Source organism: Somniosus microcephalus, chromosome 3 (genome assembly GCF_052327205.1).
Source record: "Somniosus microcephalus isolate GS21.2 chromosome 3, FLI_Smic_1.0, whole genome shotgun sequence".
Classification (NCBI taxonomy): Eukaryota; Metazoa; Chordata; class Chondrichthyes; order Squaliformes; family Somniosidae; genus Somniosus; species Somniosus microcephalus.
This window is the reverse complement of record NC_140989.1, coordinates 350,064,288-350,136,376: the sequence shown is the minus strand read 5'-3', so window position 1 is coordinate 350,136,376 and position 72,089 is coordinate 350,064,288.

Here is a 72,089-nt window from a genome sequence, read left to right as displayed (position 1 = left end):
TCTCGCCACCTTGACTGAGCGCTTCCTCAACTGAGGCATATACCAGAAGCATGGGAGCCATTTATTTCCTTCCCTTCTGGACATCAGATGAGGAGGAAGACCAGCCGCGGCACCAGCAGAACCATGAACAACAGCAGCCCCAACATCAGCAGCAACAACAGGAGCGCCAGGGTCTCCAGAATCGTCATGGTTTGCTGTGCACTTCACAACATGGCACAGCGTCGTGTCTTGCAGATTCCTGAGGACCAAGTGGCTCCTCACATATCCTCCTCAGATGAGGTGGAGGAGGAAGTGAGCAAAAACGAATATCTTGCAGAGGCCCATCAACCAGCAGCTGCAGTACGCAAGAACATTGCTGCCTGGGATGCAAGGAACGCACTCATCCTGGCCATGTTTGCCTAGCCCAGCCAATCAAGCACTTTTGCCTCGCAGCTTCTTACCAGAGCTTCGACAATGGCCAAGAACCAGCGGATTCCTAACAATTTGACAACCATACTGACAATTGCAAGTAATCCTAAGCCCTCAACGTGGAAGTCACATTAACGAAATGACACACACCACAACTGCAGCAGTAGCCATCAGATTTTTTATTTACAGTAACCATCTGATGACTTTTTAACATTAAACATCACATTTCACCCAAGTGACTACCCTTGTGACTATTTGTGCAGTATCTTTCTCTTACGCGTGCTCCTACGTGGTGCTTCCCCTGTGGCTTCAGCAGATGTGGAGGCCCCTTGCTCAGTTTCTTGCTGCTCCTGTCTCGACACCTTTGGCGGGTGTCCTCTGGGGTTGTGAACCTGTGAGGGCTCGCCAACAGTCTGCTGCTCCTGCGGCTGTGCAGGGGTTGAGATGTCAATCTCAGTTGGGTGTGGACTCTGGTGGGGCTCTGACCGAGGACTCTGCAGTTGGCATGGAAGTGTGAGCGCTTGGAGAGGAGCCCCCACTTCCTTGATGTCTGCCACCAACTTCCCTCTCATGGGTCAGGTCCCCCTCAGCGCTTGCAAGTGGCTTGAGAGCACCTTGCTGCACATCAGGGGGGCCATGGGGACCCGTATCTGCACTGGCAGCCCTACTCAGAAGGACTTCCATGAAGGTCTGGTTTCTCTGTTCAACAGATGACCATCGCTCCTCCAGAGATGTCATTCTATTCTGAACACTCACCATGTTTTCTGCACTCTGGCGACTTATCACCTCCATGGAGGTTGCCAACCTTTCCATGGTGATGCGTTCATGTGCCAATGACTCCACAAAGGCTCTGCTCATGTTCGCAATGGACTCCTCCATTCGCTCCACACTCGCAGTGACCCTGGATACAAAACCTGCCAGAGACTCCTGCATCGGTTCCTGGAGTTCCAGCACCGCTGATCTTGTGGATGGACCCAGAGGCAGAGAGTCGACATGCAGCTGAGCCGAGCTGGGAGAGTCCTGCACCCTCCGACTAGGACTCTCCACTGTTGTCCCTGTCTCCACCATCTGCTGATGCTCACTTGTGAGCTGTGATAGACCAGGTGACAACATTACTCTATCTCGCGAAGGTCCCACCGAGGTGTGTCTGCGCTGGTGCTGGGTGCGCTGAATTCTGCTGACGCTGCACCCTCAGAGGTTGCAGCTTCCTCTGAGGAGTCTGGATGCTCAGGCTCTTCCTCCTGGCTAGTGGGGACGGGTGCTGTCGATGGTCCTGTGGGGGAGTAAAGGAAAGAGTCAGAGGTGTGATGCCAAGGTTACATGCACATTGCATATTGCAGATGATCATAAGTCCATCTGTTAGAGCTTCAGAATCATTATCAGCGACTCATGCAATGTCAATGAGAGAGATGGAAAACTATTCTGTCACCAGCTTGCTGCGATGCACCCATCTGTCCGTCCCCCACTTGCGCATCGTCCTCCACTCCCATGATCTCCAGGACCGCATCCTCCCAGGGGGTGAGCTGGGCTACTGAGGGTGGCCCTCTTCCTGTCCTCGCTCTTTCCCTCTTATTGTGAGCTCTCTATTCCTGCAATGAGGGAGACAAGTGGAGTTTGAGTGAGAATGAAGGAGTGAGTGTAGAGAATCCATAGCATAGATGCTTAGAAGGAGACAAAGATGGAGTGAGGTGGCAAGACCAAGGGCCCTCCCTGTGTGTTGTAAGTTGTTTTCATAGTATCAGTGATAGGTAGTGTGAGGGCTGCGTAGTCGAATAGTTAGGTGAATGCGACCATAGAGAGAGATGGAATGGGTAAGGGTGCATAGATGTCAGTGTCAAGTGGGATATGGAGGAAGAGATTGCTAAAGCTGAGTGCTGGTGAGGAGAGGCAATGGGGATCAGATTGAGGGTGATGGCAAAGTCATACTCACTTTTCCAGTACGTAGAAGGTCATGAAACCTCTTCCTGCATTGCAGCCAGGTTCTGCGGCACATAGACAAAGAGTTGACCTCCTGGGCCACCTGGATCCACACAGCCTTGGTCTGCTGGGGAGGCTTCTTCCTCCCTGAAGAAGGGAAGAGCACCTCTTTATTGGCTCTTGCTCCCTCCACTAAAGCCTGCAGGGCAACATCATCAAACCTGGGAGCAGCCCTAGGTCCCTAGCTGGTCATTCTTCCTCCAGGTCCCTCTAACGTGAAAGGCCAAAAGGTTGGCAGTCTGCAGAAGAAGCAAGGCTTCTTGCAGACCTTAAATGCAGCAGCAATGATGATGTCATCGGAGGCGAGTTTCAGACTGAAAAAACTAATTGGGCCATGGGTTCCCACACGCTGGAACTCAATTGCCCACTTAAGTTAAAATCGCTTCATTCTTCCACATCGATTTATAATCGGGTAGCTAACACGAAAAGCGGATTACACGACCCCAGCCCGCCCCAGTGACAAAATCCAGCCCGAGGTGTGTCATAAATCTCATCATCGAGAAACTACCTATGAAATAACACTGACGACCAGCTGGTGGCGCCGTCCAAGGAGTATAAATACTTGGGCGTTGGCCCCAGCTTGCCAGGGACATTTTGTAAAGACAAGGAAGCTAGCGGATACAACTAGACTTCCATGTTCTGAAATAAGTTGATTAAAGCCTTGCTTTATGTTCAAACCAAGTGCCTAGTGAGTTTTATTACATCAAGGTGTTCGGCACCTTCCCGGATGCTTCTCCTCCACTTTGTGCGGTCTTGGGCCAGGGATTCCCAGGTGTCGGTGGGGATGTTGCACTATTTCCAAGGAGGCTTTGAGGGTGTCCTTGAAGCGTTTCCTCTGCCCACCTGGGGCTCTCTTGCCGTGTCGGAGCTCCGAGTAGCACGCTTATTTTGGGAGTCTCGTATCGGGCATGCGGACGATGTGGCCCGTCCATCGGAGCTGATCGAGCGTGGTCAAAGCTTCGATGCTGGGGATGTTGGCCTGAGCGAGAACACTGACGTTGGTGCGCCTATCCTGCCGATGGATTTGCAGGATCTTGCGGAGGCAGTGTTGGTGGTACCTCTCCAGTGCTTTGAGGTGCCTGCTGTACATGGTCCATGTCTCTGAGGTGTACAGGAGGGCGGGTATCACTGCTGCAAGTTGATGTTTTTATTTTCCTGAAGGCATTAGGTCTGCGTTCCTGGCAGCCCAATTTCGGGAAGGGGCCTCAAATAGGCATTAGGCCCCCTATTTGCTTATGCAGAGGACCCAACGTCTGCTTCAGGCATGGGCCCTGAATGCCTATACTGGAGCCTTAACCAATGTGAGCGCACACGCCGCCTGCCATATTGGATGCTTAGGCGCCCATTTTATGCCTGTAAGACCCTGGTTGCAATTTTAAGGGACACATGGGGAGAGCGTGTGGCACATGCCCTGCCCATGGAGAAAGTTCTTCCTTTTTTTATTATACTAACATTTTCCTTTTCTATTTGGACCTCAAACTTTATTATATTATAACGTGCTGCTCCTGAAGTGCTCATCCGCATTTAACTCATCTATTTTATTACTCATAACTAGATCTAGTAACACCTTTTCCCTTGCAGGCAAAAAAAATACAACATGAGGAAGGAGTCCTGCACACATTTTAAGAATTCCATTGTCTTCTCCATTTCCTCTTTCCCAATCAATGAGTGAGTAATTAAAATCTAGAACATTAATTTTGTTATTCCTACTCATTTCCCTGATCTGTCTACTGATTTCCTCTTCCGTTTCCCTCCCACATTTAGGGTATCTTTACTACAACGCTACTAACATAACAAACCTTTAGTTAAATAGTACGATAGCAAAATACTGCAGATGCTGGAAATCCGAAATAACAGAAAATGCTGGAAAAACTCAGCAGGCCAGGCAACATCCGTGGAGAGAAAATAGAGTTGACGTTTCTGTTGTGTATGTAATATGTGTGCTACTTTGAACCTATGGACAGGACTGCACTACTTGTTGGGCGTAGTGATACGCAGTACCACTCCTGGCCATAGGGGTATAAATAGTACTGTGGGTACTGATCCCCCTCAGTTCCCGCCTGTGGGCATGAAGTAAAGACCTATGTATAGTCCCTACCTCCAACCAGTAAAGACCTGTTTGAGTTATACGTTTAAGTCTTTGTGTTAATTGTTCAATACAATACACATACTTAACACTGGCGACGAGTCGGTTCGAACCCTGCGGCAGTTATTCCACAGCGGCTTCGTCCAAAGACAGGACGTTGAAGAGAGGTTCCAATCCTCAACACCCCACTGAAAACTGAAGGGCAGCAGAAATCCTGACAGCTTCCAGCGACTGGAAGCGACAGGCATTAGGACCCTGAAGCCTCCATCAACGACTGAAAACGGGAGGACAGAAGACATCCTGCAGCTTTTTCAACCTCGGTGGTGGGTAAGCCAAGCAGCGTTGGCTGCAAAGACAGGGCTGGGGGAAGTCGGAGGTAGAAGGGCAATCGATCGAAATCCCTGATAAGGGCCGCACTCGGGCTGGAAGGCGCAGCGTCGGCAGACACTGAGGGCGCGAGCGGGTAAGCCAGAGCCCGGGAGGGAGCGAGCAAGAGCCGCCGAGCGGGTGAGCCAGAGGCCGGGAGCCGCTTCAAGCGGGAGGCGCTTAGCGGGCCAGCGATCGCACCGGTGATAAGGGCTGAGAACCGTTTCGGGCGGGCGGCGCACCAGCGATCGCACAGGAGATAAGAGCCGCAGTCGGGCTGAAAGTCAGCGACGAGAAGCGCGGGAAAACCGCCATTGAAGTGGGCGGGGAGAGCGAGAAGCGCGGGAAAGCCGCCATTTTTCGCGGGAAAACCGCTGGGGAAGAAGGCAGAAGCGGGAAAACCGCCATTTTGTGGGCGGAGGACGACGGCAAGAGCGGGAAGCCGCCATCTTGGATAACAGTAAAAAAAAAAATCTGAGAAATTGCAAATCTGATAAAGTACTACAATGCCTAAACACGGGAATATTAGCAACTTTGATAGTGACATCGAAGATTGGGCCATATATGTTGAACGAGTTAAAAATTATTGTAAGGCCAATAAAATTCGTGAGGCTGATAAAGCACTAACATTATTAAATTTAATGGGTGCGAAGACATACGGGCAATTGAAACACCTGTTATCACCAGATGAACCGGCGGATAAGACGTTCGATGAGATTGTTACTGTCCTGAAAGATCATCTAAACCCCACGCCGCTGATGCTAGCGGAACGATTTAAATTTTACGACAGAAGGCAGCTACAGCATGAAAGCAATGCTGATTATTTGCTGGAATTGCGTAAATTAGCGAAATATTGCCAGTTTCGAACGGGCCTGACAGATGCACTACGAGACAAATTTGTGTGTGGTTTATTTAAACAGGATACACAAAAGCGACTGCTCGAGGAGAATGAGCTGACGCTTGAGAAGGCGGTCACTATGGCAGCAGCACACGAAGCCGCAGCGAGAGGCACGGCAGTAATGCAGCTATGGTCACCGGAGCTCAGTGCACACAAATTGGGTGTGAGTTCTGGCAAATGTTATCGTTGTGGAAAGACAACGCATGATCAGAACCAGTGTTGGTTTAAAAACCAAGAATGTAGAACTTGTGGTAGGCTTGGACATATAGCTAGAGTATGCAGGTCAGGGAAGAAGACCAGCAACAAGAAGTCACCGCAAGGGAAATACGCAAAGGTACACAAGGTGGCCGAACAGGAGTCCGATTCAGACGCTAGCAGTAATGAACTGGCTAGCTTAAGCTGTAATGAACTGGCTAGCTTAAGAGTACTCAACGCTGGTAAGGGTGCAGACCTCCAGACAATTTGGGTCACTCTTCAGATAGAAGGAGTCCAAGTAAAACTGGAATTGGACACTGGATCGGCATTGACGGTCATAAATAAGAAAGATTACGGAAAGTTATTCCAACATATTCCCCTACAGGATACGGGGATTATATTGAAAACATACACGGGGCAAAGAGTGTACCCCATCGGGAAAATAGAGGTTGCAGTGGTCCACAAGGGCGAAGACAGTCAAATAATGGACTTATATGTGATATCTGAAGGAGGTCCTCCACTACTAGGACGGGAGTGGATTAGGAAAATGAATATGGACTGGCATTTCCTACAAACAATAACGAGTGAGAACTCGGTGAAGATAGTCGGCCCAGACTCTGGAACGGATGATGGTAAGCCCAACTCAGGTGCAAAAGACAAAGTTTCAGCACAGAATTCCACTGAGCAACAACAACATAGTTTAACTGTGGATTCTGAGTCTGGCAAGTCTACTGATGTGCCCATTTCTGAGGGACACCGGGCTCGAACTCAACTCCATTTCAAACTACAACAGCAATTAGAACAAATGCTTCGCCGTTTTGAGCAAGAGTTGAATGCAACGAAAGAGTTCTTTGATATAGAGTTGGAGAATCTGGAAAGACAACAGAAGCAGCTGATGGAGAAAATGGAGCAGGAGCACACAAAACGTCTGATGTCAGAGGAGTTAACGGTCAGCCAACTCCTGCATATGCTGAAGGACAGGACTCTGAAATGGGAAAAACTTGAACATGAACTTCAATATTCAAACGAAAGGGGTTCGGAGCTCTCAAAGGTTATTGGAAGAGCTGAGGTGGCAACACAGACTGAGATGACTGCAACAGAGCAGCCCTTGGATGCCAAAAGTACGCTGACTCACGTCAACGTAGAACAACAGACCGCTGAAACAGCTGCTCCGGTAGAGGGATTGCATAGTCCGATCAATCAATCTCCAAAGGAAGTTGAAGTATTAAAATCACAAATGAGGTCACTAGTAAACGACTTGCTGAAAGCCCAGAAAAAGCTGGATGCAGAGGTACACATGAAGAAGTCTCTTCAGGAAAGATGTCTGGATTTGGAACAAGAGCTGGCTAACGTCCAGCTGGGTATGGAGGAAATAGACGACCCTCTCACTGGTCTAGCTCAGGACAACACCGAATATTACGATGTCCTGTCCTGCCCAGCTTGTAACTTCGACTCCCAAAGTGCAGAAATCATGGAGGAGCACCAAAAGTCTACGGAACATCGGGAGAAGCTGGCTCTACGACGGAAACAGGAGGAAGAGAAGGAGGAACTGCGCATGCAGCTGGCAGCTGTGGCAGCTGACAATGGAGCCCAGAGAGTCTCCAAGAGGCAGAAAAGGAAAAGTAAAAACAGATGACCCATCTGAACCATTATCACCTCTACCAGATCACACACGTGGTCCCTCCGAACGGAGCCAATTCAGTTCGGAAGTTCAAACTGTTAAATCCATGGAAGGACTATTGAATGAGTCACTCCAGCAACGTGAACCGACTCCACCACAGAGATTGAATCTGTGAACTGTTTTCCGCAGAGACTGAATCTGTGATCTGTTTTGACATGAAGTTATCTATGTATCTATGTTATTCTGTTATGTAAACCTGAAGTTATATATGTATATATGTTATTACGTTATGTTAAATGGGGAGATGACTGTAAAGCTAGGAAGGGAGGAATGTTGTGTATGTAATATGTGTGCTACTTTGAACCTATGGACAGGACTGCACTACTTGTTGGGCGTAGTGATACGCAGTACCACTCCTGGCCATAGGGGTATAAATAGTACTGTGGGTACTGATCCCCCTCAGTTCCCGCCTGTGGGCATGAAGTAAAGACCTATGTATAGTCCCTACCTCCAAACAGTAAAGACCTGTTTGAGTTATACGTTTAAGTCTTTGTGTTAATTGTTCAATACAATACACATACTTAACAGTTTCGGGTCTAACCCTTTTTCAAAACCTTTACTTAACTTTGATCTGTAACTATATTGACTCTGAACCTCATTGTTATATTCATCAGTCCTCTCTACAGCATAGGAACAGGAGTAGGCCACTCAGCCCCTCGAGCCTGCTCCACCATTCAGTGAGATCATGGCTGATCTGTATCTTAACTCTATCCACCAGCTTTGGCTCCACATCCCTTAATACCCTTGTCCAGCAAAAATCTATCGATCTCAGATATAAAATTATTAATTGATCTAGCAACCACTGCTTTTTGTGGGAGAGAGTTCCACACTTCTACCACCCTTTGCATGAAGAGGTGTTTCCTAACTTCTCTCCTGAATGGCCCGGCTCTGATTTTAAGGTTGTGTCCCTACAAATCCCCCAGTTTATTTCCCACACTTTCAGCATTGCTACTAAGAACCAAAAGGAGAATTTACTTATAAAATAGTGTGACTTTATTCTCTGACTGCGATTGCTATATTTCAGTCCCCATGGCTAGATAAATTCCATATTAGTTCTAGAGGTTATAGTGTAGTTATTATACTTTAGCCCCGATATGGATATTAATATCGGACGGGCTGTAAAATGGCCATCCGACTTGAACCCACTCCTTCCCCACTGGGTGGGTTAGGTTAAAATTGGGGCTTTGTTTTGTTCATATTTAATGCTGTTCCTTTTTCCTTTGATATTTTTTTAACCAACCTAACACCTCGTTCCTTTATCTGCCTTTCCCCTGCTTAGAACTGGTTCATTGGATTTTCCACCTTCCTAAAGTGTGGTGCTCAGAACTGGACACAATACTCTGTGATCAGAGGACTTCTGATGCGTAATGTTGGGACCTAGTTTCATCACCGATGAGCCGTTAGTTATCGGTCCTTATATTTGGTGGTGAGAGTTTTCTTGTTCCCCAATTCAGAAATACCGTAAAAGTGGTCCACTTGCCTGAAAAGCCTCTGAAAGAAAGAATGAAGTGGTCCTTCTTTTATTGCCTCAATGTTATGCACTCCAATTCCTTTAAGACCTAACAAGCAATGGTGGTTGTATTCTAGAGCTTTTCTATTTCCATTGTGCCTCGAACAGTTACTCAACCCTTAAGAGTGCAAGTCACAACATATATTATGCTAACTGTTTACCAACTCATTTTATTCAACAAGACAAGAGTTATATTTTCATCAGATTACCATATGTTACTGGGATGCAGTTCATTTAATCTATTTCACCAAGCGTTACAAGTTGTGTTTTTTTCGTAATGTTCATCAACAATTATTAATAATTATCTCATTCTTTACGGTAAATGGGAATGAATGTCTCAACTATACATTTTGACATTGTGCAATAAACCATCTGAATGCTGCCCTCTAACTAGCTTTAGAAATTTCAAGATATGGGATTTTTACAGTGCTACCTAAAATTACATTAAAAATGTAAAATTGCAACATAGAAACAAAACCTTCACCCCAACCAATCCATGTTGACAATTATCCTTCACATAAGCAATAGGCCTAATCTCATTGGCCCAGAAATTCGGGTCCCAACGCGTGAGTACGCACTGGGTACTCACGCGTGGACCCAATGGAAGTGCCAGTTTCTTGCATGCACTGCGCATGCGCGGGAAACCAGCACTTCCGTTCCTCTGAACGAAGGGGTTCAGAGGTCGAACGCGTGCGCGCGGGAGTCTGCGCGTGCGCTTTGAACTTACGTTTTTTTTTTACAGGTTTTTCCGTGAGGGTAAGTCTTTAGATTTTAGAAATGTAAAAACCAGGCGTAAGGACTGCATTTTAAAAGGTAAGTGGTCAATTAATTAAAATTAAAACATTTTTTCCACAGGTTTATTATTTTTAAATACTTTAAAGCAAGGTAAGTTTATTTTTAGCCCCGTTTTTTTATAAAATTATTTTTTTCAAAAATTTAAATTATTGTTTAAAATAGTTATTTAATGTAATTTATAGTTTATTTAAAAAGTGTGATTTAAAAAAAAATGTATTTGAAGGTTTACTGTTATTTTGGGGCCCGTATATTCATAAGTTTAGACAGGTCTTCCTGTCAATCTTATGAATGGGCTTTTCCCTCCTCTGATTGGCTGCCCATGGCTCACGTGATCCCAGGGGACGCATCGCACTAACTACGCCCCGGGACACGCAAGCACAGCGTGCCGGGAGTTGGAGCAGGCCCCGGAGCAGAATTCCACGGGAGCCCAGAGCTCAACTGCCGGCGCGCAAGGTAAGTGCAGGTCAGGGGCTTGCACCCGCGGGAAGCCCCCGACCCGAATTTCTGGGATGTGCCCACCTTGCGTCCATATCGCTTTATTCCATTTTCCTTCAACCACCTATTTAACCTATTCTTAAATGTGAACATGGGCTGAGAATTTCCTCAGGACTGCTCCTGCTCTACTGTCATAACTTTGGCGGAGGTACAGCGAAAACACTGTTTACGCGGATATAGTTACAGCGGCAGGAGGAGAAGCAGCTCCAAGGAACTTCCAAACCGTGCTTCAATCACTAAGTCCAGTTGTGCTCTCCACAGCCTCACACCCCTCTGTGTTAAAAAAAAGTTGCTCCTGCGCTCTGCTCTTACATTTAATCTTACATCTACATCCTCTTGTTCCAGAGCCCTCAACCACTGGAAACTGTGGCCGGAATTTTATTCGGGAGGCAGGTCGGGGGCTCGGAAGCGGTCAGGAAACCTGGGAGAACAGGTTTCCCGCAGGCCCTGACTAATTTAACGGCAGGGCCTGACCTGCATTTGGAAACCTCTGTTTCCCACCTGTAGCCAGCCAGATAGAGAGGCTGGCTGGCTGCGGGCAGGTAGGCCTGCGGCACTAGGCCGCAGAGAGGAGGGAGGGAGGGATCAGTGGAGGCCGGAAGGGGGTGGTCGGGGGCCGGGCTCGAGCATTGGGAGGGGGAGGGGGATAACATCGGGGGGCCGGAGTCGGATCCAGCGGCAGGGGGAAGGAGGGGTGCAGGGAGGGGAGGAACACCAGGGAGCCCGAGGATGATCGTGGAGGAAGGAATGAACATCGGGGGTGACTTGAAGATCATCGGTGAGGGAGGCGGGAGGCCAGGAAGGCAATCGGAGGCCTGGGGGGGGGGGAGCGGGGGAGTGAAAGTGGAGGCCAAATGGATCTCCGATCGCAGGGACGCTGGATCCAGGAGGTACGTATAAAAGCACTGGATCCAGCAGTCCTCACCTTCCATTAGCGGTCAGGTTTCCCCAAGGCCTGCGAATCCCGTCCAGCCTTAGTTAAATTTAAAATGCTGGTTGTGGTAAACCACTGTTATTGTTGTTCACTGTTGTTGTTGTTGTTGCACACTGTTGTACCTATGCATGCCTCAGCATGTCTCTGCTGGCTCCGCCCCTGGCTCCACCCACAGGCCCAGGTACAAAGGTGATTGCCCTGCAGCCCCCTGCCTGCTTGGAACCCAGTCAACCACGAGAGGCATGCTCTGTTCTTTGCTAATAAAAGCCTTTAGTTACTCTCCTAACTCTCCGTCTTTTATGAGTAATTGATAGCGCATCAATTTTATTAGCAAAAACAAAATGTCGACAACAAACGCTGAGCAGCAGGCTGCTGCACCAAACGCTGAGCAGCAGGCTGCTGCACCAAACGCTGAACAGCAGGCTGCTGCACCAAACGCTGAGCAACAGGAGCTGCTGCGAGCCCTCAGACCAACATGCCTGGACCTAGACCCCCAAGAAGCGGGTTCGGCTACCAAATTCGCGCATTGGCTGCGTTGCTTCGAGGCCTACCTGCAAGCCTCAACTGTGACCCTGGACGAAAACAAGTTGGAAATCCTGGCCTCAAAGGTGAGCCACCAAGTTTATACAATAATCCAGGACGCGACGACCTACACGGCGGCTATCGGTCTGCTAAAAGGGCAATACGCACGCCCGGTAAATACGGTCTATGCCAGGCACCTCTTAAGATCCCGCAGACAGCAGCCCGGGGAATCGGTGGAGGCCTTCCTACGGGCACTACGGATACTCGGCCGAGACTGCGATTGCAAAGAAGTATCAGCCGCAGCACACACGGAGGGACTGATCCGAGATGCTTTCGTTGCGAGTCTAAGGTCCGACTACTCCCGGCAGAGACTGTTGGAAAAGGAAGAAATGGACCTGAGAAAGGCAGTGTCCCTCGCGCTCTCGCTCGACGCGGCCCACAGGAATATGGACGCCTTCTCCCCTAACCGCTCCGCAACGTGGACACCACAACCTTGGGTCATGGGACCGCCACCTTCAACTGCTGCTGCGATGTCCAAGGCACAGAAATGTTATTTTTGTGGCCAGGCAAAACACCCCAGAGCACGCTGCCCGGCGAGAAACGCTACCTGCTCCGGCTGCGGGAAGAAAGGACACTATGTCAGCGCCTGCAAAGGTAAAACCGCTAACGCCAGCAGCGCCGCGTGCGAACCGTGGGGGCAGCCATCTTGTCCGCCATCTTGGGCTCCCCCAGCCGCGTGGGGATCGGGACCATGGGCGCCGCCATTTTGTCCGCCATCTCAGACGTCTCCAACTTCAACCACGGGGGACCCGGACTCAACCACCGCCTCATCTGACGACCACATCGACTCGCTCGACCATACGCTGGCCTCCGTGACGCTGGACCAATCTCTCCCTCATCAACTGTCCAGGTCCATGATGGACATTACAGTAAACGGCCGCGCCACTACCTGCCTTTTTGACAGCGGGAGCACGGAGAGCTTTATCCACCCCGACACGGTGCGCAGTTACTCTCTCCCGGTCCTGCCGACGCGACATCGGATCTCTTTGGCTTCCAAAGCCCAGTCAGCGGACGTCGGTGGCTACTGTGTAGTGACCCTTTCAGTAAGGGGCACAGAATACAAAAATTTTAAACTCCTGGTCCTGCCCCATCTTTGCGCTGCCGTTCTACTGGGGTTGGATTTTCAGTGCCACCTTAAGAGTGTCACATTAGCGTACGACGGACCCCTCCCCCCACTCACAGTCTGCAGCCAGCAGCTTTTAAATCACCCGCTGCACACCATTTGCAGCCTTTCCACCCTTAAAGTCCCCCCCCCTCCTTGTTCGCTAACCTTACCCGCGACTGTAAGCCCATCGCTACCAAAAGCAGGCGTTACAGTGCCGGGGATAGGAGCTTCATTAAATCCGAGGTAGCAAGACTCCTGAAGGAAGGGATTATTGAAAGTAGCACCAGCCCATGGCGAGCACAAGTGGTGGTAGTGAAGACTGGCGAAAAACAGCGCCTAGTTATTGACTACAGCCAGACGATCAATCGCTACACCCAGCTAGATGCATACCCACTCCCCCGCATATCTGACATGGTCAATCAGATAGCACAATACCAGGTGTTCTCGACGATTGATCTGAAGTCAGCATACCACCAGCTCCCCATCAGGGCTGAGGAACGCCAGTACACAGCTTTTGAAGCTGACGGTCGTCTCTACCACTTCCTCAGAGTTCCCTTCGGCGTCACCAACGGGGTTTCAGTCTTCCAACGGGAGATGGACCGGATGGTTGACCAGAACGCGCTCCAGGACACTTTCCCATATCTAGACAACGTCACCATCTGCGGCCGCGACCAGCAGGACCATGATGTTAATCTAGAGAAATTCCTCCGTACGGCCCAGCGGCTGAACCTAACATACAACAAGGACAAATGTATGTTTCGTACCAAGCGCCTTGCCATTCTTGGCTATGTAGTGGAGAACGGAGTCATCGGCCCCGACCCCGACAGGATGCGCCCCCTTATGGAGCTCCCCCTCCCCCACTGCCAAAAAGCACTGAAGAGATGCCTAGGGTTTTTCTCGTACTATGCTCAGTGGGTGCCCAACTATGCGGACAAAGCCAGACCCCTCATCAAGTCCACCTCCTTCCCCCTGACAGCAGAGGCCTGTGCAGCCTTCACTCTCATAAAAGGAGATATTGCGAAGGCCACAATGCACGCAGTGGATGAGTCCATCCCTTTCCAAGTGGAGAGTGACGCATCCGACTTTGCCCTAGCTGCAACCCTTAACCAGGCGGGGAGACCCGTGGCCTTTTTCTCAAGGACCCTCCAGGGCCCCGAGATTCGACACTCCTCTGTCGAAAAGGAGGCCCAGGCCATTGTGGAAGCTGTGCGACATTGGAGGCATTACCTGGCCAGAAAACGATTTACCCTGCTCACTGACCAGCGTTCAGTAGCTTTTATGTTTAATAATAAGCAGAGGGGCAAAATCAAGAACGACAAGATCTTGAGGTGGAGAATCGAACTCTCCACCTACAATTACGATATCTTGTACCGGCCCGGGAAACTCAATGAGCCCCCAGATGCCCTATCATGTGGTACATGCGCCAACGCGCAGGTCGATAGACTGAAGACCTTCCACAATGACCTCTGCCACCCGGGGGTCACCAGGTTTTTTCACTTCATCAAATCCCGTAACCTGCCCTACTCCATCGAGGAGGTCAGGACCATGACCAGGAACTGCCAAATCTGTGCCGAGTGCAAACCGCATTTTTATAGGCCAGACAGAGCAAGTCTGATCAAAGCCACGCGCCCCTTTGAACGGCTGAGCGTCGATTTTAAAGGGCCCCTCCCCTCCTCCGACCGCAATGTGTACTTCCTCAACATAATTGATGAGTACTCCCATTTCCCGTTTGCCATCCCTTGCTCAGACATGACCAGTACCACGGTCATTAAATGTCTGAATGACCTCTTCGCCTTGTTCGGTTTCCCTAGCTATATTCATAGCGACAGGGGCTCATCCTTTATGAGCGACGAACTCCGGCAGTACCTGCTCTCGAGAGGCATCGCTACAAGCAGGACCACCAGCTACAACCCCTGAGAGAATGGCCAGGTGGAAAGGGAGAATGCGACGGTCTGGAAGGCAGTCCTTTTAAACTTGAAATCTAAGGGCCTTCCGACCTCTCGCTGGCAGGAAGTCCTCCCTGCGGCGCTCCATTCCATTCGGTCACTGCTCTGTACAGCCACCAATGCTACCCCTCACGAGAGAATGTTCTCCTTCCCCAGGAAGTCCACATCGGGGATCTCGTTACCGACATGGCTGACTTCTCCAGGACCCGTCCTACTGCGGAAGCATGTGAGGTCCCATAAGATGGACCCCCTGGTCGAGAGGGTGAGCCTCCTCCATGCCAACCCTCAGTATGCTTACGTGGTGTACCCGGACGGGCGGGAGGACACAGTCTCCATACGAGACCTCGCACCTTCGGGTGCTCCCGAAACACCTCCCTCGCCACCCACCACTACCCACGCCTACCCCCAGTACGCTTACGTAGCGTACCCAGACAGGCGGGAGGACACAGCCCCCACACGAGATCTCGCACCTTTGGGTGCCCCTGAAACACTACCATTGCCATCCACCACTACCCACAACCCAACCCCGCTAGACGGCAAGCCGCAGCCCCAGGACCCGTCATTGACCACCCAACCACTCAATGAGACGCCAGATTCAACGTTGGATGCTGCACCATCACCGCCGCCACCACGACGATCAGGACGGCATACAAGGCCACCTGATAGACTTACTTACACGAACCTTTAGTACACTTCACCCCGCCGGACTCAATTTTAAACAAGGGGTGAATGTGGTAAACCACTGTTATTGTTGTTCACTGTTGTTGTTGTTGCACACTGTTGTACCTATGCATGCCTCAGCATGTCTCTGCTGGCTCCACCCCTGGCTCCACCCACAGGCCCAGGTACAAAGGTGATTGCCCTGCAGCCCCCTGCCTTCTTGGAACCCAGTCAACCACGAGAGGCATGCTCTGTTCTTTGCTAATAAAAGCCTTTAGTTACTCTCCTAACTCTCCGTCTTTTATGAGTAATTGATAGCGCATCACTGGTTAAATCTGAGGCACGTCAGCCTCATTATATTTAAATGGATGACCCGCCTCCTAGGAGTGGGTTGGCTGCCCACCTCCACTAAAACCGGAAGTGGGTGGGTTGGACACTTCAAGTCAATGGGAATCGGGGGGAAAACTCTCCACTGGCTGGAATCATACCTAGCACAAAGGAAGATGGTTGTAGTGGTTGAAGGTCAATCATCACAGCCCCAGGACATCGCTGCAGGAGTTCCTCAGGGCAGTGTCCTAGGCCCAACTGTCTTCAGCTGCTTCATCAATGACCTTCCCTCCAATATAAGGTCAGAAATGGGATGTTCGCTGATGACTGCACTGTGTTCAGCGCCATTCACAACTCCTCATAATGAAGCTGATCATGCCCGCATGCAACAAGACCTGAACGACGTTCAGGCTTGGGCTGATAAGTGGCAGGTAATATTCGTGCCACAGAAGTGCCAGGCAATGACTCTCTCCAACAAGCGAGAGTCTAATCACCGCCCCTTGACATTCAATGGCATTACCATCGCCAAATCCCCCACCATCAACATTCTGGGGGTCACCGTTGACCAGAAACTTAACTGGACCAACCACATAAATACTGTGGCAACAAGAACAGGGCAGAGGCTAGGTATTCTGTGGCGAGTGTCTCACCTCCTGACTCCCCAAAGACTTTCCACCATCTACAAGGCACAAGTAAGGAGTGTGATGAAATACTCTCCACTTGCCTGGATGAGCGCAGCTCCAACAACACTCAAGAAGTTCGACACCATCCAGGACAAAGCAGCCCGTTGGATTGGCACCCCATCCACCACCTTAAACATTCACTCCCTCCACCACCGGCGTACTGTGGCTGCAGTGTGTACCATCTACAAGATGCACTGTAACAACTCACCAAGGCTTCCTCGGCAGCACCTCCTGAACTCATGACCCTCTTCCACCTAGAAGGATAAAGGCAGCAGGCGCATGGGAACACCACCACCTCCAAATTCCCCTCCAAGTCACACACCATCCTGACTTGGAAATATATCACCGATCCTTCATTGTCGCTGGGTCAAAATCCTGGAACTCTCTACCTAACAGCACTGTGGGAGTACCTTCACCACACGGACTGCAGTGGCTCAAGAAGGCAGCTCACCGCCACCTTCTCGAGGGCAATTAGGAATGGGCAATAAATGCTGGCCTTGCCAGCGATGCCCACATGCCACAAACGAATTTTAAAAAGGAAGGGGGGATGGGCGATCGGTGCTCAGGAGATAAGCCTGAGGTGGGCGCCAATCAGGGGTTGGAAGAAGTGGCTGGGGGACCAATCGGAGGTCAGGAGAGGAGGCGATCGGGAGGGGGGAGGACCAGGGGTCGGGAGGAGCTTACATTCAGGTTACTTATCGTCTTTGTTGCAGGCAATCCCCAGGGCTGGGGTCCGAGTGCAACTCCCAGTGATGCGAGCTGTCTCAGGGCAAACCAATCTTGAAGAGGGGACATTAAACAGGCGTTAGGCCCATTATTTACATATGCAAAGGGCCTAATGTGTGCTTCAGGCATGGGTAAAGGATACCTCTTGTTTGCCCTTACCCAATATGGTGGGCGGCACTCTTCCAAACGCGCCATTCTTGTCTGCCATTTTGGCGACAGTAGGCTGCTTAGCACCTGAAAAAGGGGCACAAATCAGCCCAATTTCTAGGCCTATATATTCACCAGTACATCTCAACTGTAATTTTAGAGTTTTATCATGTCACTTTTGCCCTCCTGATGTTGGCCATCAGCAGCCTACCTATCAGTGATTTGGTTGCCCCAATTATATTACAGAGGTAGGTTGCCATCAAAATCCAGGTAGTGTTTGCATAAATGACCATTTTAAATTCATTTTTCCTTTTAACTAAAATGCAAATGTTTCCAACAGGACAAGTGAATGCCTATTTTAAAATTAGAATATTGGTGAAGGCTCAGTATTTGTTTGGAATAAAACTGAGGATCCAAAAGTTTCACAACATTGATGATCCAAAAAGAAAAACCCATCTATAATCAAATCAACTAAAACTGAATCTACTTAGCATCACGCCTTCTATGCTTAAGATCAGTCCCATTTACTGCAATAAATATATATATTCAACTGTTTAAGATTATGTTCTACTGACATTTTTAAAAATTAGACTACAATTTCGGTCCGGAATAATTTAAGATCAACAATTTTGCTTTTCTTTTATTCCCAATGCTGCAGGTCATGTATCAAATTTTGATATTCGCAAATCGTGGTAGCACTGGGACAAATGTTTTTATATCCTTTTGCTCCCCATGTTCTGGCACTACCACTAAAATATGCTAAATTCCAAATAATGCAGCTTCTAGCATGTTTCTCACGTATTGCAAATATGTTCCAAACATCCTTGACTCAACCTTCTCTAAATGCACGATGCAAAATCATGCAAAAACAACAACAAAATAAGAATGTGATTCAGTTCATTTTTGCTGGTGTTTAGCACCATTTCAAAAAATATAAAATCAGACCTGAAGTTTTCAGCAGCGTCTCTTATTCTAAAGAGAGCAGCATAATAGAATACCTTGGGGGAGAAATTCGGTTGTTAGCGTCACCAATTAACGCCCAAAGAGGCCGAGAAGTGGGGCACTAACCAATTTCCGGGCGGGCGCAAGGCGCCTAGCGCCTCGCCCCATATTGAGCATGTATTAAGCGCCGGCGCTAAATCTTAGCACCCGCTCATGGGCGCAGGCTGATTATGACGTCATTTGAGTGTGCAACGCCTTTTGGGTGCCCCGGACCGGAAGTTCAGTGGCGCCCCCCTCCGTAGCGCCTGGCGCTAATAGTAACAGCTTACCTGGACCTTACCAAGTCGCTCTCGGGCTGGAGGAGCGTTATTTAAAGGGGACTGGTGTGATTTAAAAGTGGCAGCCATTTTTGGAGCACAACTTCCTCGAGAGCTACAAAGAGTTGCTGAGCTGCACACTGAGAGCCATTTGACCACTGAGCCAGCGCAGGCAGACGATCTTCAGCCTTCTGACCATCACCTTGCTGTTGGTGAGCCTTGACAATGGGGAACCTTCCTGTGGGCACTTATTATGGGGGCTACATTGAGGGGAACGTCCTGCTGCTGAATCATCTGGAAAGGGCACTGAGACGCTGGGAGAGGGGGGCGGGCATGGCCAGACGGAGGAGGGCCAACAGACGTCGCCACAGCAGACCTTACGCTGGCAGGGTTTTCCGACAGCAGTTTTCCTACATGAACATGCCGGAGGAGCAGTGTGTCAGAAGGCTGCGATTTAGAAAGGAGGTGGTGACTGAGCTGTGCCAGCTGCTTCAGCCAGATCTGCAGCCTCAGATAAGGTGCAGGACATCTCTGTCGGTGGCTGAGAAGATGCCTGCTGGCCTGAACTTCTACGCGAGCGGCTCTTCTCAGGCTGCGCGTCAGAGGCTGATCAGAAGTAGCTTCTAGGCCCCTCTCACGGAATGCTTGCTGCCATTCCAAGAACAGGAATGGAACCGGTCTGATACCCCCAAGCCTGTGAAGGGCAAGATGCATGTAAATAGCAGGCATGGCCATTGTAAATGAAGAAAGTGTTTCATTAAACAAAATGTGGTTCCTTCAAACATGAGAAAGCTATGGCAACAGAAAGCAAAACTAATGCACTGACACATAACTGCCCGGGAGACTGTCCAAAACATAAATCACATTCCGACCATCTTCCTTGGCCTTGATTCCACTGCACCAACCAAAGCATCCAATGCCCCATCAGTGAGTCGTTCCGCCCTCTGCCTCACCCTTTCCATGTCTTGCTAGGCTGGTGCGCCACAGGTAGGCTTCCACCGTTTTGAAGGTCTACAAGGCAGTGAGTGTGTCTGGTGATGCCAATTGATCTGCCCCTTTAAGAGCTGGCCGGTGCCACTGTGTCTCAGGGAAAGTGATTATTGACAGCACCTGCGCTGCGCCCCGCCGTGGCGAAATTGGGTTGCGCCGCCGGGTTAGCGCCTTAAGAGTAGCGTGCAGCGCCTGATTTAGCGCCGCAATCACCTTTAGGGGCGCTGCAACCCAATATCGCGCCAGGTGGCGCTAAATCGCAACTGGCGCTAGGCTTTGCGCTTCGCCAGAACTAGCGCCCCAAACGGGGCTATGCCCAATTTCTCCCCCCTTGACTATTAAATTGTTATTTAATGCATGTATAGAAAATTATCATTCACAGCTGTTTTACAAAAAAGTTCCTTGCCCTGTTAGTACTGTTACCTATCTCTTGAATATTTTGCAAATATTTTATGGCAGATATGTCGAACCTGCAGCACTAGAGCGAAGTACAGCTCTCATAGCCCTGGCAATGTGGCTCTCATAGCCCCAATGACTGAATCCTATTTGTGCTTATGTTGTTGTGTCCCGTTTGGATTTCATGGGCCATAGATCATCGTTGGAAAATGTTGCTTTTAGTACTGTTGCCTCATTATTGGATAAGTACTAAATCACATGCTAGCATCAGCAACTTGAAACATATGCAAGTTATTGGAAAATGGGTTTAAACTTTATACATGCCCCTTCCCCCCCCCGCCGCCCCGCCCCCCCCCCCCCAGCTCCATTGTATGCACCTAGGTGGCTCATCGTGAAGACAAAATGCTTGGACATCCTTGCTTTATAGTATAATTATCACAACAGATGTCTAGTGGCATAAAATCAGTCGAGGACTATAAAAACCATTTCACTTTTCCTAATCAATATTAAGATATGGGTTAAGGACCACAGTGTTAAATTCCCCCGTTACTGATTTTTAAAAGTATTGGCCCGTAATTTGCGGTCAGCAGCAAAGTTAAGGCGCTCGCGACCTCTGTGGCGAGAAGTTTGCCTTTCTCGATGTGCAATTGATTGTAGCGCTGTGTAATTGGAGTCCCCAGCAAAGAGTTGCAGTGATGTCAGCAAGCTGTCTAAGTAGCCAAGCGCATTGAAGCATTCTCACAGACGGCAAACCAGGAAATGAAAAGCAGCTTTTATTTGCACTTTTTAAAAATGTTAGAGAGCAAAATAAAGATTGAAACTTTCATGTGGCCTAATGTATAAGCTGAAATGTCATGAACAAACTTTTAAAAAACAAAATTGAAGTTATTAAAAATTGTAATTTTTATCATACTGGAGAAATTTGACACTCCACAAATATAAAAAATAGATTTTCAGGACCAGCACATTTGTTTAGCAGTCAATACACTGTTAAAACACCATTTGCACCTATTCCAACAAGGCTTAACATTTAATGGGGTATTTAACAGTGATATTAGCATGGAAAAGTCCAAGGGGTAAAAATTGGGTGGGCGCTAACAGGAGGCGCAAATCAACGGAGTTTACATAGAAACATAGAAGATAGGAGCAGGAGTAGGCCATTCGGCCCCTCAAGCCTGTTCCACCATTTAATGGGATCATGGCTGATCACCCAAATTCAGTACCCTGTCCCTGCTTTCTCCCCATATCCCTTGATCCCTTTAGTCTTAAGAAATATATCGAACTCCTTCTTGAATATATTTAATGAATTGGCCTCAACTGCCTTCTGTGGTAGAGAATTCCACAGGTTCACCACTCTCTGGGTGAAGAAATTCCTCCTCATCTCAGTCCTAAATGGCTTACCCCTTATCCTTAGACTGTGACCCCTGGTTCTGGACTCCCCCGCCATCGGGATCATCCTTCCTGCATCTAGTCTGTCTAGTCCTGTTAGAATTTTATAAGTTTCAATGAGATCCCCTCTCATTCTTCTAAACTCTAGCGAATATAAGCCTAATCGACTCAATCTCTCCTCATAGGTCATTCCTGCCATCCCAGGTATCAGTCTGGTGAATCTTCACTGCACTCGAAAAACATCCTTCCTCAGATAAGGTGACCAAAACTGCACACAATACTCAAGGTGTGGTCTCACCAAGGCCCTGTACAACTGCAGCAAGACATCCTTGTTCCTGTACTCGAATCCTCTCGCTATGAAGCCCAACATAACATTTGCCTTCTTAACCGCCTGCTGCACCTGCATGCTTACCTTCAACGACTGGAGTACAAGGACACCCAGGTCTCGTTGCACTTCCCCTTTTCCCAATCTATTGCCGTTCAGATAATAATCTGTCTTCCTGTTTTTGCCACCAAAGTGGATAACCTCGCATTTATCCACATTATACTGCATTTTGCCATGCACCTGCCCAATCACCCAACCTGACCAAATCATACTGGAGTTTCTCGGCATCCTCCTCACAGTACACATGCCCACCCAGCTTTCTGTTGTCTGCAAACTTGGAGATATTACATCTAGTTCCCTCGTCTAGATCATTAATATATATTGTGAATAGCTGGGGTCCTAGCACCGATCCCTGTGGTACCCCACTAGTCACTGCCTTCCACTCAGAAAAAGACCCATTTATTCCAACTCTTTGCTTCCTGTCTGCCAACCAGTTCTCTATCCAAGTCAATACCTTACCCCCAATCCCATGTGCCTTAACTTTACACGCTAATCTCTTATGCAGGACCTTATCGAAAGCCTTCTGAAAGTCCAAATACACCACATCCACTGGTTCTCCCTTATCTATTCTACCAGCTACATTCTCAAAAAATTCCAGTAGATTAGTCAAGCACGATTTACCTTTTGTAAATCCATGTTGACTTTGTCTGATCCTGTCACTGTTTTCCAAGTGCTCTGCTATTACATCTTTTATAATGGACTCTAGCATTTTCCCCACTACCGATGTCAGGCTTACCGGTCTATAATTCCCCGTTTTCTCTCTACCACCTTTTTTGAATAGTGGGGTTACATTAGCTACCCTCCAATCCATGGGTACTGTTCCAGAGTCTATAGAATTTTGGAAGATGACCAGCAATGCATCTACTATTTCCAGGGCCACTTCCTTAAGTACCCTAGGATGTAGATTATCAGGCCCTGGGGATTTATCGGCCTTCAATCCCGTCAATTTCCCTAACACCATTTCCCTACAAATACTGATTTCATTCAGTTCCTCCCTCTCATTAGACCCTAGTGACGTAATAAAACTCACTATGCACTTGGTTTGAGCATAAAGCAAGGCTTTAATCAACTTGTTTCAGAACATGGAAGTCTAGTTGTATCCAATAGCTCCCTTGTCTTTACAAAATGTCCCTGGCAAGCTGGGGCCAACGCCCGAGTATTTATACTCCTTGGATGGCGTCACCAGCTGGCCGTCCAGTGTTATTTCATAGGTAGTTTATCAATGATGAGATTTATGACAGACCCTATGTTCCCCGACATCTCTGGGAGGTTATTTGTATCCTCCTTTGTGAAGACAAAACCAAAGTATGTATTTAATTGGTCTGCCATTTCTTTGTTCCCCATTATAAATGCCCCTGATTCTGACTGCAAGGGACCTACGCTTGACTTCACCAATCTTTTTCTCTTCACATATCTATAAAAGCTTTTACAGTCAGTTTTTATGTTTCCTGCAAGCTTACTCTCATAATCTATTTTCCCCCTCTTAATTAATCCCTTTGTCCTCCTTTGCTGAATCCTAAACTGCTCCCAATCCTCAGGTTTGCTGCTTTTTCTGGCCAATTTATATGTCCTCTCCTTGGATCTTATGCTATCCCTAATTTCCCTTGTTAGCCATGGTTGAGTCACCTTTTTTGTTTTATTTTTATGCCAAACAGGGATGAACAAATTCTGTAGTTCATCCATGCGATCTTTACATGTTTGCCATTGCCTATCCACCGTCAACCCTTTAAGTAATGTTCCCCAATCCATCCTAGCCAACTCGTGCCTCATACCATTGTAGTTTCCTTTATTTAAATTCAGGACCCTTATCGCTGAGTCAACTACTTCACTCTCCATTTTAATGAAGAATTCTATCATATTATGATCGCTCCTCCCCAAGGGGCCTCGTACAACAAGATTGCTAATTTATCCTTTCTCATTACATAATACCCAGTCTAAGATGGCCTGATCGCTAGTTGGTTTCTCGACATATTGGTCCAGGAAACCATCCCGTATACACTCTAGGAATTCCTCCTCCACAGTATTGTTACTAATTTGGTTAGCCCAATCTATATGTAGATTAAAGTCACCCGTGATAACTGCTGTGCCCTTATTGCACCCATCTCTAATTTCCCATTTAATGCCATCCCCAACCTCAGCATTACTATTTAGGGGTCTGTATACAACTCCCACAAACGGTTTCTGCCCCTTGGTATTTCTCAGCTCTGTCCATACAGATGCCACATCATCAGAGCTAATATCCTTCCTTACTATTGTGTTAATCTCCTCTTTAACCAGCAATGCTACCCCACCTCCTTTTCCTTTTTGCCTGTCTTTCCTGAATATTGAATAACCCTGGATGTTGAATTCCCAGACTTGGTCATCCTGGAGCCATGTCTCCGTAATCCCAATTATATCATACCCGTTTATATCTATTTGCGCGGCTAATTCATCCACCTTATTACGAATGCTCCTCGCATTAAGACACAAAGCCTTCAGGCTTGATTTTTTAACACTCTTAGTCCTTTTAGAATTATTATTTACTGTGGCCCTGTTTGATTTACACCCTTGATTTCTCTGCCTTTCACTTTTGCTTTTCTCCTTCCTGCCTTTTGTTCCTATCCTTGCTTCCCTTTCCTCTGTCTCCCTGCACAGATTCCCAACCCCCTGCCATTTTAGTTTAAACCCTCCCCAACAGCACTAGCAAACACTCCCCCTAGGGCATCGGGTCCTGTCCCGCCCAGGTGCAAACCATTCAGTTTGTACTGGTCCCACCTCCCCCAGAACCGGTTCCAATGTCCTAGGAATTTGAATCCCTCCCCCTTGCACCATTCCTCTAGCCACGTGTTCATCTGAAATAGCCTTCTATTTCTACTCTGGCTAGCATGTGGCACTGGTAGCAATCCTGAGATTACTACCTTTGAGGTCCTATTTTGTAGTTTACCTCCTAACTCCCTATATTCAGCTTTTAGGACCTCATCCCGTTTTTTACCTATATCGTTGGTATCTATATGCACCACGACAACTGGAGTCTCCTATCTCTATAGCTCTCCTGCTTTTTTACCTCCCATCCTGTGCAGCAGGACCACCCATGGTGAAAGGAAGTTGGCTGCCGCTGCCTTCCCCCGATAAGCCATCCCCCTCAACAATATCCGAAGTGGTATATCTGTTTGAAAGGGGGATGGCCACAGGGGACCCCTGCACTACCTGCCTGCACCTACTACTCTGCCTGGTGGTCACCCATTCCCTTCCTGCCTGTGCAGCCTTTACCTGCGGTGTGACCAACTCCCCAAACGTGTTATCCACGATGTGCTCAGCATCGCGAATACTCCAGTATGTATCCATTCGCAGCTCCAGCGCTGCAATGCGGTCTGTCAGTAGCTGCAGCTGGATACACTTCCCACACACATGGTCGTCAGGGACACAGGAAGTGTCCCTGATTTCCCACATAGTGCAGGAGGAGCATGCCACGGGGCCGAGCTGTGCTGCCATGACTTACCCTTTAATTAATTCAAATTAAATCAAATCAACACCACTAATTACACGACAATTAAATGATATACTCAAGGGCCCTTGTTTATCAGCACTCCCCGCTACACAACAGAGACCCTAGAAAGTATAAACCACAAAAATTAAGTTTGGAAAAAAGCGAGAAAGAGAGAAATACTCACCTACCAATCACTTACCTGCTTTCTGGTGACATCACACTTCGATTACTTTTTACTTCTCTCTCTTCTCTCACTGAGTCTGTGCCTCTCGCAGGTCTGCCGCTCAGCTCCGGTCCCAGGCCTCCTCTCACTGACTCTGTGCCTCTCGCAGGTCCGCCGCTCAGCTCCGGTCCCAGGCCTCCTCTCTCTGCTCTTTTTATCCTCCTCTCGCTGAATTTAGCCCCCCAAGTTTTCATCAGTTCCACTGATGCACTGATTTCCAGCATGGGGGTGGGGTAGGGGGTCCACAGCGCAGCCAGTGTTGGAGCAGTGAATGACTGACCGCAAATTCAGGATTTCCTCGTTTAGATGCGCATGCGCTAAATCGTAAAGTTGCGGTCAGTTTTAGACGGGTAATGATGCCGAACGCTGACGGTTCGCCATCATTACCCACCGCAAAATCCGGGCCAATTAATTGAAGTACTTTATTAAGTTTGCTTTACTACATATGGCTTTGAAAAAAGAATTAACTATGATCTACAACAAATCCCTATAATTTATGTACTTTCCTTTTAATTTACAGGACCAGCTTGTCTGGCTGGGAAAGCTATGGAGGAAATGTTTTGTTACTGAGAGGAAACATTACTGCTTCTGATAAGTGCCATGTAGTCTTCTGCCACTACTAAATTACTTGAGAAAGAAGTGTGTGGCCCTTTCTCTCTGCTGCCTGGCTGTGATGCCAAAACCAACAAAGTTGAGTGCTCTGCTGTGTTAAAGTAGAAAGAGGGGGTTTGAGGATTGTACATGTAAATAATTGCTATTGAGGGAGCTGGGTAGCCATAATGCAAGATGCCGAGTTAATGTTCCTTGGTGAAGGGGAGCTTCATGAAGGGTTATTTGCGGAAGTGTTGCTTTAAAAGGGTGACGAGCGGCTGGTGTCCAGGGTGGGCAAGGAAGAAATGGGAGAGGTGTTCAGTGTGTTACCTTGCCTGCCCTGCTGAGGGTGTGGAACTCTCTGCGGCACTGTTCGGCAGTCCTGTGGGTGAAGGGGTTGGCAGTCAATGCCAGTGCCACCTCCCTCCAGGTGGCACAATGATAATTCTGGGTGACTTGGTGGCCCCCACACCCATTGGTCCTGCCTTCAATGTGGTGTGTTCTTATCCTCTGGCTTGGTGCCATCCCTTGCTGCCGTTAAGGCACAGAAGGCACTTGCTTAGTCATAATTCTGTCCAGGTGTAATAAAATCATTGGTAAGACATGCAGTGAAGTATTTTGAGAGAGAAATTCAAGAGCCAAGCACTGTTTCTGTCTTACCTGCTTATCCCACAGTGTTCTGCCGAACAGTGTATTTAAAAGGTTGCACAGAAATTTCCTGCTGGTTCAGCTGCTTGCTGGATACCATTGCCTGCATGTGGTAAACCACTGTTGTTAGTATTGTTGTTCACCACTGTTGTTAGTACTGTTGTTCACTGTTAGTACTGTTGTTCACTCTTGCATATTGTTGTACTTGTTTGTGCATGCCTCAGCTGACTCCGCCCCTGGCTCCACCCTCATGGCTGGGTATAAAGGTCGCTGCTCGGCAGCCTCCGGCCCTTTTGGATACCAGGCAACCACAAGAGGCATGCTCTGTTCTTTGGTAATAAAAGCCTGTTTATTACTTTCTCAATCTCCAGTCTTTTGTAGCAATTGATAGTGCATCAATTTTATTACCAAAGTTAAATGTTGGCTGCGGATGCTGATCAACCGATGGCGCAAAACGCTGAGCAGCAGGCGCTGCTGCGAGCCCTCAGACCAACATGCCTGGACCTAGACCCCCAAGAAGCGGGTTCGTCGACTAAATTTGCACAATGGCTGCGTTGCTTTGAGGCGTATCTGGAAGCCTCGACCGTGACTCTTGATGAAAATAAACTGAAAATCCTGGCCTCGAAGGTGAGCCACCAAGTCTATACTTTAATCCAAGATGCGACGACCTACGCGGCGGCTATCGACCTACTGAAAGGGCAGTATGCACGCCCGGTTAACACGGTCTATGCCAGGCACCTTTTAAGATCTCGCAGACAGCAGCCCGGGGAATCGGTGGAGGCCTTCCTACGGGCACTGCGGGTACTCGGACGCGGCTGCGACTGCAAGGAAGTATCGGCCGCGGCACATGCGGAGGGACTGATACGAGACGCTTTCGTTGCGGGTCTAAGGTCCGACTACTCCCGGCAGAGGCTGCTGGAGAAGGGCGAAATAGACCTGACAAAGGCAGTGTCCCTCGCGCTCTCGCTCGACGCGGCCCACAGAAATATGGACGCTTTCTCCCCTAATCGCCCCGTGCCGTGGACGCCGCAATCTTGGGCCATGGGACCGCCACCTCCGACTGCTGCAGCGATGTCCAAGGCACAAAAATGCTATTTTTGTGGCCAAGCTAAACACCCTAGAGCATGCTGCCCCGCGAAGAATGCTACCTGCTCCGGCTGCGGGAAGAAAGGTCACTACGTTAGCGCCTGCAAAGGGAAGACCGCTAACGCCAGCAGCGCCGCGTGCGAACCGTGGGCGCAGCCATCTTGCCCGCCATCTTGGGCTCCCCCAGCCGCGTGGGGATCGGGACCATGGGCGCCGCCATTTTGTCCGCCATCTTGGACGCCTCCGACTTCGGTTACGGGGGACCCGGACTCCACCACCGCCTCATCGGACGACCGCATCGACGCGCTTGAACATACGCTGGCTTCCGTGACGCTGGATCAATCTCTCCCGCATCAACTGTCCAGGTCCATGATGGACATTACGGTAAACGGCCGCGCCACTACCTGCCTTTTTGACAGCGGGAGCACGGAGAGTTTTATACACCCCGACACGGTGCGCAGTTACTCTCTCCCGGTCCTGCCGACGCGTCATCGCATCTCTATGGCTTCCAAAGCCCAGTCAGCGGAAGTCAGTGGCTACTGTATGGTGACTCTTTCAGTGCGGGGTACTGAATACAAAAATTTTAAACTTCTGGTCCTGCCCGATCTCTGCGCTGCCGTCCTACTGGGGTTGGATTTTCAGTGCCACCTTAAGAGTGTCACTTTAGCGTACAGTGGACCCCTCCCCCCTCTCACGGTCTGCAGCCAGCAGTTTTTAAACCACCCGCCGCGCGCCATTTGCAGCCTCTCCACCCTTAAAGTCTCCCCCCCCTCCTTGTTCGCTAACCTCACCCGCGACTGTAAGCCCATCGCTACCAAAAGTAGGCGTTACAGTGCTGGGGATAGGGGTTTCATTAAATCCGAGGTAGCGAGACTCCTGAAGGAAGGGATTATCGAGAGCAGCACCAGCCCATGGCGAGCACAAGTGGTGGTGGTGAAGACTGGCGGAAAACAGCGCCTAGTTATTGACTACAGCCAGACGATCAATCGCTACACCCAGTTGGATGCATACCCACTCCCCCACATATCTGACATGGTCAATCAGATAGCACAATACCGGGTGTTCTCGACGATTGATCTGAAGTCGGCATACCACCAGCTCCCCATCAGGGCTGAGGACCGCCAGTACACAGCTTTTGAAGCTGACGGTCGGCTCTATCACTTTCTCAGAGTTCCCTTCGGCGTCACCAACGGAGTTTCTGTCTTCCAACGGGAGATGGACCGGATGGTTGACCAGAACGCGCTCCAGGCCACTTTCCCATATCTAGACAACGTCACCATCTGCGGCCACGACCAGCAGGACCACGACGTTAATCTAGGGAAATTCCTCCGGACGGCCCAGCGGCTGAATCTCACATACAACAAAGACAAATGTATGTTTCGTACTAAGCGCCTTGCTATTCTTGGCTGCGTAGTGGAGAACGGAGTCATCGGCCCAGACCCCGATAGAATGCGCCCTCTTATGGAGCTCCCCCTCCCCCACTGCCAGAAAGCACTGAAGAGATGCCTGGGGTTTTTCTCTTACTATGCTCAGTGGGTGCCCAACTATGCGGATAAAGCCCGACCCCTCATCAAGTCCGCCTCCTTCCCCCTGACAGCAGAGGCCTGTGCAGCCTTCACTCTCATAAAAAGCGATATTGTGAAGGCCACAATGCACGCTGTGGATGAGTCCATCCCTTTCCAAGTGGAGAGCGACGCATCCGACTTTGCCCTAGCTGCAGCCCTTAACCAGGCGGGGAGACCCGTGGCCTTTTTCTCAAGGACCCTCCAGGGCCCCGAGATTTGACACTCCTCTGTCGAAAAGGAGGCCCAGGCCATTGTGGAAGCCGTGCGACATTGGTGGCATTACCTGGCCGGAAAACGATTTACCCTGCTCACTGACCAGCGTTCAGTAGCTTTTATGTTTCATAATAAGCAGCGGGGCAAAATCAAGAATGACAAGATATTAAGGTGGAGAATCGAACTCTCCACCTACAATTACGATATCTTGTACCGGCCCGGGAAACTCAATGAGCCCCCAGATGCCCTATCACGTGGTACGTGCGCCAACGCGCAGGTTGATAGATTACGGACCCTCCACAATGACCTCTGCCACCCGGGGGTCACCAGGTTCTTCCATTTTATCAAATCCCGTAACCTGCCCTACTCCATCGAGGAGGTCAGGACCATGACCAGGAACTGCCAGATCTGTGCCGAGTGCAAGCCGCATTTTTATAGGCCAGACAGAGCGAGCCTGATCAAAGCCACGCGCCCCTTCGAGCGGCTGAGCATCGATTTTAAAGGGCCCCTCCCCTCCTCTGACAGCAATGTGTACTTCCTCAATATAATTGATGAGTACTCCCGTTTCCCGTTTGCCATCCCTTGCTCGGACATGACCAGTACCACGGTCATTAAATGTCTGAATTACCTCTTCGCATTGTTCGGTTTCCCTAGCTATATCCATAGCGACAGGGGCTCATCTTTTATGAGCGACGAACTTCGGCAGTACCTGCTCGCGAGAGGCATTGCTACGAGCAAGACCACCAGCTACAACCCCCGGGGTAACGGCCAGGTGGAAAGGGAGAATGCGACAGTCTGGAAGGCAGTCCTTTTAAACTTAAAATCTAAGGGCCTTCCGACCTCCCGCTGGCAGGAGGTCCTCCCTGCAGCGCTCCATTCCATTCGGTCGCTGCTCTGTACACCCACCAATGCCACTCCTCACGAGAGAATGTTCTCCTTCCCCAGGAAGTCCACGTCGGGGATTTCGCTACCAACATGGCTGACTTCTCCAGGTCCCGTCCTACTGCAGAAGCACGTGAGGACCCATAAGGTGGACCCCCTGGTCGAGAGGGTGAGCCTCCTCCACGCCAACCCGCAGTATGCTTACGTGGTGTACCCGGACAGGCGGGAGGACACAGTCTCCATTCGAGACCTCGCACCTGCGGGTGCTCCTGAAACACCCTCTTCGCCACCCACCGCTACTCCTGCCTACCCCCAGGACACAGTCCCCGCACGAGACCTCGCACCTTCGGGTGCCTCTGAGAGACCACCATCGCTACCTCCCATTACCCATGCTCTGACCCCTGTAGACGGCATGCAGCAGCCCCAGGGTCCGCCACCTGCTACACCTCCTCTGAACGAGATACCGGGTTCAACGTTGGATGCTGCACCATCACCGCCGCTGCTGCGACGTTCAGGACGGCTTACAAGGCCTCCTGATAGAATTCAGTACACGAATTTTTAGTGCACTTCACCCCGCCGGACTCAATTCTAAACAAGGGGTGAATGTGGTAAACCACTGTTGTTAGTATTGTTGTTCACCACTGTTGTTAGTACTGTTGTTCACTGTTAGTACTGTTGTTCACTCTTGCATATTGTTGTACTTGTTTGTGCATGCCTCAGCTGACTCCGCCCCTGGCTCCACCCTCATGGCTGGGTATAAAGGTCGCTGCTCGGCAGCCTCCGGCCCTTTTGGATACCAGGCAACCACAAGAGGCATGCTCTGTTCTTTGGTAGTAAAAGCCTGTTTATTACTTTCTCAATCTCCAGTCTTTTGTAGCAATTGATAGTGCATCACTGCAGCAATGGGTATGAGAATGAGTATACCCAGGAAACTTCCTTGTATCGCCCTCTAGAAGCTACTGGGGGAAGTAGCCTTCTTTTAAAAAAAAAAGTGGAACAGCTGTGTAAATCACATTGAGGAAATTCCAGTGTTTTAATATTAGAAAATTCAGCCCACAATTAACACTTAGACTGTAACTTTCTGGCTAATAACAAAGAGCTAACTAAATCACTTTAATTGTTAGAATCGTAGAAATTTACGGCACAGAAGGAGGCCATTCGGCCCATCGTGTCTGTGCCCGCTGAAAAAGAGCTATCCTGCCTAATCCCACTTTCCAGCTCTTGGTCCGTAGCCCTGTAGGTTACGGCGCTTCAAGTGCATATCCAAGTACTTTTTAAATCCAATGAGGGTTTCTGCCTCTACCACCCTTTCAGGCAGTGCCTATACTTATATCATGTACTATTTATCATCATTATTATTTGAAGGTATTTAGCTAACTTGGTGTAGTTAACAATTTCTTTATAAAGCGCTGGTTAGGCCACAACTGGAGTATTCCGTCCAGTTCTGGTTACCACACTTTAGGAAGGATGTGAAGGCACTTGAGAGGGTGCAGAGGAGATTTACCAGAATGGTTCTGGGGCTGGGGGATCTTAGTTACAAGGACAGGTTGGAGAAGCTGGATTTGTTTTCATTAGAGCAAAGGAGGTTGAGGAGTGATTTGATAGAGGTGTACAAGTTTATGATGGGTTTGGATAGGCTGGACGGGGAAAGGCTGTTCCCACTAGTTGATGGTACAAGGACTAGGGGACACAGATTTAAGGTTTTGGGCAAGAGTTACGTGGGGGGGGGGTGTGAGGAAAAACTGTTTTACGCAGCGAGTGGTGAGGACCAGGAACTCGCTGCCGACGGACGTTGTGGAAGCGGAGACACTCAATGTTTTCAAGGGGAGACTGGATAGGCACTTGAGGGAAATAAACTTGTAGGGCTATGGGAATAGAGCGGGGGAATGGGACTGACTGGATTGCTCTGCAGAGAGCCGGCACGGACTCGGTAGGCCGAATGGCCTCCATCTGTGCCGTTATGACTCTATGGGCGTGATCTTGCCAGCCCTGGGGAGGTGGGTTTGGAGGAGGAACTGCCGGGAAAATGGCAGAATTTGGGGGCGGGTGCCCAACCCGCCTCCGTGCCATCTTGCCAGGAGGCAGGAAACTGTCCCGTGCCAGGTCCCATCTCCTTGGAAGCGGGAAGGGATTACAGCCACTTAACTGCCTGTTATTAGATAGTTAACAGGCAGATAAGAGGATTATCCCCAGTTTGCCCACACAAATGCGGGCTTCCCGAAGGCTCCGAAACCCGCCAGGGTCACCGAGGCGAGTAAGTAGGTCGGAGGGGTCCAAAAGTGTGCTGTGGAGGTGAGTGATGGGTGCAAGTGTGGAGAGGTGAGTATCTGAGGTAAGTGCAAAGTGTTAGAAAAAGTGTACTTACCTTTGTTTCTTCCTGCAGGCTTCAATCGGTGGGTATGCGGAGAGTCTCGCACCTCCACGGTAGAGACGACAGATGGCCGTTGCATTCTCCAATGCAACAACCATCGAATTTCTACAAAAGAAAGAGGTTTGATGAGGTCTTGAATTCAAGAACTCATCAAACTACAGAGAATGTCACTGTTTGACAGCTTCACAGAGCTGTCAAACGATGACAATTCATCTGTCAAAATTTTTTGACAGATGAAACGTCATACGTTGACGTTCTCTGTAACCGGCTTCTCCTTAATTGGCCTGCTAAGCCCACTGGGCAGGCTTAACAAGGTCAATCAAGGGAAAATAGCATGGGTTGGCCAGAGGTTGATGGAGGCGGGACTGAAACCCAACAAGTGGGAGTCCTGCCTCCAAATGCTCCCCATTGGCAAAATCCAGCTCTATGACTCTATGTTTACATTGGAACTTTGCAGAAACCAAATTAATTGGATATTCTTTTCTCCTGTAGAACAATGTCTGAGAAACTAGGCTCACATATGCTCTTTACAATTACTACCATGGAATATTTAGTCTGTTAGGTTGTGGAGACAGAATATCTTGCAGACTGATGCACCAGTAGGGCAGTACCCCTCCTGCTCCCTTCCCCTTTAACACTCAATGTTAGTCATAAATTTTCAAGTTCTCCAGGTGAGGCACAAACTCACAGGCCTAGAAATTCAGTATAGCCACTTTTGGGGCGGTAAAGTCGGGCGGGCGCTAAAGTTAGCGCCCGCCGGAAAGTGGAGGCCACTTCGCCGAAATTCAGTAGCTTTGGCCAAGGAGTTTGGGCGAGCGCTGAAACTGGCGTTGCACTCCTATCTTTAGGCGCTAAGCCGGCGGTGCGAACTGCTAACGCCGAGGCCGGGCGCAGCGCAGGTGCGGTCATGTTTTGATTGACAGCAGACACCCTGACGCCGGCCAGCTCTTAAAGGGGGAAGGGTCGACTTTGTCTGCAGCCACGCCCTGGATAGTGGAGCCCTGCAGCTAGGCCTGAACACTGCTGGTGGACCCAAATAGCGCCTGAAGCCATGCAGAAGGCCCATGAACGAGCACAGCACTTCTCAGAGCATGCTTTGAGGGTGCTGCTTAGGGGGTTGGAAAAGAACAGAGAGATCTTGTGCCCGGACAGTGCCAAGAAGGCTCCCAGGAGGCAGTACAGGAGAGCCTGGAGGGAAATCGCCCTGAGGGTGTCAGCCAACAGCGATGTCCCCAGGACTGCTGACCAATGCCGCAAGAAGTTCAACGACCTCAGTTGGTTGGTCAGGGTGAGTACCCTTTCCAGTGTCCTCCTCATCCTTGCATGTGCACCTCACATTATGGGCAAAGGGACCTCAAAGGCCTAATGGCCAGCCCTCCTCCCGCAGCTATGGCACTGGCATGATCATCAATAGCACTCTCTGCACTTAACACACTGGCCAAGCTATTCGACCATGGGAGGCAGTGCACACAACAACAGGGCACCACACTGTACTTAGAGGCCGTCCTTTCTCTTGCAGGCCAAGCTGGCGCGGAATTTGAAGAGCCAGACTGTCACCGGGGGAGGCCGTCCCCAGTTCCAGCAGCTCAGTCAGCTGGAGGAGAGCGTGGCTCGACTTGTGCGTGGCCGGGTGACTGGCCCCGTTGCTATTGGAGATGCCGACCCTGTGCTGGGACCCAATGGTAAGGACATGACCGTTGGGACCTCTCTGGTTCCCCTTGCGCTTCAGATCTACATCCTTTGCCACTGTCCCACCAATGCGCATAATGGCACTACTCATGCCTCCCTCGCTGACGCCCTGTCCTCACTCTAAAGCTACTCTTGTGCCTTCCTGCTTTCAGCTGGTGAGGAGGAGGTCCCTGAAGCTGAGAGTGCCAGTCCCTCGGAAGAGGAGGATGACGAGGACCAAGAGGAAGGCGGCACATCGGGGGAACCCTCATCTGCGCCAGGGGATGGCAATGGAGGGGACACGTCTTGCCTGGAGGAGAGCCAGGGGGAAGTGTTGCAGGGGGGTGTAGCTCCTGGGCCCAGTGGCGTCCAGGCACACAGGAAGGGTCGGGCAGCACGGCTGCCTTCTCCCCAGAGGGGGGAAGTGTTGCAGGGGAGGGCAGTTGCTGGGCCCAGTGGCGTCCAGGCATGCGGGAAGGGTTGGTCAGCTCGGCGGCCTTCTCCCCAGAGGGGGGAAGTGTTGCAGGGGAGGGCAGTTGCTGGGCCCAGTGGCGTCCAGGCATGCGGGAAGGGTTGGTCAGCTCGGCGGCCTTCTCCCCAGAGGGAGAGTCCGCCCTCCAGTCCGGAGACAGTCCTCGCCCAGGAGGTGCGCCTCCTTGATGAAATGTCCGCGGCCTCGGAGCGGCGCCACAACGAGTTCATGCGGGTTGTGGGACAGTTGCCTCAGGCCATTGAGTCCCTGGCTCATAGTGTGGCCAATTTCGGGGACTCACAGGCCAGGGGTGTCGAGCAACTCGCGGCAGCACAGGCCAGGGGTGTCGAGCAACTCGCGGCAGCACAGGCCAGGGGTGTCGACCAACTCGCGGCAGCACAGGACGTGAGTCGCGAGTTCATGAGTGGTGCCGTCCAGACACTGGCTGATCTGATGCGGGCACAGACCAGGGCAGTTCGCGCACTCACTTCTGCCACACTCGCTGTGTCACGGAAGCATCGCCAGGGCACCCGCCGCCCTGCTGCAGCACAGCGGTCTGGCCTTCACCAGATTGCTGCGCTTGCTGCAGTGCCAGGCCGGCCGAGTGCCAGTGTCTCTGGCGACCAGCGAGCGCCTGGCATCAGCCAGCTTGCCCCCATTGCTGCAGCTGCCACTGCCACTCCCCCAGCCAAGGTGCGACGAGCTGCTGGAGAGACTGATGCTGGCCAGCCACAGCTGCAGCAGTCAGCAGCCGGCCCCTCCAGGGCCGGACCTCGTCTAGGCCGACCCCCAAGGGCATCTGCCGTCACGCATTGTGCCCCTCAGGAGCCTTCCCCCAGCCTTGCAACACCCACAGGGCCCAGGTTGAGGCGGAGCAACAGGTCGGGCAGGGGCCGGAGAAGCCTGCACAAGGACTCGCCCTCTCGGCACACCAAGTAGAGTGTGTTGCCAACTGTTTTTTTTATATGGGGGTGTTTGTGTTCTGGAGGGGGGGGGCTTATTTTGGTAAGGCCGAGGATGAAGGCCAATTGGAAGGACAATTTTTGTTATCTCACTCCCACAACCTGGGGAGGAATATGTTTTTGACTGTTTTTTGGGGGTCTTGTCTGTTTTTCTGTTTCATGTGGGAAGGGCCCTGAGTTTGTTAAATAAAGCTTTTTATTTATTCAGCTTGTCCAGGTGTCATGTTTCAAGTGGTTGTTGCGTTAACCGGCTGAGGGCTTGCGGAGCGGCTGCATTCAGGTGCGTTCATTGCCACAAGCCATTCCCTGACAGGGGGCCTAGAAGTGTCGTTCAATAAGCCGCCGGCGGACGGCCCTTGGACCTTGTGGCTCCCTCCTGGGCTGGTACTCCTCCTCCTCCTCCTCCTCCTCCTCATGGTCCTCCTGCTCGTCCTCCTGAGGTGGTGGTCCAACGTGAGGTGGCAGTGCCTGAGTCCTGCGGATAGCCAGGTTGCGCAGCATGCAGCAAACGACGACGAACTGGGAGACTCTATCCGGCGAATACTGTAGAGATCCGCCGGAACGATCCAGGCAGCGGAACCGTTGCTTGAGGACGCCAATCGTTTGCTCTATGATGTTCCTTGTGGCTTGATGGCTTTCGTTGTATGCCTCCTCCGCAGGGGTCCTGGGCGCGCGGAGCGGGGTCATGAGCCATGTACACAAAGGGTAGCCCTTGTCCCCAATAAGCCATCCCCTTGGTGGAGGCTGTGCCTGGAACATGTCAGCCACAGTAGTCTGTGTAGTGTATGTAACTGTTCTACCTTTAAGAGAACTATTGTATGTAACCGTCCACCTTTAAGAGAACTATTTTAGGTGTGGCACTACTTTATCCTGGCTGCTGTATACTGTAATATCGACGGTGACCACACCGGTATATAAGTGCTGTGGCAGAATTTATTGGGCAGATTCGCCCTGACCTTCGAATAGTAAAGTCCTGTTAAAGTTACTCTTGTAGTCTGTGTATTACTTCGCTATACAACCCACAGACTTTACAGTGGCGACGAGTTCGATCTTACCCTGCGGCAACAATACTTCTGAAGAAGTAAACGAGCGTCGAGAAGAGGCACCCGCCCTCGTCGTTTTGCTGAGTGAAAACTCGAGTCAGCAGACCAAGAAAGGAGGAAGATTTCAAACACGAAGTCTTCCATCAGCAACAGGCACGGATTGTCCCTTCTGCCACGGTGGTGAGTGAGCCGATCAACATGAGAAGCAAGTCGGCCACGGTGACTGTGAGTAAAGGGAAAATAAAAAAAAAATAAACGGAGGATAAGGGCAGTGAACTCGACCACGGTCGAGGGGGAAAGGAGCCGGACAGAAGTCGGGCCCAGAGGCGCTGAGACGGGGCAGCATGGAGCACGGAAGCCGCGGTACAAGCGGGCTGGGGAGCGTTGTGAGACGGCTAGACCGCGACGGCGAAAAAGGCCGGACAACTACCGCAACCACGAGACGCTGCGACCGGGATCGTAAGGCGCGGGAAGATATAAAAATAAATAAGCCACGGAGAACTCAGCCGCAGCCGGGGAGGAAAGCACCGGACTGCGAGAGGGCTGGGAGGCGCGATTGGAGCGAAAAAGACCGGGCACCTACCGAGGCCGCGAGGCGCTGCGACCGGGATCATAAGGCACGGAGGCAATAAATAAATAAATAACTAAATAGCCCGCGAAGAATCAGCCGCAGCCGGGGAGGAAAGGACCGGACTGCGGGAGGTCTGGGAGAGGCGTTTAAAGCCGCTGAGGGAGAGCCGCGCGAGCGGGAGAGACAGAGCCCGAGAGAGAGCGAGCGAGAGCCAAGCGAGCGGGAGAGACAGAGCCCGAGAGAGAGCGAGCGAGAGCCGCGCGAGCGGGAGAGACAGAGCCCGAGAGAGAGACCGAGCGAGGTTCCGGCCAGCGGCTTACAGCAGCTGCCATGAAGGACCAGGAGCTGGATCTGTCCAACGCCAACTGGTTGTCCCCAGCGCCGGTTGCCCCTGCCGAAAAGAAGGGGGGGGAACAAGGAACGCGATCGGCTTTTCTAGCGCGCGCTTCAGAATAAACTGAAGCCGGCGCACGGGCTACAAACCCCATAAACCAGCGGTCGTCGCCCGAGGGCAAAGCTTACCCCTCCCACCAGAGGAAGAAGTCAGGAGCGGGAAACCGCCATTTTGCCAGTAGGGGGGAAGAAGACAAGCGCGGGAAACCGCCATTTTTGGAAAAAAAAAAGAAAAAGTTAAAAAGTTAAAGAGAAATCCTGTTGTTTCGCAGAAAGATAGTGAGAGATAGTGAAGATGCCTAAGCATGGTAACATCAACAACTTCGATGCCGAGGTGGAAGATTGGGCCACGTACGTAGAACGTATCGAGATATATTGTGAGGCCAATAAAATAGAAGATGATGATAAAGCTATAACCTTGCTAAACTCGATGGGCGCGAAGACATACGGGTTATTGAAGCATCTTCTATCACCAGCTAAACCGGCGGATCAGACTTTCGATAATATTGTTGCTGTTCTGAAGGATCACTTGAACCCCACACCGCTGATGTTGGCGGAACGATTCAAATTTTATGCGAGAACGCAACGGAAAGAGGAAAGCAACGCGGAATACTTGGTCGAACTGCATAGATTAGCGAAATACTGCCAGTTTGGAGGAAATCTGACAGAGGCATTGCGAGACAAGTTCGTGTGCGGGTTGTCGAAGGAAGGAACGCAAAAGCGACTGCTCGAAGAGAACGACCTTACACTTGAGAGGGCTGTTCTTATTGCAGCATCACACGAAGCCACAGCGAAAGGAACTGCGGAAATGCAGCTAAAGGCAGCGGTACTCAGTGTGGATCAAATTACTTCGGGTACAACGAAATGTTATCGTTGTGGGAAGACAACACACGATCAGAACCAATGCTGGTTTAAAAACCAGGAATGTAGAAAATGTGGCAAACTGGGTCACATAGCTAAAGTATGCCGGTCAGGGAAGAAGACCAACAACCAAAGAAAACCATCACAGGAAAAGTACAACAAAGTACACAAGGTGGCTGAGAAGAGTTCAGATGAACCGAATTGGGATTCAGACCCAAACGGCCAGGAACTGGGTAGTCTGAGAATTCACAATGTGAGTAAGGAAGCTGACCTACAAACTATCTGGGTCATGCTAAATATAGCCGGAGTCCAACTAAAAATGGAGTTGGACACTGGATCAGCCCTATCAGTCATAAATCGAAGGGATTACAACCGGCTATTCTCACATATACCCTTGAGAGATACCAAGTTCGTATTGCAGACATACATGGGTCATAAAGTATACCCCATGGGAAAGATAAGAGTCAAGGTGAGAGACAGGAGCAAAGAACACCCAGGAATGGACTTATATGTACTACCTGAGGGAGGACCACCACTTCTAGGACGGGAGTGGATCAAGAAAATAGACATGGAATGGCACTACCTAAAAGCAATAACGAGTGAGGACTCGGTGCGGACAATCAGCTCAGACTCTGAAACGGATGACGATAAGTCCAGCCCAAGTATGAAAGACAAGGCTAAAATGGACTTGCTGACTAAGGTTGGAAAAATGAAGGCGTGCACAAAGGCTTATGCTCCAGAGGAGAACAAAGTTTCAGAACAGAACTCCACTGAACAACAACAACATAGTTTGACAGAGAATTCTGAGTCTGTTCAGTTTACAGACATATACATTACTGAGGAACACCAAGCTCAAACTCAAACTTATTTCAAATTACGACAGCAATTAGAGCAATTGAGTTGCCGTCTCGAACAAGAGATGAAAGCAATGAAAAAGTTCTATGACACCGAATGGGAGAATCTGGAAAGACAACAGAAGCAGCTGAGGGAGAAAAGGGAGCAGGAGCACACAAACCATCTGCGAGAGGAGGCCAAATGAATCAAAGCTGATTCGGTTTCTGAAGGTGCGTGCTCTAATCTGGTGGAACAAGATGTGCAGCAACTGAAGGCGCTTGTTAGCAGGTTGCAGGCAGAAAAGGCTGATTTGGTCGACATGACTTCCGAGCTCCTACTGAAGTTAGGTGCAGCATCACCGGACGATTCATTTGTGGAAATTCGAATGGTGGAGGCTGCGGATGATGGCAAAGTAGAAACAGCAAAGGAGCCCCAGGGCAAGTTTATAAACAGCCCTGCAGCTAATGGGAAACGGATGATGGCAGAAGAGTTAACAGTCAGCCAACTTCTTCATATGCTGAGGGACAAGACCCTGAAATGGGAAAAACTTGAACACGAGCCTCAATCTTCAAAGAAAAGGGGTTCGGAACTCTCAAAGGTTATTGAAATAGCTGAGGTGGCAACACAGACTGAGAAGACTGCAGCAGAGCCGCTCTTGGATGCCGAAAGTACGCTGCCTCCCGTCAATGCAGAACAACAGAATGCTGAAACAGCTACTTCAGTAGAGGGATTGAATGGTCCGATCAATCAATCTCCGAATGAAGTTGAAGTATTGAAATCACAAATGAGGTCATTAGTAAAAGACTTGCAGGAAGCCCAGAAAAAGCGGGATGAAGCTGAACGCATGATGAAGTCTCTTTAGGACAGATGTCGGGATTTAGAACAAAAGTCGGCTAACGTTCAGCTGGGCAAGGAGGAAATAGAAGACCCTCCCGCTGGCTTAGCTCAGGACGACACCGAATATTACCATGACCTGTTGAGCGACACTGAATATTACGAGGACCTGTTCTGCCCAGCTTGTGATGAAAACTCCCAAAGTGCAGAAACCTTGATGAATCACAAAAAGTCTAAGGAACATCGGGAGATGGTGGCGCTACTACGGGAGGAACTGTGCAGGCAGCTGGCAGCTGACAATGGAGCCCTGAGAGTCTCCAAGAAGCAGAAAAGGAAAAGACGAAGCAGAAGACGATAACCATCTGAACCACAGAAAAGGAAAAGACAAAGCAGAAGATGATGATCATCTGGACCATCATCATCACTATTAGATCACGCACGGGGTCCCTGCGAACGGAGCCAAATCAGTTTGGAAGTAGAAAACTTCCCAAGGTACTCAAGTTTTACAAGCCAACAATGCTGGTTCAGAAGGACGGAAGTTCAAGCTGTTAAGTCCAGTGAAGGACTATTGGATGAGTCACTCCAGCAACGTGAACCGACTACACCACGGGGAACTGCTGCACCACTGAGGCGTTGTCAGGACCGAGTCAAGAAGCACGGAAGGCGCATCCACCGAGATTGAATCTGTGAACTGTTTCCCGCAGAGACTAAATCTATGAACTGTTTCCCACAGAGACTGAATCTGTGAACTGTTTCCGCAGAGATTACATCTGTGAACTGTTTTAACATAAAGTTGGATATATGTTAGGAGGTTATGTTTAATGGGGAATAAGTATGTTGTAAGCTAAAAAGGGAGGATTGTAGTGTATGTAACTGTTCTACCTTTAAGAGAACTATTGTATGTAACCGTCCACCTTTAAGAGAACTATTTTAGGTGTGGCACTACTTTATCCTGGCTGCTGTATACTGTAATACCGACGGTGACCACACCGGTATATAAGTGCTGTGACAGAATTTATTGGGCAGATTCGCCCTGACCTTCGAATAGTAAAGTCCTGTTAAAGTTACTCTTGTAGTCTGTCTATTACTTCGCTATACAACCCACAGACTTTACAGTCTGGCGCAGGATAAATGCATCGTGGCTGCTTCCTGGAAAGCGGGCATTGACAGCTAGGATGCGCTGCCTGTGGTCACACACCAGCTGTACATTGAGGGAATGGTAGCCCTTCCGGTTGCGGTAATCCTCGGCATTGTCGATAGGTGCCCGCATAGCCACATGCGTGCAGTCAATGGCGCCCTGCACCATGGGGAAGTCGGCGATCCTGGCAAATCCGACTGCATGCTGCTCCTGCCTCTCTAGGGTCATGGGGAAGGAGATGAATTGGTGTCTCCTTGCGAAAAGGGCATCGGTGACCTGCCGGATGCAGCGATGCACGGCGAACTGGGAGATGTTCGCTATGTCCCCAGCAGCGGCTTGGAAGGAGCCGCTTGCATAAAAGTTCAGAGCCACCGTGACCTTCACTTCCACCGACAGAGACGTCCTGCACATCAGCTGTGGATGCAGATCTCTGTGAAGCAGCTGGCAGATCTCTGCAACCACCTCCCTTCTGAAGCGCAGCCTCTTAACACAATGCGCGGCAGTCATGGTGAGATAGGACACCTGCTGCCGGTATTCCCTGAGTGGGTAAGGCCTACGTTGCCGACGCCTGATGGCCCCTCTGCGTCTAGGCATGGCTGACCCTCTCACACAGCGTCTGCGAGCCCTTCGCACATAATGCTGGAACTGAGGGTTGGAACCCCATGCAGCCCCCATAATAAACTTGCAAACAGTGAAATCACAATGAGTCTAATTTCCAAGCTCTGGCCAGAAGCCAAAAATACCTCTCCTATGTTGTCCCAAATCAGTAAGGTCTGTTCCTTGGTCTCTGTCCAGAAATCCAAAGCACTAAAGTCATGGCAGCAAAATGGCTGGCCTTTATAGTTCAGTCTAAGTGCCCTTTAATTAGCGCTCCCCGAGGCCCGCAGGGCCTCTGCTGCGTTCCAGTTCACAGTTCTTAACAGTGCCACGCCCACATTGGGCGGGCGCCACTGAATTTCCGGTTTGGGGCGCACAAACAGCATTGCATGACGAAATGACGTCATAAGCTGCGCGCGCAGCTGAGCGGGCGCAAACACTTTGCGCCGGCGCTAAATGTCAACTGAAGTTGGGCGTAGGCGCAGTTCGGACTGCGCCCAGGCGCTAAGTGCCTAGCGCTGGAAATCTACCCCTCTTAAGGCGTTAACGGCTGGCGAACGCTACTGAATTTCTAGGCCACAGTCTTCTGGTTCAAAGGTAAAAGCCCGAGTGACCTGTTAACTGGTGCCAGAGGCAAGGCAAGGCACTGCCAATTGTTTCCATAAAATTATGCTGGGTAGTTAATCAATTAAAAATGTTAATTGTGAGAAATGTATGTAATTTATTATAGACTTGTCATTGAGCCAGATTATGTGGGCAAAGTGCTGTACACACAGTTCATCAGTTTATTCAAATTGAGCTGTAAAAAAAAAGACTAGTAACATTTTGCATTAAGTTGCTGTGGACTATTGAATTTTGCTTCGCAAAACTAAGCTTCCCATTTGCAAGCAAAATTAGTAACAGATGTGCATCTGCTTCGATCTGGGCAACAATTGCATTTTTGAAAATTTCATTGAAGTATGGCGCCCCTATTTTAGGAATCACTTTACACACTTGTGGCAATCAACAACATTCACTGTGGCTGAGATACGGCCAAAGACCATCGGCAATGCCGAAGAGGGGCGTACATCTGAGGAAGATGGTGACAAGTCTGAAAGGCAGACACATTGCAGCCCTACAATACACAGTATCCACTGTGCAGTCCAGCAACTCCTTTGATTGGTTCCAGCAAAGGGTTTTATCCCTGACTTGCACCACACAATCTAGAAGGTCTATAACAGAAAACCAGCAACATTTAATAGTTGCGAGCCCTCAACGTACCAAACATACACCCAGAATGTGTTGGTAAAGACATTCAGCTATCCACAGTACTGCGCATTCTAAATACATCAACTTGCACAGTGACATGATCATATTACATACTAATATGGCATTTCTTCATTACACCGTTTTCTGGGGTTTCTGCAGCTCTCCCATCGAAGTTACAGCGAAGGAACAGCAGAACCCTATGGAAATTCACCCCCATAATTTCCTGAAAGTGCAAATGCAGGTAGAAAAAGCTGGAGTATTGTGTCCAATTTTGGGCACCACTCTTTAGAAAGGATGTTGCGGCCTTGGATTTACTGGAAAGGTACAAGGAATGAGGGACTTCAGTTACGTGGAAGAGAATAGAGAAACTGGTATTGTTGTCCTTACAGCTGACAAGATTAAGGGGAGATTTAATAGAGGTGTTCATAATCATGAAGGGTTTTGATAGAGTAAATAAGGAGAAACTTTTTCCACTGGCTGACGGGTCAGTAACGAGAAGACACAGATGTAAGATAATTTCATAAATGAGCCAGAGGTGAGCTGAGGAGAAATTTTATTACATAGCAAATGATATGATCTGGAATGCATTACCTGAAAGAACAGTGGAAGCAGATTCAATAATAACTTTCAAAAGGGAATTGGATAAATACTTGAAGGTGAAAAAATTGCAGGGCTCTGGGAAAGAGCGGGGGGAGTGGGGCTAATTGGACAGCTCTTTCAAGAGCCGGCACAGGCACAATGGGCCGAATGGACTCTTAATGTGCTGTACGATTCTATAATGATTCTATAAATTATCAAAACTGCTTCAATAGTTCTAACTAAAGGTAAATGCTCCATAATTTATTTTGCTTTGAGATTTTTACTCATGTAGCAAAGACAGACGGACTTTTATATATATGTGTATATATTGGGAAGAACATAAAAACCTATACTATTGACCGGATCATTTGACTGAACAATTTCTCTTATCGTTTACTTGTCCAGTGCCTTCCTTCTTCCTCCATCCAATCACAATTGCTAATCCTCTCTAGCGTATAGTTTAGGACCCTGCAACATATTGCATCTTTGACATTCCCCGAAACTGCAATATTCTTATTCCGTGGTCCTGAAATACCACGGGCAGCAATCCTGGTAGTTGCATCAGATTGCAGCTGTCAGAACCCTTCAAATCCGCCCCCCACCACCCCAACCAGACATTGCTGGGTCATCAACAACAACAACAACTTGTATTTATATAGCGCCTTTAACATAGTAAAGCGTCCCAAGGTGCTTCACAGGAGTATTATAAGACACAAAATTTGACCCTGAGCCACATAAGGAGAAATTAGGGCAGGTGACCAAAAGGTTGGTCAAAGAGGTAGGTTTTAAGGAGCGTCTTAAAGGAGGAAAGAGAGGTAGAGAGGCGGAGAGGTTTAGGCAGGGAATTCCAGAGCTTAGGGCCTAGGCAACAGAAGGCACGGCCACCAATGGTTGAGCGATTATAATCGGGGATGCTCAAGAGGGCAGAATTAGAGGAGCACAGATATCTCGGGCGGGGCTGAAGGAGATTACAGAGATAGGGAGGGGTGAGGCCATGGAGGGATTTGAAAACAAGGATGAGAATTTTGAAATTGAGGCATTGCTTAACCGGGGGCCATTGTAGGTCAGCGAGCACAGGGGTGATGGGTGAACGGGACTTGATGCGAGTTAGGACACGGGCACCTCATTTGCATGCCAGAAATACCAATTCACAAACTTCCTTTAACGTCCACCTGGCCCATCCCAGTGGACAATCAGCTAGCCGCCCGCCATGGGCTATGCCCAATCTCCCTCGTCAACCACAACACAGCTCCGCTTGCCAGGCTTGGACCCCACTAATGCCCTTGGCAGTGTCAGTACACCTCATTTCACTTGGCATATTAGCTGTCACTGATACGTCATGTCCCCATCCAGGCCCAGGACTAGGAACTCCTACCTTAGGGATTCTTAGCCCGTCACACCACCCCAGCCCATCAGTCCCTTCTGTCCACCCTTTACAAGGCAGCTTGGAAAACAGCAGATATAGAGGAGACTCAACATAACCTGGTCTCTTCAAACTTGCAGAATGGGCATGTAATTGGCAAATGAACTTCAATATAGATAAGTGTGAGGTGATATATTTTGGTAGGAAGAATAAGGAGGCCATATACTCCTTGGAAGAGTCTAAATGGGGTAGAGGAGCAGAGGGATCTGGGGGTACAGATACGCAAATCACTAAAAGTAGTGACGCAAGTTAATAGAATCATAGACGGTTACAGCACGGAAGGAGGCCATTTCGGCCCACTGTGTCTGCGCCGGCCAACAAAGAGCTATCCAGCCTAATCCCACTTCCCAGCTCTAGGTCCGTAGCCCTGCAGGTTAGAGCATCCCAAGTGCACATCCAACTACTTTTTAAATGTGGTTAGGGTTCCTGCCTCTACCACCCTTTCAGGCAGTGAGTTCCAGACCCCCACAACCCTCTGGGTGAAGAAATTTCCCCTCAAATCCCCTCTAAACCTTCCACCAATTACTTTAAATCTGTACCCCCTGGTTTTTGACCCCTCTGCATCCACTTTATCTAGGCCCCTCATAATTTTATACACCTCAATAAGGCCTCCCCTCAGCCTCCTCTGTTCCAAGGAAAACAGACCCAGCCTATCCAGTCTTTCCTCATAGCTAAGATTCTCTACCCCCGGCAACATCCTTGTAAATCTCCTCTGTACCCTCTCTAACGCAAGCACATCCTTCCTGTAATGTGGTGACCAGTTTTGAATCCAACTTGACACTTTGCCCTGGATCCCATGGGCTTTTAACTTCGTTACCAGCCTGCCATGTGGAACATTATCAAAAGCCTTGCTAAAGTCCATATACACTACTTCAAACGCACTACCCTCATCAACCCTCCTTGTTACCTCCTCAAAAAATTCAATCAAGTTTGTCAGACACGACCTTCCCTTAACAAATCCGTGCTGACTATCCTTGATTAAGCTGTGTCTTTCTAAATGAAGATTTATCCTGTCCTTCAGAATTCTTTCCAATAATTTTCCCACCACCGAGGTTAAGCTGACTGGCCGGTAATTATTCGCTCTATCCTTTTCTCCCTTTTTAAACAAGGGTACCACATTAGCAGTCCTCCAGCACCACACCTGAAGCCAGAGAGGATTGAAAAATGATGGTCAGGGCCTCTGCTATTTTCTCTTTTGCTTCGCTTAACAGCCTGGGATACATTTCATCCGGGCCTGGGGATTTATCCACTTTTAAAGCTTTTAAACTCCTTAATACTTCCTCTCTCACTATGTTTATTTCATCTAATATTTCACACTCCTCCCCCCCAATAGCAATGTCTGCTTTGCCCCTCTTCTTTGTGAGAACAGACGCGAAGTATTTATTAAGAACCCTACCGACGTCTCCCACCTCCACACATACATTACCCTCATGATCTCTAATAGGCCCTACCCTTTCTTTAGTTATCCTCTTACTCTTAATATATTTATAAAACATCTTTGGGTTTTCCTTGATTTTACTTGCCAAGAATTTTTCATGCTCTCTCTTTGTTTTCCTAATATCCTTTTTAATTGCACCCCTGCACTTTCTGCACTCCTCAAAAGATTCTGGAGTATTTAGCCTTCGGTATCCGTCATACGCCTCCCTTTTTTCATTATCCTACCCTGTATGTCTCTAGACATCCAGGGGGCTCTAGATTTGTTAGTCCGACCTTTTTTCTTTAATGGCACATATTTGGTCTGAACCCTCCGGATCTCCTCCTTGAATGCCTCCCACTGCTCTGACACTGATTTACCTTCTGTTGTCTCTGTGTGTTAATGGAGACACGGAAAGCAGGAGTTGATTTAACAAGTGTTTACTGAACAAAGTCTGGAGGTGAACTAACTATACAAGACGCTATACAGGCTTATATACCCGAGTGGTCACTACCGGTACTACAGTACACAGGGGCTTCAAAAAAACATAGTTCCTCTTAAAGGTACATACACCACAATTCCTCCCCTTTTAGATAAATAGTACATAACATTTTTACAAGAACAATAATCTACACATTTGCTGAAGTTAATCAATTACAAATTCAGTCTCTCTGGAGGCTTCCTGACTCGGTCCGGATAACGCCCCGGTGGTGTAGTAGGTTTCGGTGGTGTAGTAGGTTCTTTTGGCAAGGTCGATTCAGCTTGAATGCCAGTGTCGGGTTCATCTGGTTCCAGTATCACCGGATCGGAGGTAGATACTATGGGTATCTCTGCTTCATCATTAGGCGTATAGAGTTGTGGTGTAGGTTGTCCCTTTTCGGATGACTCTATGATCTGGTCAGCATGGCGCCTTATTATGCTTTCTCCAATGTCCACGGTATACATCAGCGGTCCTAGTCGTGTGCAAATAGTTCCAGGCTGCCATTTCTCGGTACGGTAGTCCCAGGCCAAAACTTGTTGACCTATCTGGAAGGTTCTAGTTGGCCTTTCATTCATGCCTTGAAATTGCCGGTTCTCTACATCCCTTCTGATGTTTGGCTTGACCAAATCCAGCCGGCATCTTAGTCTTCTATTGAAAAACATCATGGCGGGGGTTTGGTTTGTAACCACATGTGTTGCATTCCTGTACGCAAACAAGAAGTTATCTACCTTATGTTGTAGATTTATGTCTTCATTACCCATGGCCTTTATGGCCTTCTTGAAGGTCTGGACAAACCTTTCAGCTAATCCATTGGTGGCGGGATGGTATGGGGCGGACGTGTAATGCTTAACCCCATTGATTTTTATGAACTTCCTGAATTCTTCGGATACAAATTGCGGTCCATTATCAGAACAGATCTGTTCAGGCAGCCCATTCCTGGCGAATATGGTCCTTAATATTGTGATGGTTTTTTCCGTGGTGGTGGAGGACATCTTTATTACCTCCGGCCACTTGGAGTGTGCATCAACCGCGATTAAGAACATTGAATCCATAAATGGACCAGCAAAGTCGATATGTACCCTTTGCCAGGGAGATGAGGGCCACTCCCATGGATGTAGAGGGGCTTGTGGTGGGGCGTTTTGGACCTTCTGGCATCCTAGACAGCTCTTGGTCATTTCTTCTATGCCTCCATCGATACCTGGCCACCACACAAACGCTCTGGCTAAGTTCTTCATTTTCACTCCACCCAGATGCCCCTCGTGAAGCTCCTTTAGCACTTTATCCTGGAGTTTGGGTGGAATCACCACTCTGGATCCACACATCAAGGTTCCTCGGCACACTGACAGCTGTTCTCTTCTTTGCGAGAATGCTGGCAACAGTGGTTCGCCATGTGCTGGACATCCCTTCACCGTTAAATTGTAGACTCGTGAGAGAGTCGGGTCATTTCTCGTTTCCTTTTCAATGGTAGAATTTGTCACTGGTAGACATTCCACTATGGTCGAGTGGAACATCTCCACTGGGTCCGCTGTAGGTGCCTCTTCTACCGTTGGCAACGGTAGGCGCGATAAACCGTCAGCATTCCCATGCTGTTTTGTTCCTTTGTATTCTATGTCATATTGGTGTGCCCCTAGGGAAAGGGACCACCTCTGTAGCCTTTGCGCTGTCATAATGGGAACGCCCTTTTTAGGGTTGAATATGGAGACGAGGGGTTGATGGTCAATCAACAAGGTAAATTTTTGTCCATGTAGGTAATGGTTGAATTTCTTCACCCCCCACACCAGGCTGAGTGCCTCCCTGTCGATCTGGGCATAGTTAGGCTCAGCTGAGTTCAATGAGCGTGACGCAAAAGCTATCGGCCGCACCGAGCCATCAGGGAATCTATGCGATAATACCGCTCCCACGCCGTAAGGGGATGCATCGCACGCCAGTCTGATTGGTAGTGATGGGTTGTAATGAGCCAACACTTCCTTGGACGTGATCAAGCCTTTGCATTTATGGAAGGCACATTTACAGTCTTCGCACCATTTCCAAATTACTCCCGTTTGTAGCAGTGCGTTAAGAGGGTGCAGAACCGTTGACAAGTTCGGTAAAAATTTATGATAGTAATTTATTAATCCCAGGAACGACCTTAATTGTGAGACATTTTCAGGCGCTGGGGCTTTTACGACCGCTTCAATTTTTTCAGGTGACTTATGCAATCCTTCTTCGTTAATGACATGGCCACAATATGATATTTGTTTCTGGAAAAATTCGCACTTGGGGCGATTTGCTCGTAGGCCCCGTTCTCTCAGCCTCATGAGCACCTGCTCCAAATTGGCAAGGTGCTCGTTGTCATTTTCTCCTGTTACAAGGATGTTGTCTAGGTAGCATTGAGTCCCCGGAATCCCTTGCAGGACTTGCTCCATAGCTCTTTGCCAGATAGGTGGAGCTGATGCTACTCCGAAAACCAGTCGATTGTACTGGTACAGGCCTTTGTGTGTGTTTATCGTGAGATACTTTTTAGAGGCCTCCTCAACCTCCATCTGTAGATGTAGTGTCCGTGTGTAGATAAAGACACTGAAGCCAGGAGTTGGTTCATAGGTATTTACTAAGCAAGTCTGGGGGGGGTTCTAAAGGATATACACAATACACAGGCTTATATAGCCCAAGTGGCAATTACCGGCATTGCGCACACCTGGGGCTCTTAAAGGCACATACACCACAATTGCTTTTAAAGGCACATACACCACAATTCCTCCCCTTCTAGCTAACTAGTACATCATATTTTAAGTAATTATTAATTACATGTTATATGCAAAATAATATACATTGCTGTATTAATTAATTATAAGTTAGTCTCTCAGGAGGCTTCCTGACTTGGTCCGGATAACGCCTTGGGGGTGTAGTAGTTTCTGGTGGTGTAGTAGGTTCTTCTGGTAAGGCTGATTCGGCTTGAAGGCCAGTGTCGGGTTCATCGGGTTCCAGTATCACCGGATCGGAGGTAGATATGGGTATCTCTACTTCATCGTTAGATGTATAGCGTGATGGTGTAGGTTGTCCCTTTTCGGATGACTTGATGATTTGGTCAGCATGGCGCCTTATTATGCTTTCTCCGATGTCCACGGTATACATCAGTGGTCCTAGTCGTGTGCAGATAGTTCCAGGCTGCCATTTCTCGGTACGGTAGTCCCGGGCCAAAACCGGTTGGCCTATCTGGAAGGCCCTAGTTGGCCTTTCATTCATGCCCTGAAACTGCCGGTTCTCCACGTCCCTTCGGATGTTGGGCTTGACCAAATCCAGCCGGCATCTTAGGTTTCTATTGTAGAACATCATGGCGGGAGTTTGGTTTGTAACCATATGTGTTGCATTCCTATATGCAAATAAGAAGTTATCCACCTTGTGCTGAAGTTTTATGTTTTCATTACCCATGGCCTTTATGGCCTTCTTGAAGGACTGGACAAACCTTTCAGCCAATCCATTGGTGGCGGGATGGTATGGGGCGGACGTGTAGTGCTTTACCCCATTGTTCTTTAAGAACTTTCTGAATTCTTCGGACACAAATTGCGGTCCATTATCAGAACATATCTGTTCCGGCAGCCCATTCCTGGCAAATATGGTCCTTAATACTGTGATGGTTTTTTCCGTGGTGGTGGAGGACATCTTTATTACCTCCGGCCACTTGGAGTGTGCATCAACTGCGATTAAGAATATTGAGTCCATAAATGGACCAGCAAAGTCGATGTGCACCCTTTGCCAGGGAGATGAGGGCCACTCCCATGGATGTAGAGGGGCCTGTGGCGGAGCATTTTGGACCTTCTGGCATCCTAGGCAGCTCTTGGTCATGTCTTCGATGTCTCCATCGATACCTGGCCACCATACAAACGCCCTAGCTAGGTTCTTCATTTTCACTCCACCCAGATGCCCCTCGTGAAGCTCCTTTAGCACTTTATCCTGGAGTTTGGGTGGAATCACCACTCTGGATCCACACATCAAGGTTCCTCGGCACACTGACAGCTGTTCTCTTCTTTGCGAGAATGCTGGCAACAGTGGTTCGCCATGTGCTGGCCATCCCTTCATTGTTAAATCGTAGACCCGTGAGAGAGTAGGGTCATTCCTGGTCTCCCTTTCAATGGCAGAATTTGTCACCGGTAGACACTCCACTATGGTAGAGTGGAATATCTCTACTGGGTCTACTGTAGGTGCCTCTTCTATCGTTGGCAACGGCAGGCGCGATAAACCGTCAGCATTCCTATGCTGTTTTGACCCTTTGTATTCAATGTTGTATTGGTGTGCCCCTAGAAAAAGGGACCACCTCTGTAGTCTTTGTGCCGTCATAATGGGGACACCTTTCTTAGGGTTGAATATGGAGATGAGGGGTTGATGGTCAGTCAGCAAGGTAAATTTTTGTCCGTGTAGGTAATGGTTGAATTTCTTCACTCCCCATACCAGGCTGAGTGCTTCCCTGTCTATCTGGGAGTAGTTACGCTCAGCTGAGTTCAATGAGCGTGACGCAAAAGCTATCGGCCGTTCCGAGCCATCAGGGAATCTATGGGACAATACCGCTCCTATGCCGTAAGGGGATGCATCGCACGCCAGTCTGATTGGTAGTGATGGGTTGTAATGAGCCAAAACTTTCTCGGATGTGATTAAGTCTTTACATTTATGGAAGGCACGTTTACAGTCTTCGTTCCATTTCCAAATCACTCCTGTGTGTAGAAGATCATTAAGAGGGTGTAGAATAGTTGATAAGTTCGGTAAAAATTTATGATAGTAATTTATTAATCCCAGGAATGACCTCAATTGTGAAACATTTTCAGGTGCTGGGGCTTTTATAACTGCTTCAATTTTTTCAGGTGACTTATGCAACCCTTCCTTATTAATTATGTGGCCACAATATGATATCTGATTTTGGAAAAATTCGCACTTGGGGCGATTTGCTCGTAGGCCCCGTTCTTTCAGCCTAGTGAGCACCTGCTCCAAATTGGCAAGGTGCTCGTTGTCGTTTTCTCCTGTTATAAGGATGTCGTCTAGGTAACACTGAGTCCCCGGAATCCCTTGCAGGACTTGCTCCATAGCTCTTTGCCAGATAGCTGGAGCTGATGCTACTCCAAAAACCAGTCGATTGTACTGGTACAGGCCTTTGTGTGTGTTTATTGTGAGATACTTTTTAGAGGTCTCCTCAACCTCCATCTGTAGATATGCCTGTGCCAAGTCAATTTTTGTGAAACGTTTTCCTCCGGATAGTGAGGCGAAAATATCTTCTATCCTCGGAAGAGGATACTGTACCGTGTGAAGGACCGGGTTTACAGTCACCTTAAAGTCCCCACAGATGCGAATTTTTCTCTGTTCCTCAGAGTTATTTTTCAATGCTTTTTTCATGACTGGAACGATGGGTGTTGCCCATTCGCTCCAATCTATTTTGGATAATACGCCTGCCTTTTCCAAATTCTCCAGCTCTGCCTCGACTGCCGGACGTATTGCGTATGGCACCGGTCTTGCCTTAAAAATTTTTGGAATTGCTGCATCTTCCACTTTTATTGAGGCGGTGATGCCTTTCAAGGTTCCTAGTTTCTCTTGAAACACTTCTTTGGCGTTGGCCAAGATGTCTTTTAATCGTTCAGGTATGATGTCATCATTGTTTTTTTCCTTACTGGTCACCGTCAGTGCCTGAATGGAGTGCCAGTCTAAACGTATCTTCCTTATCCATTCACGTCCCAACAACGGTGGACCACCATCTTGTAGAATGTATAAATACAACTTTTGTATTTCTTTGCCGTTGTATACCACAGGCACCTTTATTTTTCCTTTGGGGTATACTTTCTGCCCCGTATATGTTTTTAAGATAATGGATGTGTCTTTTAGAGGTATATGCGAAAATAGCCTCTCGTAATCTCGTCGATTTATTACGGTTAGAGCTGATCCTGTATCTAGCTCCATTTTAACTGGGGACCCTGCTATTATGAGGGTAACCCAAATGGTCTGGTAATCTTCATTGGCAATTACATTATGTAATTTGAGAGAGCTTAGTCTCTTGTTCCCGGAGTCGCTATCGCTCTTCTGGTCTTTGGAGCTACTGTCCGTCATCATTTGTACCTTTCTGTGCTTTTCCTTATTGATTCTTTTCCCATTAGTGGATTTTTTATTTTCAGATCGGCATACACGTGGAATGTGTCCCATCTTTCCGCATCGCCTGCATGCTTTTTCTTTGAACCAGCAATCCCTCTGGTCATGGTTGGATCTGCCGCAGCGATAACATCTTTTGAAACCCCGTGTCATTTCATGGGTGCCGAAGTCCTGTGGCCTTTGCTGTATCTTTGCCGCTCCTATTGCACTGAAAGCCTTGTCCAGTGTTAAATCTTTTCCAGAAGATACCTTTTTTTGTGTTTCTACACTTAGGGGATCGCAGAGGAATTTGTCTTGCAGAGAATCTGCCAGTCCTGCCTCGAATTGGCAGTGTAGGGTATCAACAATCTCCTCAAAATTCTTGTCCATCGGTTCGGCTGGAGTGATTAAGTTGCGTAACAGCTTGTATGTTTCTGCGCCCATTAGATCCAGAAGCACTGAAGCTTTTTTTTCATCTTCTATTCCATTTGCGGTGCAAAACACCTCCACTCTTTCTACATATGTGGTCCAATCCTCTATCTTTTTATCAAAAACATCAATATTGCCAAAGTTAGGCTCTGTTTCGTTATCAAAAGCATCAATATTGCCAGACTTAGGCATTTCAAAAAAAGATATGGCGCTTTCCGCGCTTTTTTTTTCTCTCTGTAGCAACGATATGGCGCTTCCTGCGCTTTCCCGCCGCTGCTACCGATAACAATGCTGTTTTACTGTGGTTTCCGTTTATTCACTGTTGGAGACTCGTTCCCGACGGAGGTCTAAACGCTGACCTGCTTGCCGCGCCGGCCGTCTCCCGAGTGCACCCTCCCAGTCCGTTATTGCTTGCCTCCGATTTCGCTGCCTGTCTCAGCTGTAGAGCCCGCCGCTGGAGCCCCAGCCTGACGCCCAGGAAGGATTAGCGCAGTACCTGCCACCAGCTTGGCCAGCTGGTGAAACCACAGTTTCTATTACTTCCTTGAGTCTTCTGGACGCTGGAGGAATCGATGTCCTTGAGGTGCTGCCAAATTGCAGGTAAGTCCGTTTCCACTTCGTCGCCACTGTAGTGTCCGTGTGTAGATAAAGACACTGAAGACAGGAGTTGGTTCATAGGTATTTACTAAGCAAGTCTGGGGGGGGTTCTAAAGGATATACACAATACACAGGCTTATATAGCCCAAGTGGCGATTACCGGCATTGCGCACACCTGGGGCTCTTAAAGGCACATACACCACAATTGCTTTTAAAGGCACATACACCACAGTAGATATGCCTGTGCCAAGTCAATTTTGGTGAAACGTTTCCCTCCGGATAGTGAGGCGAAAATATCTTCTATCCTTGGAAGAGGATACTGTACCGTATGAAGAATCGGGTTTACAGTCACCTTGAAGTCCCCACAGATGCGAATTTTTCTCTGTTCTTCAGATTTATCATTATTCAATGTTTTCTTTATGACCGGGATGATGGGTGTTGCCCACTCGCTCCAATCTACCTTGGATAACATGCCTGCTTTTTCCAAATTCTCCAGCTCTGCCTCGACTGCTGGACGAATTGCGTATGGCACCGGCCTTGCCTTAAAAAACTTGGGAATTGCCACATCTTCCACTTTTATTGAGGCGGTGGCGCCTTTCAGGGTTCCTAGTTCCGGTTGAAACACTTCTTTGGCGTTAGCCAAGATTTCTTTTAATCGTCCAGGTATGACGTCATCATCATTTTTTTTCTTACTGGTCACCGTCAGTGCCTGAATGGAGTGCCAGTCTAAACGTATCTTTCTGATCCATTCACGTCCCAACAACGGTGGACCACCATCTTGCAAAACGTATAAATACAACTTCTGTATTTCCTTGCCGTTGTATACAACAGGCACCCTTATTTTCCCTCTGGGGTATACTTTCTGCCCCGTATATGTCTTCAAGATAATGGATGTGTCTTTCAAAGGTATGTGCGGAAATAGCCGCTCGTAATCCCGTCGACTTATGACGGTCAGAGCTGATCCTGTATCTAGCTCCATTTTAACTGGGGACCCCGCTATTGTGAGGGTAACCCAAATGGTCTGGTAATCTTCTTTGGCAATTACATTATGTAATTTGAGACAGCTTAGTCTCTTGTTTCCGGAGTCGCTATCGCTCTTCTGGTCTTCGGAGCTACTGTCCGTCATCATTTGTACCTTTCTGTACTTTTCCTTATTGACCTTTTTACGGTCAGCGGATTTTTTTCCAGATCGGCATACACGTGCAATGTGTCCCATCTTTCTGCATTGCTGGCATGCTTTGTCCTTGAACCAGCAGTCCCTCTGGTCATGGGTGGACCTGCCGCAGCGATAACATCTCTCGAAGCCCCATGTCATTTCATGGGTGCCGAAGTCATGTGGCTTTTGCTGTATCTCTGCAGCTCCTCTTGCTGCTGCCTCGTATGATACAGCCACACTGAAAGCCTTGTCCAGTGTCAAATCTTTCTCAGAAAGTAGTCTTTTCTGTGTTCCTTCGCTTAGGAGACCGCAGACGAATTTGTCTCGTAGAGAATCTGCCAGTCCTGCCCAGAATTGGCAGTGCCTTTGACAGCTTTCGTAATTCAGTGAGGTAATCAGCGTTACTTTCATTCTTGTGCTGATTCCTCCTGAAGAATTTGAATCATTCTGCTATCAGCAGCGGTGTTGGGTTTAAGTGCTCCTGTAGGGTATCAACAATCTCCTTAAAATTCTTGTCCATCGGTTTGGCTGGAGTGATCAAGTTTCGTAACAGCCCGTATGTCCTTGCGCCCATCAGATTTAGACGTACCGATGCCTTTTTATCATCCGCTACTTCATTCGCCTTGCAATATACCTCCACTCTTTCCACATGTGGTCCAATCCTCTATATCACTATCGAAAGCAGTAATATTGCCAGTCTTAGGCATCCTGAAAATCAAAAATGGCACCTCCCGCGCTTTCCCTTCTTCCCTGCCGAGTCAAGATGGCGCCTCCCGCGCTTTCCCGCCGCTGCCGCTGCTGCCAACGCTGTTCTCCGCGGTTTTTATTTACACATATATTTTAAACAGTTTCTCCGTCACTTGGAGAATCGTTCCCGTCGGACTCTCTGGGACTTTCCCCTCCCTCTGCTTGGTCCGAACGCCGACCTGCTTTGCAGCGCCGGCCGTCTCCTGAGTGCTCCACCCTCTGTCTCTGTTTGCTTCTGCCTTCTGCCTCGCTGCCCGACCCCGCTGCAGAGCTACCCGATCGAGCCCCAGCCCGCCGCCCAGGAAGGATCAGTCCACTACCTGCCACCAGCCCGTTTAGCTGGTGAAAGCACAGTTTTTTTTTCTTCGACCTTCGTCTGAGGAATCGATCTGCTTGAGGTGCTGCCGAATTGCAGGTAAGTTCGTTTCTAACTCGTCGCCACTGTTGTATCCGTGTGTTAATGGAGACACGGAAAGCAGGAGTTGATTTAACAAGTGTTTACTGAACAAAGTCTGGAGGTGAACTAACTATACAAGACGCTATACAGGCTTATATACCTGAGTGGTCACTACCGGTACTGCAGTACACAGGGGCTTCAAAAAAACATAGTTCCTCTTAAAGGTACATACACCACACCTTCAAGTAGATGTTCCTAGTCCACTATGGCTAAATCCCCTCTGAGCTTAGCAAAATTTGCTTTTCCCCAATTTAGAATTTTTATTCCTGTCTATCCTTGTCCTTTTCCATAACTACCTTAAATCTAACAGAATTATGGTCACTAGCACCAAAATGCTCCTCTACTGATATGCCTTCTACCTGCCCAGCTTCACTCCCTAAAACTAAGTCCAGAATCACCCCCTCCCTTGTTGGGCTTGCTACATACTGGCTAAAAAAGTTCTCCTGGACGCATTGTAGGAATTCTGCACCTTCTATACCTTTCACACTAATTTTATCCCAGTTAATAACCCAGGTAAGACCCTAGGCAAGACGGAGGGTCAGAGGGATCTGGGTGTGCAAGTACACAGATCCCTGAAGGCGGCGGAACAGGTGGATAAGGTGGTAAAAAAGGCATATGGGATACTTGCCTTCATTAGCCGAGGCATTGAATATAAGAGCAAGGAGGTTATGATGGAACTGTATAAAACACTGGTTAGGCCACAGCTGGAATACTGTGTGCAGTTCTGGTCGCCACACTACAGGAAGGATGTGATCGCGTTGGAGAGGGTGCAGAGGAGGTTCACCAGGATGTTACCGGGGCTGGAACGCTTCAGCTATGAAGAGAGACTGGGCAGATTGGGTTTGTTTTCCTTGGAGCAGAGGAGGCTGAGGGGGGACATGATTGAGGTGTACAAAATTATGAGGGGCATAGATAGGATGGATGCTGAGGAGCTTTTTCCCTTAGTAGAAGGGTCAATAACTAGGGGGCATAGATTCAAGGTAAAGGGCGGGAGGTTTAGAGGGGATTTGAGGAAGAACTTTTTCACCCAGAGGGTGGTTGGAGTCTGGAACTCACTGCCTGAAAGGGTTGTGGAGGCAGGAACCCTCACAACATTTAAGAAGCATTTGGATGAGCACTTGAAATGCCATAGCATACAAGGCTACGGACCAAATGCTGGAATATGGGATTAGATCAGACAGGGCTTGATGGCCGGCGCGGACACGATGGGCCGAAGGGCCTCTATCCGTGCTGTATAACTCTATGGGCTAGATTTTCAGTTGCTTGCGCCAGCAGTTAGCGCCTTAAGAGAAGTGATTTTCGGGCGCTATGCGTGTAGCGCCTGGGCGCAGCGCAGTTTGCGCCCCGCCCCAAATTAAGTTGCCCGTTAGCGCCGGCGCAAAGTTTAGCGGCCGCCCGGATGCGCGCGCAGAAAATGACATCACATCCTCGTGCAACGCCCTTTGGCCGCCCCGAATCCAAACTTCAGTCGGACCGCCCCATTGTGCGGCTGGCGTCCAGAGCGTTTGTAAAATGGAACGCAACACACCCTGGGGAGCGCAAATTAAAGGGCACTCCTCCTGCACTATAAACGGCAGTCTGCATGTGTTGTGTGGAAGGATCCAGTGTTGTTGTTGTTGTTGTTGTTCCTCCTCCTCCTCCTCCTCCTCCTCCTCCTCCTCCTCCCCTTTTGAAAAGAACACATGCACCCTTCCCCTTTAAGAGCTCACTGGCACCAGAGTGTCTGCCGTGCGCTGCACCCGAGCTCGGGCGTTGCGCTCTGCACCGCTGGCTTAGCGCCTAAAGATAGTAGTGGAACACCTCTTTTAGCGCTCCACCAACCTCTTAGGGCGAAGCCACTGAATTTCCGGCAACAGGGCGCTACTTTGGGGCGGGCGCTAAGGTTAGCGCCCCAAAACTGTCTATACTGAAAATCTAGCCCTATGACTCTAATATTGGGGTAGTTGAAATCCCCTACTATTACTGCCCTATGAGGAGAGATTGGGTCGATTGGGCTTGTACTCGCTGGAGTTTAGAGGAATGAGAGGGGATCTCATTGAAACTTATAAAATTCTAACAGGACTAGACAGACTAGATGCAGGAAGGATGTTCCCGATGGCGGGGGAGTCCAGAACCAGGGGTCACAGTCTAAGGATAACGGGTAAGCCATTTAGGACAGAGATGAGGAGGAATTTCTTCACCCAGAGAGTGGTGAACCTGTGGAATTCTCTACCACAGAAGGCAGTAGAGGCCAATTCATTAAATATATTCAAGAAAGAGTTGGATATATTTCTTAAGGCTAAAGGGATCAAGGGCTATGGGGAGAGAAGGCAGGGACAGGGTACTGAATTTGGATGATCAGCCATGATCGCATTGAATGGCGGAGCAGGCTCGAGGGGCCGAATGGCCTACTCCTGCTCCTATCTTCTATGTTTACTATCTTCTATAGTTTTTGCACTTCTCAGAAATTTGTCTACATATTTGCTCTTCTATCTCCCTCTCACTCTTTGGGGGTCTGTAGTACACTCCCAGCAGTGTGATCGTCCCTTTTTTGTTTTTCAATTCTACCCATCTGGCCTCGTTTGATGATCCCTCCAACATATCATCCCTCCTCACAGCTGTAATAGTTTCTTTAAGCAATACCGCGACCCCCCTCCCTTTTTACCTCCCTCTCTATCCCGTCTGAAAATCCTGTAACCAGGAATGTTGAGCTGCCATACCTGCCGCTCTTTCAGCCACGTCTCTGTAATAGCTATAATATCATAGTCCCAAGTATCTACCTGTGCCCTCAGCTCATCTGCCTTGTTCGCTATACTCCTTGCATTGAAGTATAAACCATTTAGTACAGGCAAACCTCCATGTTGACTACTATCTAGCCCTTGATTCCTCTGTCCTTCCAATTTACTTTCTACGTTTTTGTTTTCCAATTCCAGTTTTTCTTCCCTCCCTATTGACTCTCTACTTGGGTTCCCATCCCCCTGCCAAGCTAGTTTAAACCCTCCCGAACAGCACTAGCAAACCCTCCCACGAGGATATTGGTCCCGTTCCTGTTGAGGTGCAACCCGTCTGGCTTGTAGAGGTCCCACCTCCCCCAGAAACGGTTCCAATTCCTCAGGAATCTAAAGCCCTCCCTCCTACACCATCTCTCCAGTCACGCATTCATCTGCTCTATCTTCCTATTTCTGAACTCACTAGCATATGGCACTTGTAGTATTCCAGAGATTACTACCTTTGAGGTCCTGCTTTTTAATCCCTTTCCTAGCTCCCTAAACTCTGCCTGCAGGACCTCATCCCTCTTCCTACCTATGTCGTTGGTACCGATATGGACCACGATCTCTGGCTGTTCACCCTCCCCCCTCAGAATGCCCTGCAGCCATTCAGTGACATCCTTGACCCTGGAACCAGGGAGGCAACATACCATCCTGGAGTCACGTCTGCGGCTGCAGGAATGCCTGTCTGCTCCCCTAACTATTAAATCCCCTATCATAAGGCCATAAAAAAAGAAAACAAAGCACTGGGGTTATTTTCTAGAGGGATAGAATTGAAAAGCATAGAAATTATGTTAAACTTCTATAGCGTCTTGGTTAGACCGCACGTGGCGTACTGTGCACAATTCTGGTCTCCGTATTATAAAGAGGCTATAGAGGCACTGGGGAAGGTTCAAAAAAGATTTACTAGGATGATACCAGAACTGACAGGTTATACCTATCAAGAAAGATTGAACAGGCAGGGGCTCTTTTCTCTGGAAAAGAGAAGACTGAGAGGTGACCTGAGAGAGATCGTTAAGATTATAAAAGGGTTTGATAGAGTAGACGTAAAGAAGGTGTTTCCACTTGTGGGGGAGTCCAGAACTAGGGGCCATTAATATAAAATAGTCGCTAATAAATCCAAAGGGAATTCAGGAGAAACTTCTTTACCCAGAGTGGTGAGAATGTGGAACTCACTGCCACAGGGAGTAGTTGAGACGACTAGCATAGATGCATTAGATGAAATTCAATGCAAAGAAGTGTGAGGTGATGCATTTTGGTGGGAAGAATGAGGTGAGACCATACATACTAAATGGTACAATTTTAATGTTGGCGTAAGAACAGAGAGACTGGGGGTATTTGTGCACAAATCTTTGAAGGTGGCAGGACAGGTTAACAAAACAGTTAATAAAGCATATGGGATCCTGGACTTTATAAATAAAGGAATAGAATACAAAAGCCAGGAAGTTATGCTAAACCTATATAAAACATTAATTCGGCCCCAGCTGGAGTATTGTGTCCAATTCTGGGCACCACACTTTAGGAAGGATGTGAAGGCTTTGGACAGGATACAGAAGAGATTTACTAGAATGGTTCCAGGAATGAGTGAATACAGTCAGACTGGAGAAGCGGGGGTTGTTCTCCTTGGAGCGGAGAAGGCTAAGAGGAGATTTGATAGAGGTGTTTAAAATCATGAAGGATTTAGATAGAGTAAATAAAGTGAAACTGTTTCCAATGGCTGAAAGGTCGATAACCAGAGGACACAGGTTTACGATGATTGGCAAAAGAACCAGAGGCAACATGAGGAAAAACTTTTTAACACAACAAGAGGTTAGGATTTGGAATGCACTGCCTGATGGTGCGTTGGATATAGGTTCAGTAGTCGCCTTCAAAGTGGAATTGGATAAATACTTGAAGGAGAAAAATTGCAGGGATATGGGGAAAGAGCGGGGGAATGGGATTAACTGGATTGCTCTTCGAAAGAGCCGGCGCAGACTCGATGGGCCGAATGGCCTCCTCCTGTGCTGTACTTATCTGTGATTCTGTGATTCTACGCATTTAAGGGGAAGCTAGATAAGCACATGAGGGGAGACAGGAATCGAAGGATATGTTGATGGAGTTAGATAAAGAAATGTGAGAGGAGGCTCGTGTGGAGCATAAACACAGGCATGGACCTGTTGGGCCGAATGGCCTGTTTCTGTGCTGTAAATACTTTGTAATTTCCCTGGGGGTTACATCCCATCAAAGTTACAATGGGAGGCGGATAGAACTGCATGGAATTTTATGGCCCATTAGTATTGCTTCAGAATACATCATAACAGATCAGTAAATTATTCTCATTACACAAAACAAATGACAATGAGCATATTTACTCGTATGCATCAATGATAATAAAGGCTGCTTCAAGTATGACATACAATGCTGGTGGCATAAGAGCTTTGAAATGTTGAAAAGTGGCAGAATTATTTAAGTTGATGGTATCTACCCCCTAATAATTGACTCAGCTAATGTTTTTAAGTTCATTAGTGATAACTGTTTACCAAATTAGACCAAGATAATGCAATGTGATATAAATACCATCAAAACAAGTTGTGACTTGAAGAGTGTGAAAATGATCCAAACTTGGAAAATAGGGCCTAATCTTCCTATAAGGCCATGTTAACATAATCACACTTTTAAAATACTCCCAAAAACATTATTGTTTTAAAGATAATGGTAAACTCTTCTTCCCAGCATTTGTAATTTTCGAGGCTGTATTGACAAGAATTTCGGCAGCTCCAAGCCACTATTATCAAGTGTTGTCTTCGCCAACCAATTGACATTAGAGTTTAAGGTATAAGCCTCCAGATAAGTTTTCTTTGGAGAGTAGATCACAGTCATTTATTGATGCAGTTCAATGGACATAGCCTGCTGCTACAAGACCCAGTCTTGACAAGTCACAGAAAGCTGGTAGTACACTAGCAATCAATATCTTCTTCTCCTGCTGACTGCTCATATAAAATGTACTATGCTCACCTAATACAAAACAAGAATTAATCCCATTTTATATTGTGCACTACAGGTCCATACATGTGCCTGAAAGGTGTCTGCTAACTGCTCACAGCTTATTTTTCACACCTTTGTGACACTTAATGGGACAAAAAAAAACATTGCTCGGCAGCCTGTCTGTAGGATATGTTATTATACAATTTTAAAAGACTTGCACTGTATATAAAAGTACTTTACAAATTCTGCCAATGGTCAATACAAATGCAGTATTGTATTCATTGGTGACAATCTCCATATTTTCTAATATCAATCTCTAGATACCATTCACTCTATACTAGATGTCACAGTAAGCATATGCTTAGCTCTAACAGCTCTTTTGATGTCTTACAGCAATTGCATAAACATAAAAATAGCTAAGTGCTGCAGATTATTCATTTAAACAAGCAAAAAAAAATAGCTATTTACACAAGCTAACTATGGGGGAAGAGCTCATAAAGCTCTGCTAATACATACTTCTCGGAAATTTCAGCTCCCAATTTACGACTAGTACACAAAGGGCCAGTTGAAACTTGTATGATGATCCAATTTGCCACAGCTCATGTTTTTAGTCTCCGTGAAACTGCTGTGCCAGCGCAGTGGGAGAAGCTCAGTCCTATCCCACGAGTCAATCAAGGGGCTTTCATTTCCTGCTGGACCTAAACATCAGGCAGTTCTAAGCATCTAATTATCATTCAAAAATACATTCACCACAGTGCATGATCACAGGAGCACCCTATTCATACTATTGTGATACATCAAACTAATTGTTCTATTATACTAATTATTTTTAAAGAATAAGGCAAAAAAGAGGAGTGGTCCAAAATGGATTTAACATCAAGATAATTGATTTTTAGCCCATCTATTTATTTCAACCCTACTCTCACCACAGATGCAAGGTAGAAATCTCTAATTACCAGGGAATTCTTCAAAAATTTGCTAATGATCAGTGAGTTTCTCATTAGGAAATGTTTAATCCATGCTTAACTCATCAATTGTTCAGTAATGTATTGGCCTTGGGAGTCTTTTGCCCAACAGTAGTTCAGTAAACAGGCAGTTCAGAGGCCTATATAGTCTTCTGCAAGAAAAGTAAGCAGTTGCATTTATTTCATTGATCTACCAAGCACAGTGTACCAACCAAATTCCGTAGAAAACCCCCGTGCTTTATCCCAAGAAACATTATTTCCATACAAATACTTCATTTACGCAATGTTTCGGTCAATGAAGCTAGGATTTACTGTTCTAGCCTACCTTTCCTTTTAATACAGTCCCAGAGGTCTTGTTTATTGTGAAAGGATTAACTAATCCCTCATTTTTGCTTGAATGAAATGATCTGATCAGTACTTTATCTCATCCATTACACAGTTCTAATTGCTACTTTGAAAAAAAGACTGCTAGCAGTCAAGGTTGCAGCGTTGATCAGTTCTACATCAGTGTTAAAGAGGGTAGAGTGCATCTCCATGGAGCATAAGTCTCATGTTACAATTAGCTTACACTTTCAGTAATTAATAAAAGAAAACTGTATCCTTACTCAATAACTAAATTGGTTCAATTACAGAACACTAGTTGATCATCAGGAGCAAAGACACATAAATTTGCAGTCTACAGTGACAAATGTTTTGTTGAAGTCTAATTGAATTTGTTTATTTGTAACATGGGATATATTTAAGTGCTAAACTGTACTTTTAAAGGTCATATCCTCTGTTTTTTTGTAATGTTAGCTGGCTAGAAATTAAAGTTTGAAAGAATAAAAATTTAGACTCATACGCTTCATTGAAAGTATGCACTAATTATAATTTATTATTCACACACAATTGATTTTTGGTCATTCAAATTATTACTGAAATGCAATAACACTAGGCATTATAATAGAATTTTTTTATAATTAGGCAGAACTTGAACGTGTTCACGGTTCAAAATGAGTCACTGATCTGCTGATCAGATTTTAGTATAACAATATCAGTTGCACAATATCTGCCACGTCTATGAATGTAAACATTATTTGAAATTTTAGGTGGGTTTTTTGGTCTTCAAGGGGAGGGATGTCATGTAACAGTTTTTCAGTTATAATAGACATCAAGGACTCACAGGTTATGTATGGTGTAGATTAAATGTAGGATAAAGCTGCTATCACATTAGCGCAACATTGGGAAGAGTAGTCCAGGTGTCAGAACATTCTCTGCTTGTTTTCCACCATCCTGACTTAGAAGTGTATCGCCGATCCTTCATAGTCGCTGGGTCAAAATCCTGGAACTCCCTCCCTAACAGCACTGTGGGAGTACCTTCACCACACGGACTGCAGCGGTTCAAGAAGGCGGCTCACCACCACCAATTAGGGATGGGCAATAAATGCTGGCCTTGCCAGCGACGCCCACATCCCATGAGCGAATAAAGAAAAGTCTAACTTCAGTCTGTAATTTACCATTGCAACAAAGTTATGTCCTCACGATGTCCCAAAGCCCTTGAATTAGTTCAAAATGTAGTCGCTGTTGTTATGTCGGCAAACACAGCAGCCAATTTGCATACAGCAAGATTCCACAATCAGCAATAAGATAATAGCAGGATAGCAAAATACTGATAAGATAAATAGCAGTGTTGGTTAAGGAATAAATGTTGGCTGGGACACTAGGAGCACCAACCCCAACCCACCACCCAACCCCCTTTACATTCAAATAGTGCCATTGAATCCTTCATATCCCCCTGAACAGGCAGATGGAAGCTAGATGTAACTTCTAACCTGAAAAAGATACCTCCAACAATATAGCGCTCCCTCAGTACTGCTTTGAAGTATCGCTGGATTGGGACTAGAACCCACAACCTTCTGACAAGCTGTCACAATATAGTATAATAACAGAGTGATTCCTTTTTCTGTAACTCGCCAATGCTGAGCCATTTATTTGATTTATACCACATGAGCAGTTACCAAGAGTTTCAAATTTTAAGGGGTATAAGAGTAAAACTTGCAATGGGCCACTGATTCTCCCATCCTCTCTTAGAATTCAAACAAAACTGGGACCTGATGTAAAGTACAGCTCTTCAGAATTGCTTAACCCAACAATGGGACTGTGCTCGTCCTTGTCTCTACCTTTCTCATGCTATTAAACTTGAAACAAATATATAAAAGATGAGGGTGAAATGTGCTCTCTTCATAGTTGAGAGAAAATAGTGTGGGTTAGAGTAAAGAAAGAACTTGCATTTATATAGTGCCTTTCACGACCTCAAGATGTCCCAAAGCGCTTTACTGATGAAGTACTTTAAGTGTAGTAACTGTTGTTTTGTAAGGAACATGGCAGCCAAGTTGTGCACAGAAAGGTCCCACAAACAGCTATGAGATAATGACCAGATATCTGTTTTATAGTGATGTTGGTTGAGGGATTAATATTGGCCATGACACTGGGGAGAACTCCTTGCTCTCGAAATAGTGAAATAATGGGAGTTTTTCCGTCTGTCTCAGAGGGCAGACGGAACCTCGGTTTGACAACTCATTCGAAAGATGGCACCTCCGACAGTGCAGCACTCCCTGAGTACAGCACTGGAGTGACAGCCTAGTTTCTATGCTCAAGTCTCTGGAAGATGCCCTGTGTCAGTTTAATTAAATTTTGTACTCTCTGTAGAAAAAAAACAAGCATCAATATGTTGCTCTGACTATGGAGGGGCTTTTAAATTCTACACTGTTGAATACAAAGCAATTTCATATTGTCAGTGTAACAAGTAAGATGACCGCGGTAGTGCTTTAAAGTTTATAGTCTAGAAGAGCTCAAAACCAGTACTTGCTCAAGATTGCATGATTTGCAGTGATAACGTTTTCAGACTGCTATTTTTTTTATGGGTAGGTAACTTACCAGTAAACAAAGTAAAATCCTAATCCTGAATTTCCTAAAAGTACAATGAGAGACTTATGAAGAATTATGTAATACTTCCTAATTTATAGCATAAACTATAAATTGCTTTCTTTTAATTCTGGTGCAGAATTGCCACTACCATCCTCAAAAGGTTAAGTTATAATTCCAGCTAAACAAAAGAATGTTGACTTACTGGTGGTGTTATGACTAATGGGGAAAAATTTCACTGCGCCCCCTCCTGGCACACGCCAGCAGCAAATATCACAAAATTTTGCACTCCCATTAACTTTAATGGATGGAAAATGGCAGGCTGCGAGAGTACAATTTCCCACTATGCATTCTCACCATGTGCCAGGTGTTGGCGCAGCAGAATTTTTAACCACTAAATTACAAAAAGAAAAAGGCTTGCTCTCACATACTAACCGTAACTAAAAATATCCCAACACTGGACAAACAGGGGGCAATGGGGGGGGGGGGGAGCTAAACACGATTAAAATCACTAAGGAGATGGTACTCAGTAAAATAATGGGACTTAAGGCAGATAAATCCCCCGGACCTGATGGCCTACATCCTAGGGTCTTGAGAGAAGTGGCGGTAGGGATTGTGGAGGCATTGGTGATCATTTTCCAGAAATCCCTGGACTCAGGAAAGGTCCCGGCAGATTGGAAAACTGCTAATGTAACACCCTTATTTAAGAAGGGAAGTAGACAAAAAGCTGGAAACTATAGACCAGTTAGCCTAACATCTGTGGTTGGCAAAATGTTGGAGTCCATTATTAAAGAAACAGTAACAGAGCATTTGGATAAACATAATTTAATAGGACAGAGTCAGCATCGTTTTACGAAGGGGAAGTCATGTTTGACAAATTTGCTCGAATTCTTTGAAGATGTAACATACAGGGTGGATAAAGGGGAACCAGTGGATGTAGTGTATTTGGACTTCCAAAAGGCATTTGACAAGGTTCCACACAAAAGATTACTGATCAAGATAAAAAATCACAGGATTGGGGGTAATATACTGGCATGGGTGGAAGATTGGCTATCTAACAGAAAACAAACAGTTGGGATAAATGGTTCGTTCTCGGGCTGGCAATCAGTAACTAGTGGTGTTCCGCAGGGGTCAGTGCTGGGACCCCAACTCTTTACAATCTATATTAACGATTTGGAGGAAGGGACCGAGTGCAACATATCCAAGTTTGCCGATGATACAAAGATGGGAGGGAAAGCAGTGAGTGAGGAGGACATAAAAAACCTGCAAAAGGACATAGACAGGCTAAGTGAGTGGGCAGAGATTTGGCAGATGCAATATAATGTTGGAAAGTGTGAGGTTATGCACTTTGGCAGAAAAAATCAAAGAGCAAGTTATTATCTAAATGGAGAGAAACTGCAAAGTGCTACAGTACAAAGGGATCTGGGGGTCCTGGTGCATGAAACACAAAAAGTTAGTATGCAGGTGCAGCAGGTGATCAGGAAGGCCAATGGAATCTTGGCTTTTATTGCAAGGGGGATGGAGTATAAAAACAGGGAAGTCTTGCTGCAGTTATACAGGGTATTGGTGAGGCCACACCTGGAATACTGCGTGCAGTTTTGGTTTCCATATTTAAGAAAAGATATACTTGCTCTCGAGGCGGTTCAGAGAAGGTTCACTCGGTTGATTCCAGAGATAAGGGGGTTGACGTATGAGGAAAGGTTGAGTAGGTTGGGACTCTACTCATTGGAGTTCAGAAGAATGAGAGGCGATCTTATCGAAACATTTAAGATTGTGAGGGGGCTTGATCGGGTGGATGCGGTGAGGATGTTTCCACTGATGGGTGAGACTAGAACTAGGGGGCATAATCTTAGAATAAGGGGCTGCCCTTTCAAAACTGAGATGAGGAGAAACCTCTTCACTCAGAGGGTAGTAAATCTATGGAATTTGCTACCCCAGAGAGCTGTGGAAGCTGCAACATTAAATAAATTTAAAATGGAGATAGACAGTTTCCTAGCTGATAAGGGAATTAGGGGTTACGGGGAGAGGGCAGGGAAGTGGACGTGAGTCTAGGTTCGGATCAGCCATGATCCTATTGAATGGCGGAGCAGGCCCGAGGGGCCGTATGGCCTACTCCTGCTCCTATTTCTTATGTTCTTATGTTCTTATGAATGTATGAGGCAAATGGTAAAGGAAGACTTTCCTCTCTGCTGTGTCAGTGGTGCAGAGGGGTGGAAAGGTCGAGGTAAACCAGGAGCGTTGAAAATATGCTGGGAGTGCTCTGCCTTGTACTCTCCAACCGCACATTGCTGGGGGACCCATCAAAGGTCACAAAAATACATAAATAGAGGTGGGACCTCTTTATACCTCCACATTTTCCAATGGTTTCAACTAAAACACAATGTAATTGCTGTGCACCTGTTTGAAAAAAAAGGTGCACTTGTAACCTGACTTCTTGACATTAAGACCATAAGTTCTTAAAACTGCATGACCCCTGGTTTTGCGAATAATAGTGAAGTTGTATGTTTTTGCATTTTTTAAATTTGGTTTTGCAGCCTTTTTTAGCTGCATTTTTCAGTTTATTTCTGATTTTTCCTTTATTTTTTGCCACTACCTACATTTTCAAGGGAGTTTCCCTCTAATAGAACAGCCCCTTGCTCAAAAGGATGGGAATTACTTTGGGAATTCCCCTTGCCCTCAGAAAGCTAGAGGATAAGGAGTCGTTCAACAGGCAGCTGAATGAGCGGCAAGCTGAGTGGACCCGCTCCTACCCAAGGTGGCGAGCATACAGAAAACACTACAGTTACGTGGACGTGTCCGAGGAGGTCTGTCTTTGCACTTAGGGCAGCCTCAGTCTTTGCTGCATCCTGCAGTCAGATCTCCAAATCTTGCCCATGGCAAGGACAGTCCTGCCCACGACAGTGTGCTGGTTTCTACGCGACTGGCTCCTTTTAATCTGTCTCTGGAAGCATCTGTCAGATCAGCCAGTCTGCAGCACTGGTGCATTGTATGGCAGGGCAAAGGACTTCATCCCTTCCAAAGTGACCAGCAAGAGAGGGCTCTACAGTTTTATATATATCCTGGCAGGTATCGCTCCCCCTGATATAAGAAGAACGGTAGCCAGCAAGAAAGAACGACTCCGTCAAACATCAGATGAGAGACACCCTCTGCATTGTCATACACCTACACCCAGCCGCCTAAAGTCAAGAAAGAGCTTCATGAACAGTGTTGTTCCATTACAATCAACCTCATCTGAAGCCCGCATCGCCTTGTGGAAAGACCAGCTCGCCAGTCTTGAACAACCCCCAGCGATGGAAATTTTACTTGATGAAAGCCTTCCCCCAGGAGCTAATTGCAACTGGGCAACCTGGAAGTGCCTTAACAGACTTAGGACCGGTGTAGGTTGCTCAAAGGTGTCACTAAGCAAATGGGGATATTCAACCAGCCCGACAACTTGTGAATGTGGAACTGAGGCACAGACTATGCAACATCTCCTGCAATGTCCATCGTTAGAGGAACCCTGCACTGTTGCAGATCTTGCCGAATTCAACAACAAGGCGCAAAAATGTGTCCAGTTCTGGCTGGGCTATGTATAGACTGTCCGTGGACACAATAAGAAGAATTGAACACATATGGCTATAGGGCTCCTTTCCAGAATGCTATGGTATTTATGAATAGGAAGGGTTCCATTCCATTAACATTCAGGTTGTATGTGACCATCAGAACTACATTGTGCAGGTAGACACCAGGTACACCTGATGCTACTTACAATGCATTTATTCTAGGCCAGTCAACAGACCTACCATTATTTAATGGAATTTCCACCCTAGATGGTTGGATTCTGGGAAACCCTCTTGAGCCATGGCTGATGAGAGCAGTGCAGAAAGCACAATCTACAGCAGAATAAAATATATACAATGAGGCGCATGCCTCCACAAGGATACAATAGGCATGCTGAAGCAAAGATTCCACTGTCTGGATTGGATTGCTGGTGTCTTATTACATGGCCAGAAAAAATATCCAAAATGATAGTAGTGTGCTGTATCCTGCCCATTATATTACCAAGATAGGAGTCACCATGCAGCAAATGGAAAAGGCGGGTCAGGAGGCCAAGAAGAAGATGGTGAGAATATGGCTGAGGCTGAGGAATTTCTAGCTCCAGTGGAGCTGCAGAAAGGAAGACAAACTAATTTAATTTACTAAAGAACAATTTCACTTAAACTACAAATTCACCACAGCACAGGCATTCCTGTATCATATTCCTAATGAATTGATGCGCCAATCCCAAATGGTATCAAGACCCTGTACTTCACCTCAACCCATTCATCGCCTTCTGCAGAAATGTGCCCTAGTACAAATTAACACTCTCTGTATAAAGTCCAAATCAAATTCCAAAGATTTATTCGTGCAATAATGTTTTGTGTGCTGTCAGCGCCTTTTACCCCAGTGCTTCCTGTTTGTGACTGTGTATGGAGAATGTATCCTAATGCTTAATGTAGTGTTCCTTCCAGATGCTAGCCTAGTTTGACGTGGACATGAGATAGCTGTCTGATAGATGTCCACAAGTAATTCTTGGGAAGGTAGTGGCTTGTTATCTCCTCCTGCTGGGTCATATGCAACGGCTAGCATCATATTTGATAGTGTGGTGGCTGCCCGGGCCTGTCCCCTTTCTTACTCTGCATAGTTCATTTGAGTGGGGCAGCTGAGTGACATGGATATAGAGTTGCCGTGAGAAACAGCTCCTTCATCCATACCTTTTCATGCAATGCTCATGCTACTCAGTATGCAGCAGCATGTCCTGAATCTGCATGGGAGCAAGCCACAGGGTTATAATTAGGTCATTGAAGCCCCCCATCAGGATACTGTCCAGATGATTTCCTCAGCATGGTGAATCCAGACAGAACAGACAGGTGCAATTGGCTGTTCAAGTTTCTGGGCTATATATTCAGGTCAGTATATTCACTTGTGCGGATACATACAGCAGGAGCAATTTTACGCTGCTTTGATACTACACTTGTGTTATTAGTGCAGCATCCTCTTGGGTACCAATCTGATTCCACAAATTCAAGATCACGTTGACAAATCCTCATCAGCAAACTATTAGTGAGTCCACCTGGAAAAACAATCGGGATACATAATGATTGCACTGTAAAATCAGCCAGCGTCCCACCAAATTGCAAACAAGCTCTGGTGGCTGCTGTACCTCGAATCAGATTTTAGCTTGCAGTTATACTCCATCTACCAATTTGGCACTAGTGGCATTTTTGGAGCTGCAAGCAAGCAAGTTATACCACCCACCTCATGCCATATTCTGCTTAATAATAAAAAGTACTACGCTAAGTGGTTAAATACATGTGGAGTATTTTGCTCACTGGCCTTGACCAATATTTTTTTTCTCTTCTCTTTACCCCTCTTGGGTTCTTCTCTCCTGTCTCTACTCCTTCCTGTCACCCAGTCATGACACCTTTCATTTCTCCCCTCTTGGGTACTTTGACTCCCCTGCCCCCTGATGTAATAAGACTCACATCGCACTTGGTTTGAGTAGAAAATAAGGCTTTAA